This window comes from Oryx dammah, unplaced genomic scaffold (assembly GCF_014754425.2).
Source record: "Oryx dammah isolate SB20612 unplaced genomic scaffold, SCBI_Odam_1.1 HiC_scaffold_3, whole genome shotgun sequence".
NCBI classification, from domain to species: domain Eukaryota; kingdom Metazoa; phylum Chordata; class Mammalia; order Artiodactyla; family Bovidae; genus Oryx; species Oryx dammah.
The window spans coordinates 84,894,657-84,966,745 of NW_024070187.1; the positions used below are offsets into that span (position 1 = coordinate 84,894,657).

General features: G+C 38.0%; 1 protein-coding gene and 1 pseudogene across 2 annotated transcripts; one reads left to right on the forward strand and one right to left on the reverse strand.

The window, feature by feature from the left end:
* Positions 1–26,200: 26,200 nt before the first annotated feature.
* LOC120861403 lies at positions 26,201–27,215 on the reverse strand (annotated as a pseudogene).
* Positions 27,216–30,646: 3,431 nt separating this feature from the next.
* AMTN (amelotin) lies at positions 30,647–45,771 on the forward strand. 2 transcript variants are annotated; one of them, XM_040237015.1, is made up of 9 exons: positions 30,647–30,701; positions 30,804–30,871; positions 34,237–34,323; positions 35,284–35,349; positions 36,455–36,544; positions 40,648–40,683; positions 42,252–42,278; positions 44,447–44,711; positions 45,511–45,771. In XM_040237015.1, exons 2-9 carry the CDS (start codon positions 30,818–30,820, stop codon positions 45,519–45,521), a joined length of 636 nt encoding a protein of 211 aa, XP_040092949.1. In that variant the 5' UTR covers positions 30,647–30,701; positions 30,804–30,817; the 3' UTR covers positions 45,522–45,771. The 2 variants fall into 2 exon arrangements, with proteins under 2 accessions (XP_040092949.1, XP_040092950.1); XM_040237016.1 differs by lacking the exon at positions 42,252–42,278.
* The last annotated feature ends 26,318 nt before the right edge of the window (positions 45,772–72,089 follow it).

Below are 72,089 nucleotides of genomic sequence, written 5' to 3' on the forward strand. Positions count from 1 at the left end.
TTACCTAATCCCACAAATATAAAGGGGTAAATTCAGTTCAGTTCAGTTCAGTTCAGTCGCTCAGTCATGTCTGACTCTTTGCAACCCCATGAATAGAAAAATAGGTTTCTCCAAATTAACAAAAATACATAAATATCAATAGATAGACCTAGCCCTGTATTGATGATTATAGACAAAGACCATTTAAATCACCTTAAAACTTTAAATGAAATTCCATCCTACAAAATGTGAGCCAAAAAAGAGGGAAACTGATTATCAAGTGAAGATCTGCTGTGACTGAAAATGAAATCTCGCAGTCACTCACAACAAGGACTCTAGCTTTACATTTTTGAGAGCATGTAAATGTTTAGATTTCAGGATTGACATGTATTGTATTACATCTTAAGTTCAGATCCGATGTGCTTGATGCCTGCCTCTATGAACCACAAGAACACTTTTTTGTATGTTCACATGGTGCTCAGAGTATTTTACTATTAATTCAGTTACTACTAATTTGATTAATTCACATTAATTCAGTGTGAAATGTATTCAACAGTGACTATTTTCTAAAACTTTTATCTATATATTTGAAAGTGTTTTAAAGCAAATCATGTCAAACTACTGTCCTGATGTCAAGTTTGCAAAGTTGTCTTTGAAAATAAACTCTGATTCTACTCATAGAAGAATTTAAAACTGTCTACTTAACATACAGAGATGATAATCTGGAATGTGAAGGTGTTTTTGTTTTCTGTCACAACTGCTAAGAATTTTGATGATTGTATTTAGATTTCTTGCCAACTAATAAATACTGCACAAAGCAATCTGTTTTCATTGTATGTGGATTTGGAAGCCTTTTGTTTCTCTTAGATTCCAGGATAGGTGAAAAGTTAGACCTAAATGAAGTTTTGCATTGTGGTCAGCTCTGCCACTAATTAGCTAGTGATCTGGGCCCAGCACTCTATTTCTCTGAACATCAGTTTTTTCCATCCTTCAAATAAAGTAGCTCATTTAGTTAATCTTTACTTAATCATACTTATTAACGTGCTAGTCGCTCAGTCGTGTCCAACTGTTTGTGATCCCATGGACTGTAGCCTGCTATGTATAATTTGTATATATATATATATATAAAATCATCACATTGTACGCTTCAAATACCTTATAAATTTATTTGACCACTATACCTCAATAAAACTGAAAAAAAAATGAACAAGGAAATCTTGTACGTTTCAAATGAAGATATTCAAGATATATCATTAAATTTTAAAAAACCAACTTGTGGAATAATATATATAGTATAGTATATTTCACTGGAGAAGGCAATGGCACCCCACTCCAGTACTCTTGCCTGAAAAATCCCATGGACAGGGGAGCCTGGTAGGCTGCAGTCCATGGGGTCGCGAACAGTTGGACACGACTAAGCGATTTCACTTTCATTTTTCACTTTCATGCATTGGAGAAGGAAATGGCAACCCACTCCAGTGTTCTTGCCTGGAGAATCCCAGGGATGGATGAGCCTGGTGGGCTGCCGTCTATGGGGTCGCATAGAGTCAGACACGACTGAAGTGACTTAGCAGCAGTAGCAGCAGCAGCAGTATATTTCATATAAGAGAGAGGAAAAAAATAAATATATAAATTTTCTTTTATGGAAACTAGTCCTCTGTGTTTACACTTTTGTGAATAGTTTTGTATTTTGAACTATGCAAATGTTATTATTTGTTTTAAAAATAAATTTTAATTGGAAAAACAAAGTAAATAATAAAATAAACATTAATTATATGGTATGTTATATAACATATTGTAATAGTTCTCTCTTTCTGGTATAAAAATTTATCACCAACTTAGTGGCCAAAGTAATACAAATTTATTCTTTAGGTTAGAAGTCAGACATGGGTCTCACTGGGCTAAAGTCAAGGTGTTGGCAGGATTAAGGTCCTCTCCTTTCTGGAGGCTCCAGGGAAGAATCATTTCCTTGCCCCATCTGTCCTCACGAGGGCCCCTTTCTCCATCTTCAGAGCCAGCAATAGTGCACTTTCGATCCCTGCCTTTTTACCACTCATAACTCTCTCTGATTCTCTCCTGTCTTCCTCTTCCACCTTCATTTTTTACAGTTTTAATCTCATTTTAAGGACCTTTGTGATTACATTGGACCTACCAGGTAATCGAGGAAAATATCCCTATTTGAAAATAACCTTAATTATATCTGCAACTGTAATTCCATTTCTGCTATGTAACATAGCACTATGGTTTCCAGAGATCAGAATAAGGACCTCTTTAGAGGCCATTGTTCTGCCTACCTACCATGTTTGTCACAGGGAGTGAGTGTATACAAAAAAAGAGCAAGGAGAACTGAATAAATACTAGAGAGAGATGTTGCAATTTTAAATAGAGTGTGAAGACAAGCCTCACTGAGAAAAATGACATTTGAACAAAGACAGGAAGGAAGGTTTCCAGAAATAGAGTCACAGATGTAGAAAATAAACATGATTACCAAAGAGGAAAGGCAGGGAGAGAGGGATAAATTGGGAGACTTGGACTGACACATACATACTACTATATGTAAAATAGATAACCAGTAAGAACTTACTATATAGCACAGGGAACTCTACTCAATACTGTGTACTCAATATTCCCATAATAGCCCATATGGGAAAAGAATCTAAAAAAGAGTGGATACATGGATGTGTGTAACTGACTCACTTTGCTGTACAGCAGAAACTAACATAACATTATAAGCCAACTATACTCCAAGAAAAATTAATTAAAACAAAAAAAGAAGGAAACATCTACCATAGTGGTCTCCTTGTTGTTCTCTAACTTCAGGGTGTATGCACAACTGTTCTCTTTGCCTGGAACTCCCCTACCCATATACTGCATAGTTGAATCCTTCCCTCCCTTCATATTTTACACAAAAACAATGAAAAAGAAATTATGGCATATTTTAGTGTTCAAGCTTAGAAGTGACATACATTTCTTCTGCTTGTGTTCCACTGACCAGAACTAGATGCAAGACCCCTAGATACATGTATGATGAGAAATTTCATTTAGTTGTGTTTCCAGAAACGAAAATTGAATTCCCTGGAGATTCAGGAGTTAGGATTCAGCATTTTCATTGCAGGAGCCCAGGTTCAATCCCTGATCTGGGACCCTAAGATTCCATACATCATGTGGCAAAAAAATAAAGAATATTAAAATTTAAAAATAAAAATGAGTTCGATAATCTTCTAGCCAATGTCTTTCATGCCTTTTCTGTACAATAGGACAGCACATGGGACAATTCTGTGTGCTTTTAAAAGCTTTAGTAAATATTTGCCAGAGTCCCTGATTGTCTGGAAGGTAAACTAAATCTCATGGGTACAAAGCTACCATAAACAACTGAGTATTTAATACTAATAGCAATGAAAATACAATGACTCAAAAAATTTACAAAGCTTAAGCCCAGGATACAAAATTTACTGCAGAATGTGACTCAAACAAAAATAGTGTTTCTCAGTAACAAATAGACTTATGAAAAGATCTGTTGCCAAACATCCCAACCACCATTTCTCTATGTGAAAAAAATTTATCAATCAAGAAGTAATTTTCCCTTTCAACCAAAGTTTCTATCTCCAATAAATACCGAAGGTTATGAAAGGTAGTATATCCATGAAAAAGCTCTCTCACTTGATTCAGCTGCAGTCTATCCTGAGAGAGCCATAAGATGGTAATTGGCTACCATAAAATTTCAATTTTGACCCATTGTTGAGAAGCATCTTGCTAGGTTATGAGCATCAAGTAGATACTGAGAACTCTGAATTTGTATCTTTTGAGTTCCCAGATCCTTTTACCCAGATCTTTGACCCAGTATCTTTGACCCAGTGTCTTTGACCCAGATCTTTGATCCAGTATCTTTCAGCCAGATCTTTTACCCAGGATCTTTTACCCAGATCCTTTGCATACAAATCCTGAAGCATTATAGTGTGTCATTTATTTTTTTATAAAAAAAAAAAAACTGGAAGCTTTATCCTCAAGAAAAAGATTTGAAACAGAAACCTAGTTTTCAATTTTTATAAAGAGCATTGACATTAAAGTGCTTTTTCTTTGCAGGGATACAAAGAATTCTGAGAAGGAGACCTGAAAACTGAAGGGGTTAAGGAAGGACCTAGTCCCTTAGCAGGGTTACCTGAACAGGAAAGCCTCATCAGATGGAAAGAATTGAGGCTGCCCTAAGACAGGACAAGGATAAACATACCTCTGTTACACCTCCATGATAAGCATATTTCCTTCTGTTTTCACCATAGATAATCTTACACTTGATTCCTATTTTAGACATGGAGCTTCTCACTACAGAAAATTTGCCTTAGATATATCTGCATTCCCAACTGTGCCTAGCACAGAGACTGGCATAGAGGAGTCACATAACAAAAGTCTCTAAAATAGTCTAAGAAACTGAGTATTTGGGACTTGAGCTATCTGCAGTGATCATAATCATATAAGCACCATACAACTTTACATCACTTACACCTCTCAAAATATTTCCACATTATTAGATCCTTGACTTCTGTGCTAAGACCATGAGAAAGGTGTCATTTTTCCCTCCTACAAATAAGGAAACAGTTTAATCCTCATGTGACTCCCACCCTGGGGAATAGATTGTCCTCCAGTGCTGCCATGAGAAACCACACTCTACCGACTCAAGTAACAGATCCTCTCAGAATGTCCACTTCAGTTAGAAGGACCTGCTACAGCTACAGCACAGGGAACTATAGTCAATATTTTGTAATGACCTATAGTGGAAAAGAATCTGGAAAAGAATATATATTGCATAATTGTGTCACTTTGCTATACACCTGAAACTAACACAACATTGTGAATTAACTATAATAAAAAAAGATAGTTAAAAACTATGCTTCAATACAAAACGGCTATAAAAAAAAATTGTATATGACTATGACTCCACCAGCCTTGGGCCTTGGAATCATAGTCCATGTCATGGTAAAGATGCATATCATAAGTTCGTTTTCAATACCTGTGAATCTCTTCCAGTTTTGTAAATTCATTTGTATCATTTTGGGAAGGTCATATACACACTGCTAGATTCAAAATGAATAACCAACAAGGACCTACTGTATAGCACATGGAACTCTCTCTATTCAATGTTATGTGCCAGCCTGGATGAGAGGAGGATTTGGAGGAGAATGAATACATGTATATGTATGGCTGAGTCTTAATGCAGTTCTTTCATAGCTTCTTTTTTCCTCCAAATTTTAAATTTTGGGTTGATGTATAGGAACAAATATTCCATTTCTTTTGGGGCATGAATGTCTGACATGACTTCCTTACCCATAGGATCATTATTCTGATCATTGTTCTTTTTTTCTCTATTAAAATTATTTTGAGTAGGTCCTGCCATAATTGTTTTTTATAACTAACTTTGGGGCAGGATAGACTCTCTTGTTCTATAAAGAAGAATGTAAAAAATTATTCATTTCCCATTGGTTCTAGGATTTCCCTGTCTACTGTCATCATGAAATGTTAACAAATTATGGTCTTAAAATTTTTGAACTCTACTTTCTTTGCTCTCCTCCCCTCTTTTCATCAGAACATTCACTGCTTGTCTCCTTTCTGCTTAATTTTGATACTACTCCCAACAATTTCTCTTAAGTGTAGGACTTCTTTGTTCTAGAAGAGAGCTTTGGTTGGTTAATTTACAGAATTCACAAGCCTAGATTTCTCTATTTAAAATAGTTAGAACTTTTCCTGATCCTCTTGGCCTCATCCAAAGATTGGAGACTTTTTATGTCATCAAGATGAAGAGGTCAATTATTTTGTTTTAGTTCCTTCCTTAAACTCTAAAAATGTTATTTTTTTATGAAACTGGATAACATTTATTAAAACATTAGTGCAATATACTAGAGATAGCTTAATTAAAACACTAAAACATTAGCCCTTTGCATATATGGAAAGCTGACTTCTCAGGTGGTTGTTTGGTAGCAAAAGAAAGCTTTCCAAAATCAAATGATACAAGATAACTTTACGAATTTATGACAACATACCCACCACAAGGACTAGATGTTGAGATGCAAAGGACATGATGTCACTAATCCATTCAGTATTATAAATGGTGGAAACTTTTTTTAGATTCCATACAAATCAACACAAATTGTTCATGAATCTTTACAGAGAGGTCTTTTCAGACTTGAAAACCAGAAAAAAAGCTTATATTCAAATTATTGAATCAAATACTTAAGCAAAGAGGGGCAAAGAAAATAAAAACTCCAGCCAAATTATTTTATTTCAAAGAAGATTCAGACTGTAGGTTAGCAGTTCTTTGCTAGAAGCACTTTGGCATAATATAAACATTTGAGAGAACTAGGAACAACCTGACGTTTTTGTCACACTGTATCATATAGAACTGGATGCAGTTTGATTCCAGTAAGAGAGGAGACATGGCATAGTGTCAGACTGGCGTCAAAGCAAGATGACATTTTTTTCTTGAACATTAATATCCTTGCTTATTGTAGAAAGAGAGTGGTCAGGTATATAGAAATTTTACCCAAACAACAACACTGAAGAGTGACAAATGAATGGTCCAATGTGTGGATATAATTCAATTTTGTTAAGTGTGCTACCAAAAACTCTAGCATTTGGAAAACTAAGAGAATATAAACAAGGTTCAGAATTATCACCATGGATTTGCAAAGATGGTCTGAATAAAATTAAATGGATGAAGATTTCAATTGATGGGACTTACCAAGAAGCTGGCAGTCAGAACCCAAAGCCCCAAAATCAGGGATAGTGTTTTCATCCTTTTCTGCTATGCCCTGAAAATGGTCAGATGGTCCCCCTCTTAGCCACATTTATGGGTACATTGACTAGACTCAAGTTATTTAATTGAATAATGTGTAGTTTACATTTTATGTGTAATATTCAAGACACAAGGCCTTCTGAATAGTGATGATGAGGAAATGTTCAGGAATATTACATAGAGAAATGGAATATTTTTTAAAAAAGAAAGTAACAAAGCCACTGTACAAATAGTTACTGGCATCATTTCTTTGAAAAACATAATAAGAATTTTAGTAAATTTGTGATTAGAAATTTTTTATTTCTTAGATAATGCACTTAAATCACAGTCTTTCCTAGGAACTTATATATGAATAGAAGAAAATCATTACCCCCTGTTTAGGGTAATATAAGAACTTTTTAAAAATTTTGTTTAGGCTTTCTCAAAAATATTTTTCTTAGTCCAGAAGAGCCTTACTAATTAAGAATTTTTAAAGCATTTTTATATTCTCCGTACCTCCCATAACTCAGAGGAGAATATCCATGAAATCCCCTCATCGGCAAATCAAACTCCACACACTAATCTATTCCATTGCTTCTATATATTTTTTGTAAAATAATTAGATTGTTTTTTGAGGTTGATATAGGGAAAGAGAAAACTTGAAAAAGATACAGCTCATTAAAAATCATTTTTGAATTGTGATTTTCAAGTTTTTAAGTATATATTTAATCCATATGGGGTCTCTGCTAAGTACAATCACAGATGACTCTTGTTTCTATGATATAAACAAGAGAAAATGTATCATCATAAAAAATACAAAGTGGATAATTCCATGTTCACTTTTGTCACCATAAGTTTCTTTTATATGTCTGTGAATCTATTTCTGTCTTATAAATAAATTCATTTGCATCATTTTTTTTAGATTCCACATGTAAGTGACATCATATGATATTTATCTCTCTCTGACTTACTTCGCTTAATATGATACTCACTAGATTCATCCATGTTGCTGAAAATGGCATTATTTCATTCTTCTCATGGCTCAGTAACACTCAGTTGTGTACATATACCACATTTTCTTTATCTGTTCGTCTGTTGATGGGCTTTAGGTTGCTTTCATGTCTTGGCTATTGTAAATAGTGCTACTAAGAACATTGGAATGCATGTATCTTTTCAAAATATAATTTTCTTTTTTTTTTAATTTATTTATTTATTTTTAATTTTTACTTTACAATTCTGTATTGGTTTTGGCATAGATTGACATGAATCCACCACAGGTGTACATGCGTTCCCAAACATGAACCCCCCTCCCACCCCCCTTCCCACAACATCTCTCTGGGTCATCCCCGCACGTCAGCCCCAAGCGTGTCATATCCTGCATCAGACATAGACTGGCATTTCGATTCTTACAAAATATAATTTTCTATGAAAACTCTATTTTTAGTTTTTTAAAGAACCACCATACTGTTTTCCATTGTGGCTGTACCAATTCACACTTCCATCAAGGTGTAGGAGGGCTCCTTTTTCTTCACACCCTTTCTAGCATTTACTATTTGTGGACTTTCTAATGCTGGCTATTCTGACTGATGTGAAATGATACCTTATTGCAGATTTAATTGTCATTTCTCTAATAATTAACAATATTGATCATCTTTTCATGTGCCTCGGCCTACACAGTATTTTAAATTGGATTTTCAATTGGTAGTCAACATTTAAACAGTATAAATATCATTATATTTCATTCATAATGAATATTTCATTCATAATAATATGTAAACATTCAGATTTCTGGCTTCGTGATAAGATCTGACAACACTGGAGCAACATTCCTACAGGACAGCATTTACTTGGCTGTCAATAGTATCTCATCTCCTTAAACAAACTGTACCCTCTCTCACCTGCCACAATCACCACCTAGCTCACCGTACTTACATACAATCCATATTCACCTATATCCATGCTCTCCTTGGAAGAAAAGTTATGACCAACCTAGATAGCATATTCGAAAGCAGAGACATTACTTTGCCAACTAAGGTCCGTCTAGTCAAGGCTATGGTTTTTCCTGTGGTCATGTATGGATGTGAGAGTTGGACTGTGAAGAAGGCTGAGTGCCAAAGAATTGATGCTTTTGAACTGTGGTGTTGGAGAAGACTCTTGAGAGTCCCTTGGACTGCAAGGAGATCCAACCAATCCGTTCTGAAGGAGATCAATTTGGGATTTCTTTGGAAGGAATGATGCTAAAGCTGAAACTCCAATACTTTGGCCACCTCATGCGAAGAGTTGACTCATTGGAAAAGATTCTGATGCTGGGAGGGATTGGGGGCAGGAGGAGAAGGGGACGACAGAGGATGAAATGGCTGGATGGCATCACTGACTCGATGCACGTGACTCTGGGTGAACTCTGGGAGTTGGTGATGGACAGGGAGGCCTGGCATGCTGCGACTCATGGGGTCGCAAAGAGTCAGACACGACTGAGCAACTGAACTGAACTGAACTGAACAATATCACCAACAGTAGAGAGGACCACAGACCCTCTCCTATATCTTTTGCTGATCCAATTATGCTAACTCCCTTAGAACTGAACAGAGCTAATATTCACAGGTGAAAATTTCTTTACTATCTATTAATACAACAATTAAATCCAGTGATTTTGTTAAAACAAATTTTGGGGGGATCATTCAGCAAATTTCCTGGTTCTCAGACAAAATTGGTAACTTTAAGGTTGCTTTCAATAAAACACATACACATACAGACAATTTTTGAAAGTACTTCTTAAAAAGATTAGGTGAAATGGAATGGGATAGAGGAAGTGAGGTATAATGAAAGGGAACCACAGGTCAAAACTATTGATACACTGAAGAGACTTGCAAACAGAGGAAGCCAAAATAAACAAAGAAGAGGGAACGGCTCTGGAAGTGACAGGTGCAAAGGATTAAAACCCTGTAGTTAACATTGACTAATCATTGGAAGGGGCCTACAGAACTTGAGAAGAAGTATAAGCTGGAACAAGGAAACATCGGAAACTGAACTGACCCCACACTGCCCTCAATAGCTTCAGAGAAAATCCTAGATATATTTTTACTATTATCATTTCTTAATCTTTTTATTTTTAAGTTCTTTATTACTCCTTTAATTTTCATTTTTATAACCTACTATTACCTTGCAATAGTGAAATTAAAAGATGCTTACTCCTTGGAAGAAAAGTTATGACCAACCTAGATAGCATATTCAAAAGCAGAGACATTACTTTGCCAACTAAGGTCCGTCTAGTCAAGGCTATGGTTTTTCCTGTGGTCATGTGAGAGTTGGACTGTGAAGAAAGCTGAGCACAGAAGAATTGATGCTTTTGAACTGTGGTGTTGGAGAAGACTCTTGAGAGTCCCTTGGACTGCAAGGAGATCCAACCAGTCCATTCTAAAGGAGATCAGCCCTGGGATTTCTTTGGAAGGAATGATGATGAAGCTGAAACTCCAATACTTTGGCCACCTCAGGCAAAGAGTTGACTCATTGGAAAAGACTCTGATGCTGGGAGGGATTGGGGGCAGGAGGGGAAGGGGACGACAGAGGATGAGATGGCTGGATGGCATCACTGACTCGATGGACGTGAGTCTGAGTGAACTCCGGGAGTTGGTGATGGACAGGGAGGCCTGGCGTGCTGCGATTCATGGGATTGCAAAGAGTCAGACACGACTGAGCGACTGAACTGAACTGAACTGAGGTGAAGAAAATAGAGCTTGGGATTAAGAATTGTGCCTTCTGAGTACATTCTATACTTAGGATGCCAAGAGACTAAAATAGTAACCAAACAAGATCAAAAGTGAAGCAAAAGTCAGGAGAATCAAAGCACAAAACAAAGTTGAGAACAAGAGAAATATCAGAGGAAATGAGCAAATCTGAAGTCAAAATTAAGGATGGAGAGGAGGGAAAAAAGAAACCTACAACTTTGAGTTAACCAAATACATGGTAGTTCCCTGACTGATACAAGTGCTTACACATAGGAGAGTTTACAAAAATACTTTTAGTATTGACAGTATATCCAAAAGAAAATGTTCACAGGAAGTTGGAGAAGTGAATTTGGGAAAAGAGTTAAGATTTTAGAAATGAAAATGGAGATTTGATATGTATAAAGTTCAGCAAATCATGAGGATAAGTTAACTTCTTGAATATTATTTACAGAGAAAAAAAGAAATTATTTCTTTTTTCAAGTACTATCTCATAGTACTTGTTATTTCTCTACCAGTATTTGTCATTATTATAAACTTTCTTAACAGAATACAAATGTAGTTTTAAATTTTCTTGTTATCTTTATTTGTTCATGTCTGTCTCCTCCACCTGTCTATGATTTCCAAGAGGACAGGAAACTACCCACCCCCCTACCCCCAGCCAGTGACTATATGAAGAGCCTGAATCAGATCAGAATTTCAACAAATTTCTGTGGATGGATGGAAGGGTCGGTGGATGACTTGATATACTGATAGGTAAATGAGCAAAATGAACTCTGTGGGCAACCATTTCCAAAAAAAAAAAAATGCATTTAAGTTTTAAATTTTGCAATGAAAAATCAGCTATCAAGCAAATAATACCTAATCCTACCATCCCTTCCTCTCATGAGAACACACTGAAATAGGATGCCCTGGGCACCAACTAGGAAAAAATGATGTGCACAGTGACTCCTTTATTCCCCTACTCTCGGAGTCACCATCCTCTTTGATTATTTCCCCAAATACTACATTTCCCTGTCGAAAGCCCAAACTCTCTCCTTCTTCAGCTGCTCTATCCTCTCCACAGTTCTATCCTCAGCCCAGACACCTGGAACCCTCTCCGGTTTGGATACAGTTCCAAAGTAACAGGCCCACCAGAAATAAGTAAGACAAAAAGCCCAAAGCCTCATGTTAACAAACTTCCTATGTGACCTTAGATCAATGGATTTCATCGCATCACAGAATTCCAGGATAATAGAACATTAACATACATATTTAAGATGACCCCGATTTGTTGTTGACTCTAATAGTCTATGTGATATTCAAATCCACTTTACAATTAAGACACTGTTGTAAAAGCAAGAAGGAAATGGTGCACTTAAAGGTTTAAATCAAGAGCGCTTTGTCTTTGACTTTCACCACCTTATCCCAAAGAAATCTGCCATGGGCAAATAAAACTTCTGTCTCCTTCCTGACACTAAAGCAGACTAGTGTCAGTTGAAAGGTTAACAGACTGAAAAGATTGAAAATCATAAATGAGCCATTTAATATAAAGTATGGGGTGCTTGTCTAACCTTTTATTAACAATCTCACAAACTAAAAATGCTAGCATTGTTTAGTCACTCCACTAGCCCTGCTTTATTGAAGATAAGGATTGGTCTTGCTTTACACATCATGGAAACTAGTACCTGTATATATCTTTTTAGCTTTCAGTTTCCATTACAATTTGGAAGGTTCTCTCTATTATATAGTTAAGATACACTAGTGAGTGAAGTCACTCAGTCATGTCCGACTCCTGCGAGCCCACGGACTATAGCCTACCAGGTTCCTCCGTTCATGGGATTTTACAGGCACTGGAGTGGGTTGCCATTTCCTTCTCCAGCAGATCTTCCCAACCCAGGGATCGAACCTGGGTCTCCTGCATAGTAGTCTGATGCTTTACCATCTGAGCCACCAGGGAAGTCCAAGATACACTAAGGGGACATCAAATTACTATGTCATCCTATCAGATTAGTCACCATAAATCTTTCTTGCGTAGGGATTGCCAGCACACCTTCTTAAACTTCTTAATTAAGCTATTTAAAATATGTCTTTAAGTAGAAAAGTTCAAAAATTTTTAAAGGAGCTATTAAATTTAAAAACTCCTATATCTAGTGAGGAAGCTTTCCTTCAATTCTGAGCACTTTAACTGGGCGGAAGAAGTGTGTTAGAAATGAAATCCATTTAATGAACATGTATGGTGGACCCTGGCCTCAGCTGTGTACCTCTCCCCACTGACAGTCTACTTAAACCCTGGGGAGCAACATGATAGGGTTTCACAAAACAATAGACTCTCTAACAGAACTTTAAACAGCTTTGAGTAGATCATGACTATCATTACATTTTAACCAGCCCAACATATTTCAAACGACTTTGAAATAAATAACAGTAAATTAAGGTCTTTTTGATCCTATAGGTTGGAATTGCCACTCGTTGTTTAATTGCTCTGGACAGATTACTTAATTTCTCTGATCTGGAATCTTTATGGTAGGAAAAGTGGATAAAATGAATGCTTCTGTCCTTGAACTGGGGCTTCTCACATGGCTCCAGTGGTAAAGAACCCACCTGCCAGTTCAGGAGACCTAAGAGAGGTGGGTTCAATCTCTGCGTTGGAGAGATCCACTGGAGGAGGGCAGAGCAATGCACTCCAGTAGTGTTGTCTGTAGAATCCCAACAACAGAGGAGCCTGGCAGGCTACAGCCAATAGGGTTGCAAATAGTTGGACACAACTGAAGCAACTTAGTGCACACACACACACATCCTTGAACCACAATCCTAGAAGCTCTAGGTTCTCTTATATTTTTTGTCTATCCTGTGCATGAAGCAATTTCTATGTGCTATGAATTGTCAGTATGTATATTGGATGGTAATAAGGAAAATGGTGAAGAAAATGATGATTATTAAAGTCAGGAAATAGCTATAAATATTACCATTTTTACCATTTCACTCTATTGCTGGGTAAGCTCCTTATTCAATGGACTTTTTATCTACAACTTCTGAGTACATCTGGAGATTAACCCTTGTTTTGGTTCAATAGCAAGCAACTTGAAAAATACACTTGGACCAGGTTGTAGAGATCTGAGGAAGATGATGATGAATGGAAGAGACTTTCCCCTGTTACTGGGGATCTATGTATCATGTTTTAGCGGTCATATTGAGTACTATATAACGCAGAGTATGATGGTCTGTACTTGGTCTGGGTAAGATGGACCCCAACAGTTATCTATGCTGGCTACATGAAGGATGAGTTTAATATTATGAATATGGACATAAATCCAGGTCTAGAGAGACAGCATTAAGCTTCCAAAGGTTGATATGATTCTCATTCACCAATATACAATCTTCTGCACATTTTGCTCCAGTTATGAGGCTCCAGATGGTATAAATACATGTAAAAGAATTATGAGCTTAAAATTTTTTAAATGTGATTCATTAAAAATACGAGACTTTCAAGCTTTCAAAGCAAAGAGTGAGCAATAGTTGAAAATCTCTAAAACCAAGAATCCTAAGATGTGTCTGAGTAAGTGTTAGTTGCTCAGTCCTTTCCAACTCTCTGCAACCCCATGGATAGTAGCCCATCAGGCTTCTCTGTTCATGGAATTCCCCAAGCAAGAATACTGGAGCGGGTTGCCGTTCATTCTCCAGAGGATCTTCCTGACCCAGGGATCAAACTTAGGTCTCTTGCATTGCAGGCAGATTCTTCATAGTCGGGACCACCTGAGTAACCCATTCTCATAATTTTTAAGTAAGTTGTCTAGTTTAGGCTTTTAGGGCTATGGTTGTCCACTACTGGGACTGAAAATAGTAGAATAATGCATTTAAAATAATAAAGTAAATTTCTAATCAAGAGATTCTAGGAATTTTAATTTGGAGTCAGAAATATTACAGAATATTGGTTTTTAAATGATCAAAGTATATCTTTAAAAGCTATTGCTCTTCAGCATCATTTCTATTTATAAGTATGTTGTCCTTTCACTTTTTTAAATGAATTTTAATTCCGACTATTGACAAGAAGGGAACAGATGTTTTTGTCTTTAGAAAAACTGTTCTCATAAATCTCACATCCTGGACTTAACAGCTGCACTCTCTGGTAGCAGCTTTCCTCAAGTACAGGTTCTGGTGTCAGTGTTGGGTTTTGTTTGCTTGCTTGTTTGCTCACGGACTTTGTTTACTTGTTTCTGTAGGGGATGACTAGGCTTCTTTAAAAGGTACAGTATGAAAATCTGGAAGTTAAAAAGTGACAGTAAACAGCACACTGCATCATGTTTTAAGTAACTGTAATGCAGGGTGTTGGTCACGTATGGATCTGAGAGTTGGACTGTGAAGAAAGTTGAGCCCTGAAGAATTGATGCTTTTGAACTGTGGTGCTGGAGAAGACTCTTGAGAGTCCTTTGGACTGCAAGGAGATCCAACCAGTCCATCCTAAAGGAAGTCAGTCCTGGATGTTCATTAGAAGGACTGATGTTGAAGTTAAAACTCCAATACTTTGGCCATCTGATGCGAAGAACTGACTCATCTGAAAAGACCCCAATGCTGGGAAAGATTGAGGGCAGGAGGAGAAGGGGACGACAGAGGATGAGATGGCTGGATGGCATCACCGACTCGATGAACATGAGTTTGGGTGAACTCCGGGAGTTGGTGATGGACAGGGAGGCCTGGCATGCTGTGGTTCATGGGGTTTCAAAGAGTTGGACACGACTGAGCAACTGAAATGAACTGAACTGAACGGAGCTGAATGCAGGATGTAATTTAATCTCAGTCTTTAATTTGTTAACTATATTACTTATACTCAGCAGCATATACAAAGAATATAAGAACGTGGATATAATTTTAAAAAGTATGGAAATCGTCAGCAAGAGGTTTCAGCAAAGACACATTATCCGGACTTGGTTTCTGAAGACCAACTACCTTAGAAGCAAGGTTCTCTTCTCTAAAGTGAAACCAGTGGGTTGCAGAACACTGTCTTCCAAAACGAGCAGATCTGCCTAGAAGCCACCGAGAGGTACATGGTCCTTTACCTCACTGCTCTGAGCAAGGACAGCAAGAAGTGTTCTCATGTAGTCAGAATAATCTGGAGCTCTGTCAGATAATTTCTAAAATAGTCCTCAAAGAACACTTGGATATTTTACTGGGTTCCTTCTTGTTTTCTCCAGTCTATGTCAGTGTTGGGAATATTTTAGGAACAGTATTCATTAATGATCTATTAACTTTATTTCTCCACTGAGTTGCAAATGTAGAAGGGGAAAGATATGTTACTTTTAGAACCAGCTGCAGTTTGTCTTAGAGGAAGTAGCATTCCTTTTAGAGATAAAACTGTTCCTCCTTTTAACTGTCTTTTGAATTTGCAAAGATAGAATTGAGGGCTACAAGAGTGGAATGTGGGCTTTCCAGGTGGCTCGGTGGTAAAGAATCCACCTGCAGAAGCCGCAGGACATGGGTTCGATCCCTGGGTCAGAAAGATCCCGTGAAGGAGTAAATAGCAACCCACTCCAGTATTCTTGCTGGGATAATTCCATGGACAGAGGTGTCTAGTGGGCTACAGTCCATGGGGTCACAGAGTCAGACATGACTGAACACACACAGAGATGGATGTAAGCAAAGAGAGGACAAAATAGCTCTGACTATTAATATGTCAGAAGCATGAGAATATTCTGCTAGTAGTCTGAAAGTGACAGAGGGTAAGATCTTAGAATCAGGTTATCTAAACTGCTCCCTGTAACTCTTCTAATCGGTGAATGTTCTCTACTGAACATCTGTGTGTGTGTTTGTTGCTGAGTTGTGTCTGACTCGTTGCGACCCCCATGGATTATAGCCACCAGACTCCTCTGTCCATGGGATTCTCCAGACAAGAATATGGGAGTGGGTTGCCATTTCCTTCTTCATGGGATCTTCCCAACCCAAGGATCAAACCCTGTCTTTTAGGTCTCCTCCACTGACAAAGTTCTTTACTGCTAGTACCACCTAGGAAGTGAATATCTGAGCCTCAGGCAACAAGAGCATCCTCAGAAAAATTGATCCCCAGTGATACTGACAGTCCATATCCCACATGTGCTTAGAAAACACACATGTCTTATCAAGAAGAGAACCAGCAGTGATGGTGAATGGAGAGAGAGAAGCCCTTCACCTTTTATGAAGAGGTCATCTGTTATTGCTTAAAGCCAGAAGCAAAAGGACTCAACAACACGTCCTTCCCACCATCACCAATCTGCTGTCAATTTAAATCTTGGCTCTCAGATTCCAAATGAAAATAAATATAAGTATCTACTGCCCAGAATACTGCTAGATGTTCATAGCCACACAAACCTTCAATTCTATAAGGCGAGGACAAAAACTCCTATTTTATAAATGAAGGTTTAAAGATTAGCAATATTATTTAATTTGCCTAAGGATACCTAGAGATCAAATTGCCAACATCTGCTGGATCATCGAAAAAGCAAGAGAGTTCCAGAAAAACATCTATTCTGCTTTATTGACTATACCAAAACCTTTGACTGTGTGGATCACAATAAACTGTGGAAAATTCTGAAAGAGATGGGAACATCAGACCACCTGACCTGCCTCTTGAGAAACCTATATGCAGGTCAGGAAGCAACAGTTAGAACTGGACATGGAACAACAGACTGGTTCCAAATAAGAAAAGGAAAGGAGTACATCAAGGCTGTATATTGTCACCCTGCTTATTTAATTTATTTGCAGAGTACATCATGAGAAACACTGGGCTGGAAGAAGCACAAGCTGGAATCAAGATTGCTGGGAGAAATATCAATAACCTCAGATATGCAGATGACACCACCCTTATGGCAGAAAGTGAAGAGGAGCTAAAAAGCCTCTTGATGAAAGTGAAACTGGAGAGTGAAAAAGTTGGCTTAAAGCTCAACATTCAGAAAACGAAGACCATGGCATCTGGTCCCATCACTTCATGGAAAATAGATGGGGAAACAGTGGAAACGGTGTCAGACTTTACTGTTTTGGGCTCCAAAATCACTGCGGATGGTAACTGTAGTCATGAAATTAAAAGACGCTTACTCCTTGGAAGGAAAGTTATGACCAACCTAGATAGCATATTGAAAAGCAGAGATATTACTTTGCCAACAAAGGTCCGTCTAGGCAAGGCTTCTGGTTTTTCCAGTGGTCATGTATGGATGTGAGAGTTGGACGGTGAAAACAGCTGAGCGCCGAAGAATTGATGCTTTTGAACTGTGGTGTTGAATAAGACTCTTGAGAGTCCCTTGGACTGCAAGGAGATCCAACCAGTCCATTCTGAAGGAGATCAGCCCTGGGATTTCTTTGGAGGGAATGATGCTGAAGCTGAAACTCCAGTACTTTGGCCACCTCATGAGAAGAGTTGACTCATTGGAAAAGACTCTGATGCTGGGAGGGATTGGGGGCAGGAGGAGAAGGGGATGACAGAGGATGAGATGGCTGGATGGCATCACTGATGTGATGGATGTGAGTCTGAGTGAACTCCGGGAGTTGGTGATGGATAGGGAGGCCTGACGTGCTGCAATTCATAGGGTCACAAAGAGTCGGACACGACTGAGCAACTGAACTGACTGACTGATGCACCCAACATAGGAGCCCCTCAATACATAAGACAAACACTAACAGACATAAAAGGAGAAATTACCAGTAACACAATAGTAGTAGGAGAGTTTAACACCCCACTCACACCAATGGACAGATCATCAAAAGAGAAAATTAATAAGGAAACACAAGTCTTAAATGATACATTAGATGAGATGGATCTCATTGATATCTTCAGGACATTCCAACCAGATGCAGAAGAAAACACCTTCTTCTCAAGCGCACATGGAACATTCTCCAGGATAGACCACATCTTGGGTCACAAATCAAACTTCAGTAAATTTAAGAAAATTGAAAATTGTATCAAGCATCTTCTCCGAACACAACACTATGATACTAGACATCAATTACAAGAAAAGAACTATAAGAAACACACATGGAGATTAAACAATAGATTTCTAAGTAACCAACAGGTTACTGAAGAAATCAAAAGGGAAATCAAAAAATTTCTAGAAACAAATGACAATAAAAACACAACAAAGCAAAACCTATGGGTTGCAGCAAAAGCAGTTCTAAGAGGGAAGTTTATAGCAATACAGTCCTACCTCAAGAAACAAAGACAATATTCAGATGCAAACAAGTCTGAATTTAACATGCCACTGCTCTTTCCACTATTACAAATTGCATCATTCATTTGTTTAATAAATATTTATCAAGTGTTTATTATGTACCCAGCTGCAAGATCTCTATAGAAAAGACAATGTCCTCACTTCCATGAAACTCATTTTCTAGACAGAACATACAACATGCAAGTAAATAGTACATAAACAAGGTCACTGGAAGTGGCAGTTAAAACTGTGAAGAAAGCATGCAGTGTGATGTGATGAAAAGTGATGGAAAGCACTTCCTTGGCATTAGAGTATTCCAGAAAAGTTCTCTCTGAAAATAAAACATGTAAGTCAAGAAACCACTGAGGCAAACATCTAGGGACCAAGGATTTCAGATGAATGGAAAAGCAAAAACAAAGCCTCTGACATGTTTGAGGAGAATAGGAAGGAATCCGAAGTGCAGGAACACAGTGCAGGAACTGGTACCAGATGAGGTGAACAGAAACCAAATTATTTTAAGGCTTTTTCAAATTTAAAAATGTAGCAAGTTTTTTAAAAGATTTTGTAAACCATGATAATAAGTTTGTATTTTACTCAAGATTCAGTGAAAAGCCAGTAAGGATGCTAAATAAAGCAGGACATTATCTGAATAACATAGAAAATGATCTAGAAAATGAGCTGAAGGAGAATCAGCATGGAAGCAGGGGATTAATGAAAAAGACATCACAGCCATCGATGTCATGGTACCTAGGACCAGGAACCAGAGGGTAAGAGGCAAGAGATTAGTTTGGAGTTTACTGCAGCAATTCATGCTAGAGATCATCCTGTCTTAGACTAACTAGGTCAGTGGTTCTTCACTGGGTACAAATTATATCCATCAGGAGACATGTAGCAATATCTGGAGACTTTTTTTTTTTTCCCAAAACTGGAGAGACAATACTGACATCTAGTGGGCAGAGACCAAGGATGCTGCTAGACATGCTACAATATAGAAGATTGTCTCACTGAAAAAAATAGACATCTGGTCCATAATGTCAATGGTACCAAGGCTAAAAGACCCACAAAATTGGGGGGAAATACCAAAACTGGAGAAAGAGAAGTTTGAGATATATTTTAGTAAGTATAGACAGGACGCACCAAAAAGGGTTAAATAAAGTACAAAGTCTCAATGTTTGATCTGTATAACTGGGAGGGCAAAGGTGCCAGTTACCAAGATAATGAAGACCTGAGGAAAAATGAGATTGAGAGGAGTTTAATCAAGTATTCAGTTTGAAGTACACTGTGTTCAAGATGACTATTATTCAGACTGAGACCCCAAGCAGTTTAATAGATATAGAGGTTGAACTTTATAGGAAAACTCTGGGCAAAAATATAAATATGAGAGTTATAAGCATTTGAAATTTTACTTAAAGACTTGGAATTGAATGAGATCATATAGGGAGATAGGTGGTAAAGGAGCTGAAAAGGGAAGGGAAGAGAATGAATGAGAAGGCAAGGCAAGGGAAGAAAGCTCAGGTTTACACCTGAGGCACTCTCACTTTTCTACACAGTTCAGAAAACTAGAAGGAACAATCAGGGAGGTAACAGCAAAACCAGGAGAGTGGTATCATGGAAGCTAGGAGGGGAAAGAAAAGTATTTCAAGAAGCAGGCAGTAGTTTATGGTACAAATGCCACCAAAAGGCTGAATAGAATGGAAACCAAATAGTATCCCTTAGCTCTGGCATCTTGGAGATCATTGCTGTTCAGTTGCTAAGTCATGTCTGACTCTTTTGCAACCCCAAGGACTGTAGCCCTCTATCCATGGGATTTCCCAGACAAGAATACTGAAATGAGCTGCCATTTCCTCCTCGAGGGGATCTTCCTGACCCAGGGATCGAACTCAAGTCTCTTGCACTGGCAAGTGGATTCTTTACCACTGAGCCACCAGAGTGTTTTTAATGGAGTCGTGGGAATGGAAGCTTCTGTGAAATGAGGGAGGTGAAAAAACAGAGAGAAAATGCAAACAATTCCTTTTTTGGGAATTGAAGTCAAAAATAAGGCAGACTGTAGAGTCAAGAGAGTTTGGTTTTGTATTTCTTAATGTGGAGATTGCTGATAGAAATGATCCAAGGAAAATGAGATGGGAAGGGAACTGAAAAGGTGAAGTTCTTAAGAAAGTAGAAAAGAATGGGATCCAGAACAAAAGTAGAAAGTAAATGGAAGGGTTAGTCGCTGAGTTGTCTGACTCTTTGCAACCCCGTGGACTGTAGCTCGTCAGGCTCCTCTGTCCATGGGATTCTCCAGGCAATTTCCTTATGGAAAAGTTGCCATTTCCTTCTCCAGGGGGTTCTTCCTGACCCAGGGATCAAACCCAGGTTTCCTGCATTGCAGGTGGATTCTTTGCCATCTGAGCAGAGGAGTTGTCCATCAGTAGGAGTAAGGATACTTCTGCCACTGTAGTAAGAAAGATAAGCCCACATGCAGGTAGGTTGAGAAGATAAGAGAGTTTCCCTATAAGGGCTTTTATTTTTTTCCATGTTGTTTCAGTTAAAGAAGAAGTGAACAGCTGGAAAGAATAGGGAGGAGGAAGAGATTTGAAGAGGGATAATCCCAAGTGAGGATCCTTGGTTAGATCCATCCTTGACCTGAAGTTTTGACTATCCTCAGCACCATGGCTAAGTGTCCATAATAATAAAGACTTCTCACTGAAAACACAGCTATCTGAACCCACACCACTTAACCAAGTCGTTGAGGATTATTGGAAATGATCTCACAGCAGAACAACTGGAATTACTAGACAAGCTTGCCCCAGACCACCAGTCTCTAGTCAGGCATGCTCACTCACACTGCAAAGTGTTGTCAAACCCAAGTCATGTGCTGGATGGACAGTGAATCCAAACAAGCAAAAACATCAAAGTCTGGAGCAAAGAAAGGTGTAGTAGTCAAGGAGGCACCAACCCAGAAGATGGGAGATGTCGACTGTTTCAAAAGCACCCTGTTTCCTGGCCAGGTTGCAAGGTTTATAAAGGCAAAAAAGATAAAGGTGGGTGGGCAAGATTCTTCATGATTTTAGCTTCCTGATAACATACAGACGCAGACTTCCTGGAACTGCTTTTTTTGCTTGATGTGTCACTGTGGTGATTGTGATTGAACTATGTGTTTCTGTAAAGCAGACTATTAAATCATGGTCTTGTGATCCCTGAACTTCTTTCCAGGAGAGAGAAAAAGGTGATGGTTGTGGCATTTTACATTTACTTAGAGCATTGGTGATGGTTCGGGAGTTTCAGTTCTTAATTGGCCCGCCCTGTGTCATCAATTTTAAGTCAGTTTGGGGCCAGCTGGTTGAAGCCACAGGACATTATCTCAACAGTGTTGGGTCATAAATCAAGGCATTGGTTTAAGCTAACAGTCATGGAAGAGATTATGTTGGGCTTGCTTTTCCCTTGTTTTGCATTCTCTCACTTTCCCAGGTAGTAACTTCGAATCTGCTCTTTGGAACTCAGGGAAGGTCTAGATTAAAGCCTTTTTTCTATAAACAAGAAATGGGAGACACAGAAAGGCTTCTGACCCTGGGGGAACTCCACAGGGCCCAGTTCAGTTTTAAAAGGATTATGTTATATATTCTTCAGCCTAAAAGCTCAGTCTCTTTCCCTCCTCCCTCAGCTCTTAGTAAATGAACTTACCTAACATTTAACAATTCCCTCAATGTATTGCCACCACATCTACAAATCTGCCTGCAATTGTTTCCATCTTACTTGTCTTTACTCCTGTTACAGTGCCTCAGCCAAAGATCAAACCCTCTATTTGTGCTCTAGATACAAAACACCCTGCCTTCCCAGCACCTTTATTCCTTTATTTCTTCACCAAGGCACAGCTAAAGTCTTCAAAAGGCCAAGTTGTCTACTGATATCCTATCATCCTGTGTTCACATCTTTACCTTTCACTCACCTCTCAGTGTCCTCTGATTCAGCTTTCATCCCAGGATCCCAGTTCCTCAGTTCACCAATGACTTCGTTGCTGTTGTTCAGTAGCTCAGTCGTGTCCGACTCTCTGTGAACCCCTGGGCTGTAGCCCACCAGGCTCCTCTGTTCATGGGATTTCCCAGGCAAGAATACTGGAGTGGGTTGCCACTGGCTCCTCTAGGGGGTCTTCCGCACCCAGGGACTGAACCCACATCTCCTGCACTGGCAGGTGGATTCTTTACCACTGAGCCACCTGCCACTGGACTTATTTTGGTAGCTATTACACTTGATCTCTTATCAACTCCCCACCTTTGTCATTCTTCAAAAATTCTCTTACTTTGCCCTGTCTAAAACTGTCCCCTCCAAGTTTTACTCCTGTGGTGCTGCTCCTTTGCAATCTCTTGTACAGACTTCTCCACCTCCATCCAAACTTCAAGATGTTGGCCTTGGGCATGACTGTATATTTGGTGTTGTCTATTCATATTTTACATCAGAGATAACAAATTGGCAACCTTCCAGCTCATCACCACTGTATGAAAAATAGTAATATCCAACAGCTATGTGTTTGAATAATTAGTTATAAGACCAGAACTCAGCTGGGTTTAGGGTATGGGGAAGAGGATACAATGTGAAACTAGACACTAAAGTGAGGCCCAAGACAAGAAATTCCTCCCCACCCCACATCAAAAGTCTCTCCTAATAGTTAACATAAATTACCGAGACTAATTGATAACAATTGTCCAACAATAGACACTTAAGGATATCCTTGACATCTGGTGATTTTAAAATATGATCAGGAGGTTGTCTGGAGTATTTAGCCTGGGGTCTACAATCGAGAAAATCATACAGCTTAACTGTACAGCCAAATAAAAGCTATATTAGAACGCCCAGTAAAATGAGTATCAAATAAAGACACTACCACCAATTTACTCGCTTATTTTTCTTCTAAGAGACAGTGTTAGTTTTTTTGTTTACCTCTCTGATGTGAAGAGCTGACTCATTTGAAAAGACCCTGATGCTGGGAAAGATTGAGGGCAGGAGGAGAAGGGGACAACAGAGGATGAGATGGTTGGATGGCATCACCGACTCAATGGACATGAGTTTGGATAAACTCCTTGAGTTGGTGATGGACAGGGAGGCCTGGCGTGCTGCAGTTCATGGGGTCGCAAAGAGTCGGACATGACTGAGCGACTGAACTGAACAGAACTGATCAATCTCATAAGTCAGCAAAGGAAAAGTAAAACCAAGAAAAGAGCACAGTCTGATTCACCTGCTTTCAGGCCAGCTTCATCTCAGTAAAACTCTGATCAAATTCAACTTGTTCTAAAACCAGCTGATGAGTTAAAAAAAAAAAAAAAAAAGTACCAATCTAAACTCATCCAGAAATAACTGGTCAGCCAAGAGTTGGCTCTAAACAAATTCACTGGAGACCAGCTAATCAACAAAGTTTACCATTCACAAACTCATCCCCAAATGTTTATTCAAGTTTATATGAAATCAACTTATCAGGAAAGAGCTTCCTCATCCAAAGCTCATCAAAAGGCAACTGTTTAGCCAGGACCTGGTTCTACACAAATTCACCCAAGACAAGCTGATCTGCAGAGAATTCTTTTGTCCAAAGAAGCTGTTCAGCAAGGAGCTACCCCAAACAGACTCACCCAAAACAAATCAATACTCATCCAAAACAGCTGCCTCTAAACAAACTCTCCAAAAACTTTAAAAAACATCAAAAAAGTGTTTCCCTTTCCACAGCTGGTTGGAAAACAGTGATCAGCTAAGACCTGTATGTACAAAAAACACTATTCAAGAATAACTAATAAGCAAAGAACCAACCCATCTAAAATGCAGCCCAAAATGGCTGTTTAATTAGGTGTTGTCTTACCATACAGTCATCCAAGAGTGGTTTGTTAGGCAAAGAACTGTCCTGACCAAAGCACTTCCTAAAAAAGCTATTCAGTCAGGCACTTGCTCTCCCAAAATTCATATAAAACTCTATAGTCAGTCAAACCCTGACCTATCAAAGTATTTTCTAAAATCTGGTATTCATGAAAGACTTTAAAATATCATGTAAGAATCGAATTGCCAGTCTATGTCCGATGCGGGATATGGCACGCTTGGGGCTGGTACGCGGGGATGACCCAGGGAGAAGTTGTGGGGAGGGGGGTGGGAGGGGGGTTCAGGTTTGGGAGCGCACGTACACCCGTGGTGGATTCATGTCAATGTATGGCAAAACCAATACAGAATTGTAAAGTAAAATAAAAAATAAATAAATTAAAAAAATAAAAAATAAAAAAAAATAAAACCTTAACCTTGCTGAAAAACCACCTCAAAACTGATTATACCAAAAAAAAAAAAAAAAGCTGATCACACCAAATTTTATCCAAGTCCACAAATCAGCAAAAGACCTGGACAAACTCAATCTCATCAAAATGAAATATCTCCTCACCTACTCCTCTATCAAAACCCACATCCAGATCTAACATTTTCATTTTCAAGCTCTCACCCTCAAACACAAACCTGTACTACCCACAGAAAATTAGGATATATGCTCAAAAACCTTCTGTAGAGCCACTTTTCTATGGAGTGCTTTGATGAATGAATGCCAGAAGGACAGCCAGTGAATTAAGTGTGTCTAAAATTCTACTTCCCAGGTAGCACTAGTGGTAAAGAACATCTCCTGCCATTGCGGGAGATGCAAGAGAAGTGAGTTTGATCCCTGGGTTGGGAAGATCCCCTGGAGTAAGAACAGGCAACCCACTCCAGTATTCTTGCCTGGAAAATTCCATGGGCAGAGGAGCCTGGTGGGCTACAACCCATGAGTGAGCGACTAAACACAAAAAAATTCTATTATGGAAAAAAAAAACTATATAGGTTTATTACTAATCTCGTGAAGTTTTTTCAGATTGGGTATTGGGAACATACGTCCAGAATTCTTGGCAGAGTGGTTTGGCCATTGGTCACAGGTGATAAAGTTGGCAAGAAAATCTTAACTTCTTTTTGGAAGTAAACTAGTTATCCACTTTGAACAGACATAATCTAAGGCATCTCTTTTTCTCTTAATTTCTGCCCTGTTGTTCTGCCAAAAATAATCGAAATTCTACCATGATAGAGTGGATGCTTCCCAGGTGGCTCAGTAGTGAAGAACCACCCCCTGCAACCCTGATCAGTATAGGAGATTCCTGGATCAGAAAGATCCCCTGGAGAAGGAAATGGCAGCCCACTCCAGTTTTCTTGCCTAGGAAACCCCATGGACAGATGGGAGCTGGGTGGGCTACAGTCCATGGGGTTTACAAAGAGTCGGACACAACTGAGCGACTGAACACAACAAAAGGGTGGTTGCGCACAGTGGGGCTCTCAGGAGATCCATGAAACCCCTGAGTTGGTGGATACACATTGTGTTCATGGGCATATGTGCATTTTTCCTAAGGAGACAGTGTCCATAAATCAAAAAAACTAAAGCCAATAAGAAATACTTAGAAATGTCTAGACCTACAGGGCTAGGTGTTGCCTGTAGTTCACAAAATACTGTAATGAATCCTGATAGCTTAAATCATTTAAGAAAAATAAATGACCTCTCTGTTTTTGCTGATGTCTCTCAGTTTTCAAAAGATTTAGGAATTTTCCCCTTTTATATTACCTATTTCTTGACTCCCATCTCCATAATTATATTATTGCAAGTTATCAGCTTTCTTTTTTTTTTTAATTTTTAAGATCAATTTATTAAGTTCAATGATGAAAGCCATCAGAAGAATATTCTCCTGAAAATTATTTTTTTCTTAGAAAAGGGAAAGGAAAATCAACACCCTCTCAGGATAGCCACAGATGCTGTGGCAGTCAAGCCTCTCTGCAGACAGGAATGGTCCATCAGTTGGTCAAGTCCCTCTCCCGGTCAGCAGGATTGTAGTCTGGATCATCGTTATCGTCCTCCAGCTCCAAGTCATCCATTTCCTGAAACAAAGACTCATCCTCCACGTTGTTTCCAGCATCTTCCAAGAACTGGATATCAGATGTGTCGAGATTATGATCGGTTTCAAATAGTTGTCTCCCACTTAATTTATTTTTTCCTGCTTGCTCTTCTTCCTTCATCCATTTCTTTTTAACTTCCAAGAGTTCTGCATCAAACTTGGCCTTCCAATTTAAGAAATTCTCAATTGTAACAGGAGTACCATGGAATAATTGCTTTTCAGCTTCTTCTGCTTCTTTTCCTTTTTGTTTCTTTTCTTCTTCTCTTCTGGTTTTATTAGAGCTACTATTTCATTTAATTTTTCCTGCACAGCTGTCACTAAGGTGAAGATCATCACCATACCAAGGTTTTCTTCTGCCTGTAACGCTAATAATTTGAAAATGTCTGCTACATTATCTTCTAGATTTAACTTGGTGAATATTTCATAAAGGGGAGCTTCATCTGGGTATTTTTCACTGTATGTAAACTTGAGGGTTGTCTGGACAGTTTCATCATTTTCTCCAGCCTCAGATGTCACAGTAATGGTGAAGTTGGGTGGATTTTCTGATAATACTGTGAAGGAGTCAGGGTAGATGGACTCCAGAGCCTCCAGCTCGTTGCGCTGCTCCTCGCCGTAATCTGTCATCACGGCCCTCGCTGCAGCCCATGGATCGCCCAGGTACCCAGGCGGGGTGGTGCAGCCTGGACCGCGGCCGCACCGGGGGAGCAGGCAGCGGCCGGGCGAGCGCAGGCGCAGAGGTCCCAGGCAGAGCGGCCTGGGGCCCACAGCCAGGCGAGCGTGCTGATCAAAAGCCCCGCGCCGGCCTCCGCCTCTGCAAGTTATCAGCTTTCCAAGTTAAAATTCCTTGTCTAAGGAAACACTTTGCTTTCTTTATTTCTCACGTTTATTTTGGTCAAAACCTATGGACTGTTCAGTTTACCTCTGTTTTTGCTGATGTCTCTCAGTTTTCAAAAGATTTAGTAATTTTCCCCTTTTATATTACATATTTCTTGACTCCCACCTCCATAATTATATTATTGCAAGTTATCAGCTTTCAAAGTTAAAATTCCTTGTCTAAGAAAGTACTCCATTTTCTTTATTTCCCACATTTATTTTGGCCAAAACCTATGTACTGCTCAGTTTCCAAGCTAGGGCATGTCCCATTATAGCTTGGGGTTGGAGACGTCTACATCAGGCATTTGATGCACTGTCAGTTCCCTGAATCACCTGATGTCCAGACAGTCACACAGTGATTCAACTGAATCAGCTAACCACTGGCACCAAACTCCAGGCTGGCAACAGAACCCAAGTCTCCTCACCTAATCCCAGGAACAACAGTGGCATAAAATTCAACTCTACTTCTTCCAAAAAGAAAAAAAATTAAGGAAGCCCCTCCCCCTACATATTCATTGAAAATACTGCTCAGGAAAGAGTGGATTCCACAGTGTCACAGCCTCCCTCCCACTCAGTGAGGCTCAAATATTTAATGTCCCCCCACCTGGAAAATCCCATGGACGGAGGAGCCTGGTAGGCTGCAGTCCATGGGGTCGCTAAGAGTCGGACAAGACTGAGCGACTTCACTTTCACTTTTCACTTTCATGCATTGGAGAAGGAAATGGCAACCCACTCCAGTGTTCTTGCCTGGAGAATCCCAGGGACGGGGGAGCCTGGTGGGCTGCCTTCTCTGGGGTTGCACAGAGTCGGACACGACTGAAGCGACTTAGCAGCAGCAGCAGCAACAAAAGGTAAGCTCCTTAAGGCAGGGATTTTTACCACTGTTTTATTCCCAGAAACTGAAACAATTTGAGCAGAACATAGAGTGAATATATGCTAGTTGACGAGTTAGAAGAACAAACTGACAGAATAAAAGAATGAATGAATGTGCCTATGAAAGCCTGTGGGAACACACAGTTGCTACCCTTGTACATCCTTCAGCCCTTACGTGTCATTGCCCCTCTTAAGATCACCCCATTTACCATGCTCTTCACTGTCCCATCAATCATATCTATCCTTCAAATCCACTTAAAGCCCCATCTCTTCTCTGAACTCCACCTCACTCCAGTGCCCTACAGTATATACCTCTGCAATTTATCTATCAACATGCAGTGACCCATACGGTGCTCTGCAAAGACATTAACATAGAAGACACTGAAGAATCACAAGACGTGGCTCAGGAACTTTCCATCTAGCTCAAGAGAAACATACAATCAGGAAATAATGAAGGAGCTCTGTCTGATTGAGATGAAGGTGATAGTGTCAATGGAGAGCCAGAAGAAGTAATATTAAGAGAAACAGACAAACAAAAATACTACAGGTGATTAAAATTAGGTATCTCTCCAACCCTGTCTTTCACCACTGCCCTCACCTCATTTTGTTCCTGTGATAAGGAGCAATAATATCTCGCCTCCATCTATAAAAACTTGTTCTGCCTGGATGCTCTCCTTGCATTCATAATGAATGAATCCTTTTTATTCTTCAAAACCAGCTCAGAGGTCACCTCCTCTAATAAGCCCTCTCTGCCCTCCTGGCCCCAACAAAACTAACCAAGCTCCCCTCCGTACCTGTGAATACTCCTAGGATTACACTTACTGCTTCTCTGGTGGTGCAGTGGTAAAGAATCCATCTGCCAATGCCCAGAGACCCAAGAAATGCAAGTTTGGTCCCTGGGTTGGGAAGATCCCTTGGAGTAAGAAATGACAACCCATTCTAGTATTCATATTTGAAAAATTCCATGGACAGAGAAACCTGGCAGGCTACAGTCCATGGGGTCACAAAGAGTCTCAGACACAAGTGAGCACACACACATACATAATTACACTTACCAAGGGTATACTGGTTAACCTTTGTGTGTCCCCTATTCTTACCTGACTGTTATGAAAGTTGACTGAGCAATGGATAGTTATAGAAAAGCTTTGGGGAACAACTCATTGTCTCAGACATTCTATAGTTTGTGAGCATGTGTGCTAAGTCGCTTCAGTCATATCCAACTCTGCAACCCGATGGTCTGAGGCCTGCCAGGCTCCTCTGTCCATGGGATTCTGCAGGCAAGAATATTGGAATCGGTTGCCATACCCTCCTCCAAGGGATCTTCCCAACCCAGGGATCAAACCCACATCTTATGTCTCCTGCATTGGCAAGCACTTTACCAATGTGCTTTACCACTTTACCACTAGTGCCACCTGGGAAGCCCATTCTATACCCTAAAACTAGCCAACTCTAAGATGGCCTTCCAAGTGAAATCCTAGCATGACACAGATTTACCTTTAATTTGGACTGAGAATTTGCGTACCTCCCTCCTTATACATAAGGCTAAAGAAAACTCCCAGTAAAGCCCAGGGCCCTGAAAGCCTATGGTGAGTACTTCATTGTTCTGTTTGTGAAAGAAACCTCAGTGGACCCCTGCATTTTGCTTACATTACTGTAGCTTTTCCTCCATTTAAAATAAAGTGCACCATTCAACACTTCTGGAGGCAATCTGGCCATTTCCGCCATTATTGAAATTTTAAACATACATATCCTTTAGTACAGTACTTTTAAGAAAAATATTTACAAAAATACTCCCACTTGTGTGAAAAAAATGTGTAAGGATGTTCACTGTGCCACTTTTATAATCACAAACTAAAATGAAAATGGATTAACTAACTGTCCACCAAAAGGAAATGGAATATAATGCAGCCGTTAAATAAATGAAATAAATCTATACCTACTGACAAATAGGTTGCTGATTATTTATAAAGTAAAGCAAAGTAAATTGCAGAGAAATATATATAATAGTTCTCATTTTTTAACATAGGCAGCTATATTTTGATGTTTGATTTATGTGCACATGTACGCATGATAAAACAGGTACTCTGGGAAGTCATTTGGGAAGGAGATGGAGGTGAAGAAAGATTGTAACTTTTTATTGTCTACACTTTTAATTATACAAGGCATGTCTTCCTGAAATACCCTCTATTCAAATGGTAGACATTGGGTAATATGATGTCTGCAGCTAATAACGCAGCTAATGAAGTGTTGGGAAATGAAAGAAACCAAATGACTTCACAGACAGCTAAGTCCTGATTGGCTCCTCTGTTGCCAGCCTCCTGGAGTCAAATTTAAATTCCTTCTACACACTCATAGCTCACCTAAGGGTAAAACTTTTCAGCATACAGACTAGAGAAATCACCTCACCTGTACATTTTGCCTAGTGAAGAGAAAGGTAACAGAACCGATCACGTTTCAAAGAGACCACTCATTCTTTTCACGTACCACTTTGTCTCAAAAAATATAGTGAAAGAATAACATTGCTTTGTTGTTCCAGGTAGCAATTTGAACATGAAGGCTGCGATTCTACTGTTTTGTCTTCTAGGATCAACTCTGTCATTACCGGTAAGTATAGCATGTTTATTTTATGTAACCCAGCCTTAACTGCATCTCTAATGGTAGACCTCTCTCTCCCTCTCTGCCAAAACTTCTCTGTTTGTGACCCATCCCCTTAGTTTCCTGTTTTTATTTCCCAAGGTGAAAGATGATAAGTTAATGAAGTATTAGTGTATATTCCAACGTACTTACATTGTATCCACTTCATCATGGTAGAATTTTGATTATTTTTGACAGAGCAATAGGGCAGAAATTAAGAGAAAAAGTGATGCTGTGTATTATGTCTGCTCAAAGTGGATAATTATTTTACTTCCAAAAAGAAGTTAAGATTTTCTTGCCAACTAATTATTTTTTCATTATTAAAGATGTAAACTACATTTTCTGAGTTTTCTAATTGGAAACACAAAACATCTAAATTATAAAAACTCTAAAAAGTCTGCCAAATTGTGCAATAACAAGAGGATATTAGAAGGCAGATAATATTTTTTACTTAGAACATTTCATCACAAAATAAGTTCACATGTAACAGGTTTAACAAAAAAAGAACCTAGTATTCAAACATGTATTCCAACTATCCTCCAATCTTTTATAGACATAATTTGAGTGGTTTGTATCTCTAAGTAAATTTCCCTTTGTTTGAGATGCTTCAGTGTGGACAATGAGAGAAAAAATAAAGATATTTACTATGAATTAGCAGAACAAAAATAACATTCTCAATTAGGCTTTAAGCTCACTTAACACTTGCTTACTCATCCATACAATCAACAAATATCTATTGAAAACTCTCTATATACCAAATAATATGCTAGTTGTTAAAGATAGAATGGTGAGAGAAAAAAAAACACATAATCCTTCATATCCTTCATGGTGTTTATGAAGACTATTTTTAATGATAAATTATAAATTGTAACCATGATTAGTTCTATGAAGGAGATGAACAGGGTGATCTTCGTGGAGGGGATGAAACAAACCTGAAAAACCAACCTCCTTCTTATTTCATTCCAAATACACATTTGTCATTCTTTAAAGAAGTCTCCTGTAAAAATTTAATCTTTAAACAAGGTAAATTCGGAAGTTTATTTTTTAATGTGGATTTTTGCACTTCATTGAATAAATTTGCCAAAAGGTTGTTCTAAGTTGGATATCTCTTGTGAATTTAAATTACCATATAGTTTGTGAAAACTCAAGACAAAACTTTTTAGAAGCATAGCTATCATTCAAGGTGGACCAAGGAGTAGTGTACAGATTCATGCAGACTGGGCGAGCAGCAAGAATCAGTGGTGTAGGAAGTGTGAGAAGTAACATTAAAATGTCTATTAGGTATCATAGTAGGATTTATCAAATAAAAACTCGGGACACATGGGCAAGGTTTTTTTTTTAATTACTTGTGAATGATTCGTTGAATTATCATAAAGGTATATGAAATGAATAGATTTGCAAATGTGAACACTTAATGTAGCCTAGCAATTGTTTCAGTAGATCAAAAGTTTGGGAATATGGGTGTACATTGGAGCTGGGGCACTTGGATGTTTGGGAGAGTGGTCAAGGTAAGCCTCAAAAAGAAGGTGAACTCAAGCAGATGCGGGAGTAAGCCAACCTCTGGGAAAAGAGCATTCCAGGCAGAGGGAACAGGTGGCAGTGAGGTTCTGAAGTAAGAATGGGCCTCGGGTGTCCCAGAAACAGCAAGGAGCCTAAATAGCAGTAATGGAGTGAATGAGAGGAAATGAGGTAGAGTGGGAGTTCAGAGAGGTGCTGGGGGGCCAGGGTTTGAGGACATTTTGGGCCATTGTAGTGTCCCTGACCTTTACTCTGAGTGAAAACAGAGATTAAGGCAGGGGTTGAACAAAGACATCAACAGACCAGACTGCAGTTTTCAAAGGATCCCTCTGAATACCATGCAAACAATGAATCACAGGAGATGAAAACACCTTTGCAGAATTTGTACTTACATAATCTTAAGGCTTAAAGGAACCCCTAAGGGCAGATAGTGCCAATTTTCTCTCTTATGACTGAGGGAAAAGACCAAAGTGAAGTCAAGAGGCATTGTCAGCTCCAGGATATATCCAAGTGACCCAAGAGTCAGTGCAGTGCTGGGGGAGCCACAGGACACTATCCTTGGGGACACAGCCAGGAGCAAAGGCCAACTAGAGTCAGCCTGGACAGGAAGCTTCCACCTGAATGCAGCTGGAAGGCTAAGAGAAGCAAATAGAAGGACTCATTTCTTCAAGGACTAAAAGTCCTTGCAGGAATTCCTAGTACAGGCTCTACAACTCATAAAATCACCGTGGGCAGGCCATAGTGCTTCTCAGTTTCATCGATAAACTAGAATAATACAACTAGTTCATATGGACTCAAAAAGACTTTTACCCCTAAAATTCAGTTTTTCCTAATACACTAAGAAAATACTCTGACCAAGCAAGGGACTGAATTTTTATTACAGGAGTGACTTGTCAAGCTCAAGGCTGACAGCTTCATGAAAATGCAGTAGAAATCATGGCAATTTATCTTCAAACATTAGGAAAAAGCAAACGTGTACAGAGCTGAGGTGTGGACTATATATTTTATATGCCAGAGGAGGAAAAGAAATGACTACCACCAGAAAACCACGTGCCCTACTCACCCCCTGTCCCTCCCACAGCACCTTTCCTGGTCTGGTACTTTCCCTTTCTACAGTTGCATCTCCTATCATGCACAAAATATTCCAAGGAGTTAAAACCTCCAAAACACACAGGGGCTAAAGGCAGACATTTTTGCATTTTGGCTAAACTTATCACCTCCTGGAAATAAATGGATACAAGACCTCCAACCATTTTTAAGTTTGAAATTATACCTCTACAATATTCATTAAATTGTTTTTTTCCTTGCTCTTACCCCTAGGTGGGGGCGAAATATTCTATAAGAGGTTTAAATTTAGTTTTCCTTTAAGATTCAACCTTGGCATGACTTTCAGTCAGGAATGGGTAAAGCTGGAAGTTGTATTGTTTCTGTCTTAAAACAGGTCATCCAGGAGAAGAGAATTTTTAAAGTCTCCTTGTTCACTCTCTTTTTAAACCTTAGTCTTCTTTCCGTTTTTACAGAGCACCTGACCAAGTTTCTTTACTCTGAGGTCTGGTGTCTCAAGCCTGAGCTGGAGGAATGCTCCCTACTGGATAACTTCATCCTGCCAAATAGCTTAATAATTCTTTGTCTTGTTCCCAGTCAATGTGGGGGAGGGAGAGCTGGTCGTGACAGGTCCAGTGTGTGTATGTAAGGTCTCTTCACTTGTTATTCTGCTAGCTTTCTTTAAGTTCAGACTCAAGGCCAACTCAAAAAGGCTTGTGAACACACATAAGAAATGGTAGATGCTGCTTTTCTTCAAATATTTATTATCACAGATGCAGCTCAACCCTGCTTTGGTGCTTCCTCCTACTAAGCTTGTTCCAGATCAGGCAACAGTGCTAAATCCACAGCAGCCAAGTCAGGTAAGAATCCTACAATGCTGAAAATCTGGAGACCAGCAAAGCAAACATGCTAAAGCTGGTGGGTTTAAAGTCAAGATTCACCCAAAGTTTCATGACTGAGCAAGAGAGAGAAAAGCCTTATTTGGGGTTTTTTTAAATTCATATTTCTTATTTCATTCTTATTATTTCAACACACATTCATTCCTGTTCCTTTTGTCTGAGTAATAATTTGGTTCGGCAACCAAATCTAGTCAACTCTGAAAAGCAATAGTTACACCTATTGAAAAAGCTTGGTCATCTATGCTTTTGAAAAACTGTGACTTAAGCAAATACAGTAATTGCCAGAACCTACAGGGATTAAGAGGTAATCCATAAAAAGAGTTGCAGATTTCCTAGTGATTTTAACTTTTATTGTTGATGAACTGATGTGTTACTGTAAAATCTGTCATTGAAGCATATTTAAATACTTTTGAAAACTGAATGGTCTCCTAGCTACTCTCCCCCTTCTTCCCATCCTCCCTCTGTTCAAAAAGACCTCTCCTTACCTACATCTAGACTTTGTGAAAATGGTACAGTAATAAAGTTGGTACCAGAATAAAGTTTTCATTTTGATCTATGGACATTACATAATACTCAAGACACTAGCCAACCTTCTGCCTTAAGGAACTTGAAGCTTAGAGGACTTTCCTTAAAAAAGAATACAAAATTAGATATGCAAAATTTTACTAAAGTGAAAAATTCACAGTGAGATAAGAAATGAGTAAATTACGCACTTTTAAGCTGATAAATACCTTAAACTTGACACATTGCTTGGGTACCTCCAAGGGCCATGGAAGGGGCAATGCTAGTGAGAGGCCCTGAAGCTTTAGCTTCATAGTAAATCCACCTGTGATAGAAGTATATGTTACTTGAGGATATAAACCACTGAATTGTAAAACCAGACAACTTTTTGTCTCACTTATTAATTTCAATGCCCTGCAGGTCTTCTCTTCTTTAAGTCTAATTCCTTTGACACATATGCTCACACTGGGGTCAGACTTGCAACTGGTAAGTACCTTTTATATCATTTTAATGTTCATTGTTAAATAAAAATAACACTTCATGTTGAGTGTATATATGGGGTGGGTATCCACAGATGTACACATACACACATTTCACTATAGGTAAACGGAAAGAGAGGTGACAGAGAAAAGTCAAAGAGAGCTGAATACTAGTCAACACATTAAAATTTTTCTTATCTTTAAGATTATCTCTAAAGGAATTAATCTAATTCTCAAGTCTTTACTTCTTTAGTTCTCACCTCCTCTCTGAGCTCCCCTTCTCATTCCTCCCACATACCTTCCTCCCGGGGCTTTCCTGGTGGCTCAGACAGAATCTGCCTGCAATGCAGGAGACCTGGGTTTGATTCCTGAGGAAGATCCTCAGGAGAAGGGAATGGCTACCCACTGCAGTATTCTTGTGTGGAGAATCCCATGGACAGAGGAGCCTGGCAGGCCACAGTCCATGGGATCGCAAAGAGTCAGACACAACTGAGCGACTAACACTTTCACTTTTTCACATCTTCCTCACAGCCTATACGACATACAAACACTATGACTGCTATTATCACCCCAACAACAAGAGCAAATGAGAAGGGATAGGGAAATCTACGTTCTTCTCATAGAATGTCTGTATAGTTTAATCTGTCTGGGGGATAAAATAATTAATAAATTTCTTCCCTGCTTAAAGTGGGTTTTTTCCCCAGTGGTCAGATTTAAATGTAGCAAGCTACTTTATCTGGACCCTCACAATTTTCATGAGGATACCTATGAAGGAACTCATTTTCTCCATAAGAAAGCTATCAGGAAAATTCCTGGAACCATTGCTGTCATAGCCAAAAGGGGAAGGCAAGTATGAGATCATCTAAGTAATCCTCAGGAGAATGGGTTAAATGCCAAAGGAAAACTGAGTGTGAGAAAAGTTAGTCCTGGACTTCATGGTTGTACTAGCGGACTAAACCGTTCTCTGAACTTCATTTGTATACCTAATTCCAAATGCAATGTCATCTACTATAGATTTGCAAAGCAAATCCTCCCTTTTACATCTAGTAAATACAGTTTCATATCCTGGATGTTCAAATTGAAACAACACAATCTTCCTCATTGCCCTACAGCTAAATCCTGCTGCAGGGATGCCGTCTGGTACACAGACCCTCCCACTGGCCCTGGGGGGACTGAAGGTACAGCAGCAGCTGCAACCACAAGTAAGTTCAAAGCCCTACTCAGTTTAACACTGGCGTTTTCCCTCAGGTGAAAGCCTAAAGGAGAGGAAAGAATATTTTCAAGGTTCTTGAAAGTTTTACCCAGACACTTTGCAGAGGGATGTCCTATTAAACTTATGACCATCTTTGGCAATTTGGTTCTTGCTGAAACTCCATGAAAACACACCCAAAACTGAACATGCTGCCCCATTGCCTCTCAAGAGTACACTTGTAACAGGTAACAGGAAACGTGAAGAGCTAGAGAAGATTGAGAAGTAAAGAATAAAGCTGGGAATTGAGAGGCATCAGGATTCTTCTCCAGCTTGCTCTGTTTCTATGAAAGACTTTCTGAGTGACCTGAATCATTCCAAAGAAAAGATAAGGGATGGACAAAGCTTATTTCCAGCAAATCTAATGTCCTTTTTGTGCCCTTTTTCCATGCTTCCTTTCAAGTTCCCGAGAATCCTCTAGTTCCTTTTCTCCTCCCATAATTATTTGCTTTTAGGAAAAAAAAAAAACCAAAACTTTCTCATACAAAGATATAATGACATACTTAGGACACCACCTCTTTTTAGAAATGCTTGCATTTTAACTGCAAAGCCCAAAATTTTCTTCTTGGAATTTCTCTAAATTGTTAAATGACTCTGGAGAAAAATACAGGAATACTTTATGACTAACTGGTTATTGTTAACTTATTCTCCCTAATACATAACCTCAGTCCCTATCATTCCCACATAGTCTGATTTTTTGTAGAAGCTTTCTTGATTATTACATATATGCTATGTGTTAATTATAGAGATTTTACAAAAAAGATAGTTCAGTTCAGTTCAGTCTCTCAGTCACGTCTGACCGTTTGTGACCCCATGAATCGCAGCACGCCAGGCCTCCCTGTCCATCACCATCTCCTGGAGTTCACCCAAACTCATGTCCATCGAGTCGGTGATGCCATCCAGCCATCTCATCCTCTGCCGTCCCCTTCTCCTCCTGCCCCCAATCCCTCCCAGCATCAGGGTCTTTTCCAATGAGTCAACTCTTCACGTGAGGTGGCCAAAGTATTGGAGTTTCAGCTTTAGCATCAGTCCTTCCAAAGAACACCCAGGGCTGATCTCTCTAAAGGAGAGATCTCCTTGCAGTCCAAGGGACTCTCAAGAGCAAAGGAAAAACTAAAATTCACTCATAAGCCTATCAGTCAGAATTAAACACTATCAGCATTCTAGAGCATGACCTTTCAGTCTTTTTTCTATGCATATAAGTATGGTTTTTAAAGAAAATATGTTCTTACTATATCTAATGTTCTATAATCTAACTTTTTCACATAACACATTTTGAAAATAGTTTCCTATATTTTGAATATTAACTTATAATATTGTGAATAGCATAATATTGTTTTCAATGATTGCTTAGTATTCCACCATATTGCAAAAGTTTGTGTTTTTTCCAAAATTTTTACTTCCATAAATAATACCACAGTGAACGACTGAAGTGACTTGGCAGCAATAGCAGCAGCAGCAGAACATCCTTTAACTAAGACTTTGACCATATTGGTGATTATTTCCTTAAGACCCAGAATAGAATTTGTGAGTCCAAAGACATTAAAAAATGTAAGACTTTTAATACACGTTCCCAAAAAATGAAGCATAACTACATCCTATCTTCCTACCACTATGGACACCTAACTTATAGTAGCAAACTTGCATTAATTAGTAATTACAATCAAAGCTGAGTTTAATTGACAAAATTATTTTAAGCTGCTCAATTTAAATTCTACATCGTATTCAACCAATACTTTTCCCTGTACCTTCTTTTGTCCAAGATAACAACACAAAAGACTATACTGCTTCATTTACTCATATTTGTAAAATTCTGTAATGTAACTAACTTTTACATTTCTTTTTTAATACTGATGTATATATTTGTAGATCAGTCAGTACTTATTTTTTATAGATATATTAGAGCCTTCACTCCAAGTATTTTCTGTTATTTCTATCTTAATAATAAGGGTGATCCTCTGAAAAAGACTAGGGAGAGTTGTTTACTGCGCAACCTTGGTAGAGTCCACCTGCCAACTGCCCCCAGGTTCAGTTTCAATTGCTGCCCTGTTCTAACCTCAAAGTCAGACTTAGTACATCTTCATATTCCCCAAAGAGTAGATCCACTGGAGTCCAAGGCAGTAGTGGGCACTGTAGATGGCATTAAAGATTCGGTAGAGACGTTTGACATGCGTGGCCCCATCGACCAATAATATAAATCAATCCTCATTCTCTGGGGCTTCTTCAATGTCTCTAGGCTATGCCACCACCAAGGGTCTTCATACATGCCTTCTCCTGTGCAGGCGCAGTTGCTCTGACCTTGTCTCTCCCTTCACAGAGTACCTTATATCCCCTGCCGGAAACCCGGGCACATGTCCACAGTTCTCATTAGCGAAGCAAGTCCAGTGCGGCCAAGAATGAACTCTAGAACCACACAACTTCTAGCCAAATCCTGGCTCTCCACTTACTACCTATGTGGTTAAGTTACTTAACCCTCTGTGACTCACTTTCTTCATCATTTAAAATAGGAATTAATTAGAACCTTATCACTAGAGCTGTTAGAAGGATTAAGGGAGTAAATCTACATAAAACACTTAGAACAGTACCTATCACATGGTAATCATTCAATACATTTAGCTATTATTTCAAACAAATTCTCTATGAAAAACTAACAACTTCTCTCCTTACTGTTACATCGGTATTACATTGGTTAATTATCTTTCATTATAGTTTTTACTTAGACATCTGTGGTTTCCTCTTTGTATCTTTTTGTTCTTTCTAATTTGCCTTTAAAGAAGAACTTTCCATTTTGTTTTCTCAAACCTTTGTCCCTTTCGTTTGATCCATTTCTTCATTGCCACCCTGAAGACTATTTGCTTTATGATCAGTAGCCAAGGATCTGACTGAGAGTAAGGCTTTTTCCTAAATGTGTGTATTTTTAATCTTTGGGCATTATGGGTATTACTGTACAAATTTCTTGAGAAATAATAAAGGTCTTTTTATAAGACTTTCAAATCTTTTAGGTTGGGTTGTATTAAAAGTCCCATTTTGATAACTTTTATGACACTGGATTTCTATAGAAATAAAAATAAACCTTAAAACCCTAATTCTTTCTAACAAATCCTAAAGTTAGTTCTTAGAGTCCTAGAGCACACCAACACCTCACCCAGATCTTTCCAACTACAAATTCAATCCATTCACATAGTCATCAGTGAGCAGTAGAGTGTTTCTCACTTAGCGCTAAGAACTCTGTTAGGACCAGGGATGTTGAACAATATCATCCATAATTTCCTACTGGTGCCTCTTTTAATAGCAAAATATCCAGGCAACCATTGTGAGACTAACTATATATGCTTCAAGAAATCTTGATTATTTTAAAATATCCACTACATGGTTTCATGTATCTTCTGAGATGCCATGGAAAAGAAACGTGCATTTTATCATCATGATTATTTGGAATAATTTTAAGTTTGCAGATACCGTCCATTCTAAAGGAGTTCAGTCCTGGGTGTTCTTTGGAAAGAATGATGCTAAAGCTGAAACTCCAATACTTTGGCCACCTCATGCGAAGAGTTGACTCATTGGAAAAGACTCTGATGCTGGGAGGGGTTGGGGGCAGGAGGAGAAGGGGACGGCAGAGGATGAGATGGCTGGATGGCATCACCGACTCGATGGACATGAGTTTGGGTGAACTCCAGGAGATGGTGATGACAGGGAGGCCTGGCGTGCTGTGATTCATGGGGTCGCAAAGAGTCGGACACGACTGAGCGACTGAACTGAACTTATCTGAACTGAGAACAAAATTATTTTCATCAAATTTACTAACTTATGCCTTTTAAATGTACTGCCTTAAGCTGGTTTCTAAATCTCTCTGGGCCTAATCTTCTTTTCACAAACTGAATCAGTTCCAGTTGCCATCCTTCTCATGAGTCAATATCTATGATTTTAGATGATATGTTAAATGGAATATCTATTTAATAAATATTGTGTACTTATTTTGAAAGTCTCAATATTTACATCATTTGCCAGAATTTAACTTTTAGTATATTTTTACTAAATTTTTCACTCTTTTTTCAGATGTTACCAGTTATTGTAGCACACTTTGGAGCCCAGGTAAGATTATTTTACAATATGATTTTATTTTAGATCATCTTAGTGTGAAATATTTAATTCTGTATCAATTCACCAGATAGTTGCCAATCTTCCTATTTACTTTCCACTGTATGAACACTACAAATAGGATAATAACAAGAACATTTACTGGGCACTTACTATGTGCCAGGCACTGTCCTAAACACTTTTTATTTATTATGTACTATTTCATCTAAGCTTCAAATAATCTTCTATAGTCAATGTTTTTATTTCCAATTTGAAGATGAGTAACTAGTGACACTTACAGTTAGTTGTTCAGTTATATCACACAGTAAACGTCACAGATGAAGCAATCAGTCAATCCTTTAAATCACACTGTCAAGCAAAAAAATGAATGAATTAATTAATTAGCTGATCTAAAAATTGATGATGTGGGGGATTTTTTTAATATCAAATGTATTTATTAACTATATGTCTTTTCCCTAAAAATGATAAACTTTCCTCTCTATTTTTCCTTTATGAAAGGTAATTCTTGAGATCACTCATACAATTACCAAAAGCCAAGATCAAATATGAGCATCATATGGCAGGTTTTACTTCTTCCTTTTTTTAATTGGAGGATAATTGCTTTACAATGCTATGTTGGTTTCTGCTGTACAACAGCATGAATCAGCTATAAGTTTACATACGTCCCCTCCCTCTTGAGTTTTTACTTCTAAAAGCAGAATCAAATATAAAATTCACACTAACTCTTAATTCCACATCAAGAAACACATTCTAAGGAACAGCAAAGGTTTACTTACAAATATATTCATCAAAATATTTTTATAGTAAAGACAAATATTGTGTGTGCGGTCCGTCTCTCAGTCGCTTCCAACTCTTCGCAACCCCATGGATTGTAGCCCGCCAGGCTTCTCTATCCATGGAATTTTCCAGGCAAGAATACTGGAGTGGGTTGCCATTTCTTACTCCAGGTGATCTTCCTGACCCAGGGAAAGAACCCACGTCTCTAGGGTCTCCTGCTTTGGCAGGCAGACTTTTTACCATTGCACATTTGGGAAGCCCCCAGAGAAGTATATTAGGTGCAATTATTATGTAAACTATACAGCATAAAAGCAAATACTTGTGACCATTCAAAAGTACATTTATTAAAATTTGTTGGCAACATGGTTAAAGAATTGCTGTGTAGTATTAAAAGAAAAGGTAAGACACAAATTGTGTAAATGATGTGACTTCTAGTATGTAAAAAAGAGATGTTTGAAAAACATCTGGAAGAAAATACATCAACTCTGCATGATGGGATTATATTTTTTTTTCTTTATGGCTGTCTGCATTTTATTACCTAATAATAGAAAATAGGTAATTTTTGAAAAACATGAAACTTCCCATCACTCAGATAAAAAATGTTAGCAGTCCAATACCATGTGCTGACTTGAGTTTTGTAATAAAAGTCTCAAAGCCAGTTTAAATTATTGCTGAAAATTAAAATATATATATCTCTTTAAAACCATTTTAAGTTATGATATATATATATTGCCTCAAATATATTAAAATCTGTCTAATAATATGTGTTATTATTTTCCTTTTAGGGTACTATCCTAAGCTCAGAGGAACTGGTAAACAAAAAAATTAATTCCTAGTATTTCAAGTTCTTTTCACTGCTCCCACAATGCTGTTTTCTGTCCTCATATAACTTTTGACCTCAGCCCCTAAACCTGGTACATGCTATCATACACTGAACACTTTTGTAGGTCTTCTCATTAGGTTATCTTTTCTCCAGCTAGGGATTGTATCATCCTTGTCCAGCTACTTCTCCACTGATTTGACTTAGCTTTTGTTTTCCACATATTGATGTCAGATTCAGGTCTATCCAGAAAGACATTGCATATTTTTAAATTTTATTTAAAGATGATTAAAATCTATTGCTATAAGTGATTGAAATACATGTAGATTTAGAATCATATACATATTGATCTTTATCTCAGGAAAGATTATTTTTTTACTTAAATGGTTAATGCTTGTAGAAAAATATATTTTTATTCTAGCATCTTATGATGATAAATGAAATCTGCTCTAGACATATGAATAACTAAAGGGCTGAACCCCAAAACTCATAGTACTATGCCTAGGCACTTCTACGCATTTCTCGAGAGTCATTTTCAGAGGAAAATAATTTGAATTAATGGTATCTAAACTTGACACTAAAGTAAAGAGTTGAGGAAATATCTGGGAAGATAGTTTTTAAATTTTTATATTATAAGGAAGGTAGAGATTTGCTTAATTTTTCATAAATAAAATCAAATAATGGGGCTGTTTTGCCAACACTGATACATGAACACCCATTTCTACCAGTTATGGACCTGATCCTATAAAACAAGCACCTCGGTGGATTTTTCTTTTTACATATATTGACTTTAATACTCACTGGATTAGAAATTAGAGATTTTTAACACAATTTAACAGAAAAAGACACAGAGGCTAGAAAAAAGCAACATAGGTGCCAAGGTCAATAAAACAGTACATCTAGATTAAAAACCATTTTTCTATCCACTATTCCAATGGTTTTCAAGTTGTTTTAGTGAATGCACAGTAACAATTATATTTTTCATGTTGCTAAAATATATATTTTATGAAACAATATTTACCCTTATTATAGAGAGTACACTGGTAATTTATAGACTATTATTTTTGCCTTGTTTTTTAATGATGCACCATCTTCTTTATTTCAAATGCATGGATGTCACAACCCCCAGTTTGAAAACTTCTGTACTCTACTCCTGTCTCTCATCCAGCATAAGCCTAATTCTGGTTTCAGTACCTCATAAATCTAAGACAGTGTTTTCCAAATGTCAGTCCCGGATCATCAAACCACGACAATTTGGAGTGCTGGTTAAAAATGCATATTTCTGCCTTCCAGGTGGTATTTATGTATACTAACAATTGAGAACCATGCTCAAAGAAACAGACCTGTATCTTAATTATCAGTTTTCAACCCTTTTTATTCTATGCAAATGCTATCAGAACTGGGAGGTCCCAGAGAACTGGTTTCTGCCTGAACTCTCTCTAAAACCAGCTGATTTCCAGGTATTTTGTCTTAGGAAGAATTTTTCATGGTAATTTTTTCCCAGGGGAAAAACAACAAACCTAAGTACCAACAACATTCAGTACCAGTGTGCAAATCACTGACAGTCCAATAGAAAGGAGATCCATTGAGTAACCTCAAAGAATATACCAGTGGCTGAGTTGCCAAAAGAAATGTTCTTGACTGAATATTCCAATGCCCTTGAAAAATATATATCAAAAGAAAGCATAAAAGTCATGAGATAAGAATCGATTAATCTACTTGACTTCATTTTTGCATTAATTTTTAATCTCTTACTTTTTTAAAACTCTGAGCAAAGGAGAGACTGTGGTTTAGGTCAATAACAGAAATCTAGCCTGCTGCAATTGTATGGAGTTTCTCTCTTAGTTCTACTTCCAGATACAACTGATATGAACAAGTGATGTGTTGTTCCTTTCCCTGTGACTGACTTGATTCTTGCTTTCCCTTTCTGAGAAAAATGGAGCACAGCAAGGATCCTTAGTAATGAAACCAGCATCAGGCTTGGCTCAGGCTAGGGGGCCATTTTCTCTAAGGAATGCCCTTTACTGTTTTTGCTGACTCTACCCTCTTCATCTGCGAATCCTACTCAAACTTGCTGCTCTCAAAGAAGAAAAGGCTAGTTGACCAGCCTTAAAATGTGTTCTTTTGACTTTTTTTTTCTATTTCCTTCTCTCATTCCAGCAAGGGACCTCTCAAATCTTAACAGGTCTTATCTTCCATCCCTTATTCCCCGGAGCCATCCTGCCCACCATTCAGGCTAATCCAGATGCCCAGAATGGAATCCTTCCTGCAGGACAAGCAGGGGCAAATCCTGCCACCCAGGGAACCCCAGAGGACCCCTTCTCAACCCCTAGTGGCACAGATGATGACTTTGCAGCAACCACACCTGCTGGCATCCAGAGGGGCAGGCAAACCACGGAGGAAACCCCCACAGGGTCACCCAAAGGTAGGTTCTCCAAGCCAGGAAGACACCCCAGGGCCATGAGAGTCATCTGTGGAGTGAGAGAGAAGGGTTCTTTGTCTTGCCTTGACAAATACAGATCCTAATAATATCAGAGAGCCCCTTTATTCACTCGCATTTGATTCCAGCAATAAGGGATTATTTTTCCAGGATTACTATCCCTACTGGGGCTTCCCTGATAGCTCAGTTGATAAAGAATCCACCTGCAATGCAAGAGACCCTGGTTCGATTCCTGGGTTGGGAAGATACACTGGAGAATGGATAGACTACCCACTCCATTATTCTTGGGCTTCCTATTGAATCTACCCCAAAAGAAAACATTTAATTGCTGACATAATATACTTTCCATGTCAGGTCAGGGCTGAAAATATTTGAAACCAGATGGTGTGCTCCCTTTCCCATCCCCCATATACCCCCTCAAACACACACAGGACACAGTTAATCAATCAAGATACTCTTTCCCACACACTCATCACGGATGAGACTCAGGACCTTCCTAACGTAAGGTGGCAAGCTGCTCTTAGCACAATAGATGAACTCATGTGCCATTCCCTTCAGATGAAACTTAAGAAACGTTGCAAGAAATAAGCTCTCCTAGCATTAACAAACAGATAATCATTTAATCTGTGAGGATGTCCAGACCCAAATGTTCCAAATATCCAAAGAGAAAAAAAGAATGATTTGTTACTGATACTCTCACCCCAAGAAATTTTCATCTCAAGTAAAAATATTTAAGTGTAACATGCTTATACCTACATTTAAAAAGAGGTTTTTTTTCTTCCAGGAATTCAGTAAGCTGTCTCAATTTTTTTTCAACTGAACCACCTCAAATGTGGTGACACATGAGAATCTTTTCCATTGGTCATATTATTGAATAGATTAAGACATACTGGACAGTATCAGAAGAAATTAATTCTTAGCTTATTTAAAAATTTTTCTTGAAATTCCAGAAAATATATACTTCCTGGAGAATACTGACTTCTGAAAAAAAATAGTAATGAAATGCATAAATTTGTCTTTCAAATATAATATTATGCCACCTTGGACCCAGAAGATATGTATATTAAAAATATACTTTTAAACTGACTCTTTGTCTTCTTTGTGGGAGTGAAAGAAAGTCAGACTACTTCAGAAACTGCATTACCTCAGGACACTTAGATGATATTCTTGGTATAGACTGTCCTTGGAAGCAGGAAACGCAGCAGTCATGGGAGTGGACACCAAGCCATGTAAGGACAAGTTCTAATCTTCTTAAAATCACCTTATGACCCACTCTTTCCCATAGGAGCCACAGATTTGATTTTCAATAAGCAAATTCATTGCAAAGCAAAGCAAACTACATGTGCATCTAAAATATGCAGTGGAAGCCAAGAATTGTAAGTCATATTGTCAGTCTTCAAGTTGCTTATAATACAGAGCTAGTGATTATGGCATTTAATGTTTAATTTGTTATGTCTGATATTGAGGAATGACACTGATAACATATCTGCTAAAGAGCTGGAGGAATCATGCTTCCTGGCTTGAGATGATACTACAAAGCTACAGTAATAAAAACAGTATGATAGTGGCACAAAAACAGACACATAGATCAATAGAATGGCTAGAAAGGCCAGAAATAACCCATACACTTATGGCCAATTAATCTAAAACAAAGGAGGCAGGAATATACAATGAAGAAACATCTCTTCAACAAGCGGTACTGGAAAAACTGGACAGCCACACGTAGAAGAATGAAATTAGAACACTCTCTAACACCATATACAAATATAAACTCAAAATGAATTAAAGACCTATGTGTAAAACCAGATACTATAAAACTTTTAGAGGAAAACATAGGCAGAACACTCTTTGACATAAATTGCAGCATATTTTTTTTTATCCACCTCCTAGAGTAATGAAAATAAAAACAAAAATAAACAAATGGAACCTAATTAAATTAAAAAGTTTTACAAAGCAAAAGAACTCATAAAAAAATGAAAAGACATTCCACAAAAAGAGAGAAAATATTTGCAAACAAAGCAACCAAAAAGAGATTAATCTCCAAAATACACAAACAGCTCAGTATCAAAAAACAAGCTACCCAATCAAAAAACGGGTAGAAGATCTAAGTAGACATTTCTCCAAAGACATACAGATGTTCAAAAAGCATATGAAAAGATTCTCAACGTTGCTAATCATTAGAGAAATGCAAATCAAAATTACAATGAGGTATCACCTCACACCAGTCAGAATTGCCATCATCAAAAAGTCTACAAATAATAACGTGCTGGAAAGGATGTGGAGAAAAGGGAACCCTCCTACATTGTTGGTGGGAATATAAATTGGTACAGCCACTATGGAGAACAGTATGGAGGTTGCTTAAAAAACTAAAACTAGAATTACCATATCATCTGGCAACCCTATTCCTGGGCATATATCTGGAAAAGACCATAATCCTAAAAGATGCATGCACCCAATATTCACTGCAGCACTATTTACAATAGCAAGACATGGGAGCAATTCAAATGTCCATAAACAGATAAAAGAGATGTGGTATATATAAACAATAGAATACTACTCAGCCATAAAAAGAATGAAATAATGCCATTTGCAACAACATGGACAGACCTAGAAATTATCATATTAAGTGAAGTCAGACAGAAAGACAAATATATGATATCACATGTGGAATCTTTTTAAAAAATGATACAAATGTTTGACAGAAAACAACAAAATTCCATAAAGCAATTACCCTTCAATTAAAAAATAAAAAAATTTTAAAGATACAAATGAACTTATTTACTAGACAGAAATAGACTCACGTAAAATAAAAACTTATAGTTACTAAAGGGATAATGGGGGGAACAAATTAGGAGTTTTGGATTAACATATATACACTACTATACATAAAATAGATAAACAAGGACCTACTGTATAGCACAAGGAACTATACTCAAAAGCTTATAATAACTTATAATGGAAAAGAATCTGAAAAAGAATGTCTGTATATATAGATATATATAAATAGCTGAATCACTTTGCTGTACACATGAAACTAATACAACATTGTAAATTAACTATACTTCAATTTTTTTAATTAATAAAATAAAAAGCTTTAAAGTACCCACTCTTTAAACTTTTGCTCCACACACCTAAAATGTAAAATTTAATCAGATTTAAATTTATAACCCAGATTGCTGCAGTTCATTCAGAGTGGGATAGAGTGGGAAGGATTAATATGAACCACAGTAGAACACCCACATAGGAATGCTATGAATAGCTTCAACAAAAGTTTTCCTTATATTTGAGTCAGCCCTATCAGTATGGAAAAAACCTAAATATACAACCACAAAATATATTCCATGTTATGTTTTCCAGGTGGTTAAAATTTTACTGGTGGCTAAAGATTTGTTAGCCACAACATTTCAGATTTGCAGAGCTGAATAACATACTATGAATTGTTATGGTTTTCATAGCCAAATGAAAGTAAATTGGGATTCAACTTTCCAAAAGTGAATATTTTGCCATTAGTGTCGTATGGTACTAATTAAAATTGTGTATCAAAGATTTCCTAGATAATTCTCTGTGGAAAAAAATTCTCTCTGTGCCTCATTTTTCCTATCTGTAAAATATGTTAACATGATAATTAAAGTACATTAAAGTGCTCTGTGAACTCCAAACTACTGTAGAAATTAATTTTGTTTACATTCAGTATGCTTCAAACCGATTAGAGTTACCTGTCCTTTCAGCCCCACATCTTCTCCCTATTCTCCTTCAGTGTACTTTAATTATTAGAGTAGGTATATGATTGCCAGCTAAACCACCAAGATCAGATGTCCTTCTGGGCATGCTACTCTTGGGGAAACCTGAAAAACTTCCCAAGGCTATAGTTAAACAGATGAACTTAAGGGCTCAGTTTCCACTTTGACCTCCCACGTGTGGACTTGACTAAAACAGATTTGCCTGAGATCATGTTTTTTTCTTCCTCTCCTTTCATTGTCACTCCTTTCCCACATTGCAGAAGAAAACCTATGTCTCACCTACCACTGATCTCACTGTGGAAAATTGCTCTGTTATAGAAAACCTCCAAGACACAAAACAAAGAATTTCGAATACTGGATCTGGTGCTGAGAATGACAGTGGCCTTTTACAATTCAGGTAGTTTCCTGTTCTTAGCTTTCAATAAAATTAAATAAGGACCTATTGGGACATGACTTTGATCATGAAAACGTTTTTGATGGTAGAAATTAAAACTACAAAATTTTAAGTGCTTAGTTATTAATTCACTTTAAAATATCATTAACATGTAAATTACATGTTAATACAAATAACATCCTTTTTAAATTAAAAATAACTTTTTAATTTGATGAGAATGCTCAATTTAATTAACAACATTTAGTGAGAAGAATGGTTTTATCTTTGAACTCTCTTTCATGTCTGACTTAGTAAGAGATACATACAACTTCTTTTTTTTCTTGATTTATTTTAATTGGAGGCTAATTACTTTACAGTATTGTAGTGGTTTTGCCATATGTTGACATGAATCAGCCATGGGTGTACATGTGTTCCCCATCCTGAGCCCCCCTCCCACCTCCCTCCCATCCCATCCCTTGGGTCATCCCAGTGCACCAGCCCTGAGCACCTGTCTCGTGCACTGAACCTGGACTGGAAATCTGTTTCACATATGATAATATACATGTTTCCATGCCATTCTCCCAAATCATCCCACCCTCTCCCTCTCCCACAGAGTCCAAAAGGCTGTTCTATACATCTGTGTCTCTTCTGCTGTCTCACATTCAGGGTTATCGTTACTATCTTTCTAAATTCCATATATATGCATTAGTATACTGTATTGGTGTTTTTCTTTCTGACTTATTTCACTCTGTATAATAGGCTCCAGTTTCATCCACCTCATTAAAACTGATTCAAATGTATTCTTTCTAATACATTTGAGTAATATTCCATTGTGTATATGTACCACAGCTTTCTTATCCATTTGTCTGCTGATGGACATCTAGGTTGTTTCCATGTCCTGGCTATTATAAACAGTGCTGCAATGAACACTGGGGTACACGTGTGTCTTTCAATTCTGGTTTCCTCGGTGTGTATGCCCAGCAGTGGGATTGCTGGGTCATAAGGCAATTCTATTTCCAGTTTTTTAAGGAATCTCCACACTGTTCTCCATAGTGGCTGTACTAGCTTGTATTCCCACCAACAGTATAAGAGGGTTCCCTTTTCTCCACATCCTCTGAGAAGAATGGTTTTATCTTTGAACTCTCTTTCATGTCTGACTTAATAAGAGATATTAAGATTCTCTTACCTGCTTCTGCATTCAATCTTCATCTGTCACAATATCACATATTTAGCTGCTGGAAAATGCTACTACATACTCTGCACAGGATGAGAATGAAAAAGGAAAATAAAATCTTTATATTATTATAAAAATAATTTTACCTCACTGACCTGTCAGAACAGTCTCAGGAACCCCCAAGAATCCTCATCAAATTTTGAGAATAACTTTGGATGATGTTGCATTCATAGTTTTAATCCTCTCCCTGGATATGTATTGAAAATGGTGCCACGTGTGGATGACTTTACACACAGACATTCTCATTGCTTATTTTACTGATAGTTTGTGCCCTACAAAAACAATAACTCTGTTTAAAAAAATCAATTTTGTCCAATTTCCACCAAGAAAGAAAAAAGCTATGATACATGTATAGTTTTATGTGCTATAATATCAAATATATTCCTAGCAGAAAAGAGCTTCCCTTTTTAAAGGAGGCATTGGTGAAAACTGAAACCTTATCTGGTTGGTAGAATTTTACACAGACTAGCTTCTGGCTTCAAACATTACAGAATTTTTTCCTCTTTCATCACTCCTTCTTCTGCTGCCAAGCACCGCAAGACATGTTCATATGGCAATGCTAACTTTCACCTTTGACTTTGGTGTCCCTACACTTGGTACATTAAGACAGTGGTGGGCAGGAGTATTCCCGAAGACATTTCTCAAATGAAACAACCAAAGCAACTTTTTCACAAGCTACATACATGTACCCTACTGAATCCAAATTCAGTGTCTCCACATTTAAACCTTTCTGAAGCAGATCTCAAAAATGCCTGTGATTATCCCAACATCACTGACACAACATATGTATGGTGAAAGAAAAGTTAATGTGGAGACAAACAGATGTCTTCACTGGTTATGGCTTAAATATGTTACATTTGCAAGAGCTACAAACATAAGGCCCGGTGAACACACTGCTAGCATCCTCTTAGGCCCCTGAAAGGAGCCTGTAAGTGAAAGGCGTTGTAGCTTAAACTTAAATTTTATTACCTTTATAATTAATCTGTCTTTGCCTCACTAGTTTTCTCAATTGTGTTTGCCCTTCCTTCCCCTATATTGTGTATTATTTTTTGCAATAATCCTATTTTTGTCCTTACTAGAAAGCAAAAAGTTCATAATATCACCTCCCTTGTTCTAGGTGACAAGTTCTGCTTGGAGTACAAAGCAAAGGGAAACACCATATACTGAGCAATCTATGTAAGAAGTGCAAAATATTTTTGGAAAATTGAACTCTAATTTACTCATGGTAAGGTAAATGGATACCAAAATCCAGAGAGAAGGGCCCTCCAATAGAAATACAACATGAATCACATATGTAATTTAAAATTTTCTGGTAGCTGCATGAAAAAGATTAAAATAAAAACGTGAAGTTAATTTTAATAATATATTTTACTTAACCCAATATGTATATATTATAGCCTGACATACATACAGTCAAAAAATTAATGATGTATCTTGCTTTTTTTTTGGTTACTAAATCTTTGGGATTAGATATGTATTTCCATTTGCATCTCAATTTTAACTAGCCACTTTTCAAGTGCTTAAAAACCACATTTGGCTAGTGGCTACCATATTGAACAGTGCAGGTCTAAATATAATGGAAGAAGAAGCACAGAGTTAAAAGTAACACCGCTATTGAAAAACAGAGAATCTAAAGCTTGGTATAAGTAACATTTCCAGTGTCACCTAGGAGCTACCATTTGGTGGAGATAAGATTGGAACATGGGTTTGCATTACAAGGTATAAAGTTAAAAGAAACCTTTCTAAATTACCAAAAATAAAAATCAAATTTAATCAAAAGTGTTACAGAAAAGACAAGATCATAAAATAATAATATAAAATCATGGTCATATGAAGAGAGAGAAAAGAATCTAGACACTGACCTTTCACAAAAGTTAAATCAAAATGGCTCATAGACCTAAATGTAAAATGCAAAAGTAAAGATTCCTAGAGTATACAAAAGAATACCACCTAGATGACTTTAGATTTGGTGATAACTAAACATAATATCAAAAGTACTCTCCTTGAAAGAAAAAGCAGTAAGAGAGACTTTCATTAAAGTTAAATTTTTCTGCTCTATCAAAGCTAGTGTTAAGAGAGTAAAATGACAAGACACAGACTGGGAGAAAATCTCAGCAAAATGTATATCTGATAAAGGACTGGTCTCCAAAATGTACAAAGAATTCATAAAATTCAACAATAACAAAATAACCCATTTTTTTGATAAGTCAGAAGATCTAAACTGACATCCTCCCCCCATCAAAAAAAAAAAAAGGCATAAAGATGGCAGTTATTTGGAATATGGGCAAAAATACTCAACCTCTTATGCCAGCATGAAATTGCAAACTCAGAAACAATGAAATGCTGAACACCTATTAGAAAGGTTAAAACCTGCACATTGGTAAAAATAATTGCTGCTAAGAATGTGGAGCAACAGGAATTCTCATCCATTGCTGGTAGAAGTGCAAAATGGCATATCCACTTTGGAAGACAGTTTGGCAGTTTCTTACAAAACTTAAAATACTTTAGCCATGTGATCCGGCAGTTGCACTCCGTAGTATTTACCCAAATGAGTTGAAAACGTATACATTCACATAAGAATCTGCATACGAGTGTCTACAGCAGCTTTACTCGTAATTACCAAAGTTGGAAGCAAACAAGATGTTCTTCAATACATGAATGGATAACCAAACTGTGGTACAACATACAACAAAATAATTAATATTCTGCTATCAAGTCATAGAAAGTCAGGAAGTAGTCTTAAACACATACTGCTAAGCAAAAGGAGCCAATCTGCAGAGGATATGCACTGTACGATTCCAGCTGGACGACATTTCTGAAAAGGCAAAACTGTGGCGACAATAACATGATCAGCGACTGCCACATTTTTGGAAGGAGGGAGGAACAGATGAAGCACCAGAGGTTTTTAGGGCAATGAAACTATTGTGTATGAAACTGAGGGTGGATACACATCATTTGTCAAGACCGATATTATACACAACATAAAGGATAAACCCTAATGTAACTATGAGATTTAGTTAACAAAAATGTTTCATTATTGGATCATCAATTGTAACAAATAAACCACACTAGTACAAGCTGTTAACAATAAAATTAACTGTGGGGGAGAGAAAAGGGGATAAAAGGGAACTTTCTGTACTTTTATGCTCAATTTTTCTGTAAACCTAAACCTTATATTTTAAGTCTATTAATTTTTAAATATATCTCCAAAGTTACTGGCTAGTATTTTAAAATATTAGCCCACAATATTTGCAAATTCGTAGTTTGCTAGAAATGACTGAGATAGAAAATATCGCCCTCTAGTGGCTGTGAGAAAGAAAAACTACAACTGTAATGAACCAGCTAGTAGTACTCTTGTCTGGAAAATCCCATGGATGGAGGAGCCTGGTAGGCTGCAGTCCATGGGGTCGCTGAGTCGCCCGACTCAGCGACTTCACTTTCACTTTTCACTTTCATGCGTTGGAGAAGGAAATGGCAACCCACTCCAGTGTTCTTGCCTGGAGAATCCCAGGGAGCCTAGTGGGCTGCCGTCTATGGGGTCGCACAGAGTCGGACACGACTGCAGCGACTTAGCAACAGCAGCAGAGCCAAGGAAAAGTCAGCAAGAGCCCCTTTTGTGGGAGAAGGTAGTTCTAAAAACAAATTAAGTCTCAAATATGATGGCCATCCATAAATCCAAGTAATAGCTCAAGTAGTCAGGAAGAAGGGTGACTAAGGACAATTTAAGAAAAATCAGACAGTGAGTAAATATATAAGGGACTGATGCCTTGTAATACCACGGGAGTGACTCGGAAGGAAGGAAACCAAATTCTATAAATCCTTCAACTGGCTAAGTATCCCTAGGGTAGGAAAACCTCTGCAGACCAGGAAGAATGTCATACTAAAAGGGCCATAAAAATGCATGGCTGCGAAACAACCAAGCCCTTGTGCCACAACTTTTGAGCCAGTGCTCTAGAGCCCTGGAGCCGCAATTACTGAAGAACGCATGCCCTAGAGCCTGTGCTCCACAAGAGAAGCCGTGTTAGTGAGAGGTATGCACAGAACTAGAAGGTAGGCCCCACTCACTGCAACTAGAGAAGAAAGCCCTGGCAGCAACAAAGACCAAGCACAGCCGAAAAAGTAACTAATTTAAAATATAAAATTATGTTTTTAATGCAGGCCTATCCTCCTAGTAAAATATTGGCTGCTGCTGCTGCTGCTAAGTCGCTTGTGTCCGACTCTGTGTGACCCCATAGACGGGAGCCCACCAGGCTCCCTCGTCCCTGGGATTCTCCAGGCAAGAACACTGGAGTGGGTTGCCATTTCCTTCAATGCATGAAAGTGAAAAGTGAAAGTGAAGTCGCTCAGTTGTGTCCGACTCTTAGAGACCCCATGGACTGCAGCCTACCAGGCTCCTCCGCCCATGAGATTTTCCAGGCAAGAGTACTGGAGTGGGGTGCCATTGCCTTCGCCGGAAATATTGGCAGACCAGACCAAAAGACATCTAATCTAAGAGGTAAGAAGCCACATTCAGGAAACTCAAGGAGACTAAGCAAAAACAAACAGAATTTTTAATTATTAATATAATTAAAACTTTACATTTGTTAAACTAAAACAGGTAACTATATACCCAACATGAAATACGTTCCAATAGATTTTAGATGAATACATAGACCAAATAATTGCAACAATTTTTTACTTTAGAGTAAAATTTAAAAGAACTAATTTGAATTAAACTTCCTTTACCTTTAAACTGCAAGAAGACATTACATATAAGAACATCTCAACAAGTAGTATACTTATATCCCTTATAGTATCTACTAAATATTTTTAGAATCCAAAGATCCTACCATTTTATTTCAGTGTCCCTATGTAACTGAAAATAGAACAATTTGAGAAGTCATAGACTAGAAGTCCTGGAAAGAAAATAGCACATATATGACCACTTTTGTGCAGATAAACACATTGCCCTCCTACTACCACCCAGGTAGAGTTCACTGGCGTTGTGGACATACTTACGTTGCAAATTGCATCTTCAGTTTTTGACTGCAACTTCCTGGATGCCAATACATATTGCTAAGGATGTTTACAGTCATCTTACATTCTAAACTTTGGACCTATGAGTTCAAGAGTTCTTTCTCCAGCTGTATCTAACCTGCTGCTATACTGATCCATTGGTTCTCTTAATTTTATTTACATTATCAGTTCCAGAATTTCTATTTGGCTCTTTTTGAAATCTGCTACATTATATTATTTAGTTTCCTGTTCCCTGTCAAAGTTTTCAAGCTTTGCTTTTATCTCTTTGCATATAGTCTTAGTTTTTTCAAAGCAATGTATAATTCAATCCCTGGCTGGGGAACTAAAATCCTGCAAGCTGCACAGCAGGATTAATTAATTAATTTTTTAAAAATAAAAAGCAAAGCACATTATCATACCTGGTCTACAAAAAATATACCCACTATTCTTTGGAGCTGGTGGAGTTTGTCAGCCAGTCACCAGCTGATTATCCTGACTCTGTTTTTTAAAGTAGAAGCAAATGAAAAAAATGTTTAACTTTTTATAAGTATAAGAAAATTTATAAGAAAGAAAATTAGTCACTCAGACTCCATCATCCATATTTTATGAATGTTAACACTTTGATAAACACTTTCTAGTCACTTTTTTCTGTGAATATTTTATGTATTTTTTGACAAAGTTCAGTTTATTCTGCAGCAGTATATACTGTTATGTAACATATTTTTTCCACTTAATTATTATATATACCATAAGTATTTTCTGCTGTAATTTTGCTAAAACAATTTCAGTCTCTAAATTATCTTCTATTTTATCAATTAATCATAATTTATACAACCAATTTCCTAATATTTGAAAGGGAGTTTATACAGTAAGAAATCTTTAATGATCTCTGTTGATCTGTCTGTGTGATAAGTGAGGCTGCAACTTCATGGCAAATAGATGGGGAAAAAATGGAAACAGTGGCGTTCTTTATTTTATTGGGCTCCAAAATCACTGAGGACAGTGACTGCAGCCATAAAACTAACAGATGCTTGCTCCTTGGAAGAAAAGCTACGACAAACCTAGACAGCATATTAAAAAGCAGAGACATCACTTTGCCAACAAAGGTCCATATGGTCAAAGCTATGGTTTTTCTAGTAGTCATGTATGGATGTGAGAGTTGAACCATAAAGAAGGTTGAGTGCCAAAAAACTGATGCTTTCAAACTGTGGTACTAGAGAAGACTCTTGAGAATCCTTGGACAGCAAGGAAATCAAATCAATCAATCCTAAAGGAAATCAATCCTGAATATTCATTGGAAGGACTAATGCTGAAGTGCCCGTACTATGGCCACCTGATGCAAAGAGCTGACTCATTGGAAAAAACACTGATGCTGGGAAAGATTGAAAGCAGGAGAAGGGGATGACAGACGATGAGATGGTTGGATGGCTTCGCCAATTCAATGGATATGAGTTTGAGCAAACTTCGGGAGATAGTGAAGGACAGGGAAGCCTGGCATGCTGCAGGCCATGGGGTTGCGGAGTCGGACACCACTGAGCAACTGAACAACAACAAATCATGGGGAGATTCTTTTTTTCCTTCTCCCTACCTGAAAATGAGTGTCAGTGAGATGATTTGGTATGTTTTCTTTCATCCCTCCCATCATAGTGACATGGCTACCAAGGGTAAGAGAATAGGGGAAGCATTCAGGAGAAAAGAAAAAGTAAGTATAGGAAGGGAAGAGAGATTTTCTTGGGATAATACCAAATGTAAGACCAGTTAAAAGGTGGTGCATCTTGGCAGTGTCGAAGATATGAACTTGCTGGTAGATGCTCCACCCATGAAATGAGACCCCCCCTCAATGAACCGCATCCAGTGGAGAATGAACTGGCTTTTGAAATCTTGTACAAGAAGGAGTGGGGCCTCTTAGAAAAAGGAATCTAGAGGCCATGGAAAAGATTTAAGTCCCAAGAGAAGGGCTTGGGTTTTTTTTCCTACAGAATATAAAGTAATATAGAAATATAAGCTGTTACTTCCATGAGAGATGAAGGGTCTGTCATCTGTGAATAACTAATGAGGATAACTGAATCCTTGGTACCTGTGGAGTTGTGTGGGTTGAAGGACTTGTCTCTGCCCTGAAAACCTGTTCTGCACATTCTATGGGCGCTGCGTATGCTTGATCAGCTGACGTATGATTGCTTAATAATGTAGTGCTTTCCTCATCCTCCTCCACTCCAAGGGATATAGTTGTGGGGTTACAATGGGGGGAAAATCCATGTACTATAATAACTGTAGACATATTTATTTAATCACTGTTCAAATCAGACTTTGTGTCAGCAAGCTTCTCACGGTTAATTTTCAATCATTTAACTACTCCACACCCAGTCTGTCCCACACACTGTAATTGTAGTCTGATTTGCTTTTCAAAGTAATGTCTCACCAGGCTAATTGAAACTAGCTGCAGTAACACAGTCTCCAGAAACTTGCTTAGAAAAGCTTTCCCTCTTGCCAAGCAAGTGGCTGCTAGATGAGTCTGCTGAGAGTTCTGAGCTTGCATTCTCATATCTGATTAAATCTTGGTCTCTGAACCACTGTAATAAAATGCACATTTAATTTTTGCTTAATGTTCACAAGTTATTCTAAGTGCTTTAAAGAAGCCAAACTGGGGACATACTGTGGGGTCGATAGTACATACAACATACTCAAAATGAAATCATCTTCCTTTGTGTTCCTCTTCTTGCATCCTCTATTTTCATCAGTAGTCCCACCATATTCCACATCACCAAAGTTCATAATCATCATAACACTTTACGTTCCCTCTTCTCCTGCCCATTACATCCAATCAGATGCCAGTCCTCTCCATGGTTGCTTTTCAATCCCCTTGTAAAACTGTAAAAAAGATTTAATGAAAGTATATATTTAGAAAATAATTGGCAAAGTCTTTAGCATATTTTAAGAATGGAATAAAGGCTGGGTGTTATTATTATTATCATAAGTATTACCCTGAGTATGACCCTGTTTTCTGACCTGTAAAGACAAGATAAGACTCTTGAGAGTCCCTTGGACAGTAAGGAGATCAAACAAGTCAATCCTAAAGGAAATCAACCCTGAATATTCACTGGGGGACTAATGCTGAAGCTGAAGCTCCAATACTTTGGCCACCTAATGGGAAAAGCCAACTCATTCGAAAAGACCCCAGCACTGGTAAAGATTGAGATCAGGAGGAGAAGGGGGTGACAGAGGATGAGATGGTTGGATGGCATGATCGACTCAATGAACATGAGTTTGAGCAAACTTCAGGAGATAGTGAAGGACAAGGAAGCCTGGCGTGCTGCAGTCCAAGGGGTCACAAAGAGCTGGACACAATTAAGTGAGTGAGCAACAGCAACAAGGACAAGAGAATTTGACTTTCCACTTTCACTTTTAGAGAGTGTAAGAAAGTTTCAGGAAGGCAGAGAAGAGTACCAGCCAATAACTGGCTCTGTATCCTTAGAACTTAATGAATATCCCAGAGTCTATATTTTGAAATCCCAATACAAGGCTGCTGATAATAAGTAGCCTATCTCATAAGGTTGGTGAGCTTGAGATGAAATATAAATTTAAAACTCCTTTGCAAGATATAAAATAATATACAAACACATAACTGTTATTTCCATCCTCTTTTTTAATTACAAAGTGAAAATAAGCAGGCTGGGAAACACGATGACCGAGATTTTAAAACTCTACTGATTGTGAAGAGAAGGTTCAGAACTGTCTATGATTCTGTATAGTATGTAATTTTCATCTCACATGGGCAATGCTTTGCAGAAAGACCTTCTGACAGTGAAGGAGTGGCTCGGTAGAGCCAATACTTTTATATTCTGGAATGAAATGGTCACTCTTTACAAAAGGAAAACCTAACTTCATTTATTTTTTTTTCTTATTTTTCATGAAGCTGGTTAGGATTGCAGTCCTATGCTGAGGACTGAAGCAAGATAAAGAGGTATAGTTAAACTTTTTCCTTTAGTATAAAAAGGTTGTTGCAGCCTTTTTATAAAATTATGTTTTCTCCTAATTGGATTGAAGTTATAAATTTTGAGGAAGAATACCATAGAGGTGAACATGCTCATCCTGAGGAGGTAAATGGTGTCAATATGTTTTATGTGATACTTAAGTGATACCTGCTAGATTTTTCCACTATAAAATTTACAGTTTCTCTTTGGACAAAATAAGCATTGAGGGGGAGATAATTTTTGGCTATGCAAATATTTTGTTTTTCCTTAAAGTTCTGACCAAAATTTTAACATTCATCTTTGGATCTTGCCTGCAAAAATGATTCCTACACCATTCTGATGGTACTTTTCTATTTCCCTCATTCCTTCTACATTTATTAATTGGAATTCTTATGTAAGGAAAAGTTGTCCCCCTCTCCCCAAAATAAACTTTATTTGCTTTGTCACCAAAAACAATCACTGTTCAACTCTTTGCATGATTTATAATCCAAATGTCCTGACTCCCTTACAGAGTTATCAAGGGAACTGAATAAGATAGAACACGTACAGGGTAAGCATTCAATGAATGTACATCCCATTCCTTCCACTACCCACTGTCTAATATCCAGATGAGTCCAGTATCTGAGCCCTATAGTTAGCACTCAATCCACCATAATCGATGAAACTTTTTATCATTAGTTAATTTTGCATACATGTGACTGCACCAAATAGACTGTAATGCCCCCAAGATGAGCAAACAGACTTCCTATGGTTACATGGATTCACAGCACTGGTACACCGTACTATACAGAGACAGTCAGAAAATGTACTGAGTGAATGAATGGATATTTGATAAATGCTAAGAAAAGAGATATATATGCTAAGAGTCCTAATTAAGGAGCAGTTTAAATGTTTTCCTTTGTTCAAACCCTTTTCCCCTTATCGCCTTTTCATGTCACTTGCTTCTAGATAGATTTAAACTTCAACATCAATAGATCTCTTTTTCATAGTTCATTCATGTTCCTTTTTAAATCCATCAGGTTTTTTGAATCTTCAAAACAACTCAGAAAATAGCCCTAATTTTAAAACAGGCAAAGGATGGAAACGGACAATTCAAAAAGAGCCAAAAATGCACAATAAACATTTGGAAGAGAAAGTTTAAATTTAAAAGTTGAACCTCTGCAAGTTCAAACTTTGAGGAATGTTCAAAACACCAGAGGATCTTGTTAAAATTTAGATCCTGATTCAATGAGGCAAAGAAAGGATCAGACAGTCTGCATTTCTCATAATCTCCAAGCGATGACAATGTTGCTGAGCTTGAGGGCCACACTTTGAGCACTCGGGCAAACTGTAACCATAATGATGAGGGCTGAAAACAGCTGTGTGCTGTATGTAACTCATTCTGCTGTAGATCAGTACAACCTTTTGGAAAGTAGTTTGTCTTTTTAAGGTAGATTTTATTGAATAGATAAAATTGTGATTTTAAGAGTAATTAATGAAACATTATGTGTTAAAAATATATCAGGAAAATGCTTATAATATAATGCCAATTGTTTTAGCTTTATTAAAGTATAGTTGACATATAAAATTGCAAGATAATTAAAATGTATGTTGTGGTGATTTGGTAGACATATATATTATAAAAAGACTTCTCCATCTAGTTAATTAACACATCCTTTTTCTTTTTCTTTTTTTTTTTTTTAAGAAAACTTAAGTTCTACTCTCTTAGCAAATTTCAGTACAGTCTTACCAACTACAGTTATCTCCTATACTTTAGATCCTCAGACTTTGTTCATCTTATAATTAAAAGTTTGTACTTTTTTTCTAGCCTCTCCCCCTGTCCCCCAACAGCCCCCAACCCCTGACAACAACTTCTCTATTATGAGTCTGACTTATTTTTAAGATTCCACATATAAGTGACACCATGCAGTATTTCTTTCTCTGCGTTATTTTACTTAGCATAATGCCTTCGAATTCCATCTGTGTTGACACAAATGGCAAAATTTCCTCCTTTCTAGTGATTTAATAGCATTTTACCACACATTATATACACAATAATGTGTGTATGTGTGTGTGTATATATATATATATTGCATGTATACACATGTATCTTTTTTATCTATCTTTCTGTTATGGATAACATAATGTTAAATTTAAAATAATGCAAATTATACAAATAGTATAAGTTTAATTATTGATCAAGTCAAAAGTTTAATTATTTAGTGCCTATATGTGCCAAGCACCATTCTAATAGGTGCTTGGAATAATTTGGTAAATAATGCCAAAATCCCTTTCCTTGAGTTACTTACATCCTATATATCATGCATTTAAAACCAAAAATAGATACAGTCAAATGTGAGTCAAAGTTGGTTCTGAGCAGTCTATTTTCTTCTTTAAACGTTTTGGTTGATCCATGTTTCAAAGTCATATAGAAACAGATATTTTCTTCATAAAATATTATCAACATGGTATCAAAATTAGTTAACATTGTGCAAATAGTCTTTTCTAGAAAGACTTAAATTAAGCCGTCTTGGTAATTTCAAATATATCTGTTTCTCTTTGGCTAGAAATATCTTTCTGATGCTGGAAAGATTGAAAGTAAAAGTGAAGTCGCTCAGTCGTGTCCGACTCTTTGCGACTCCGTGGACTCTAGCCCACCAGGCTCCTCTGTAGCCCACCAGGCTCCCTTGTCCATGGGATTCTCCAGGCAAGAATGCTGGAGTGGGTTGCTATTTTCTTCTCCAGGGAATCTTCCCGATCCAGGAATCGAACCCAGGTCTCCCACATTGCGGGCAGACACTTTAACCTGCATGACAGAGGATGAGACGGTTGGATGGCATCAAACTGAATGGACATGCGTTTGAGCAAGCTCCAGCAGATGGTGAAGGACTGTGCATGCTGTCGCTAAGAGTCGGACACGAGACTGAGCGACTGAGCCGATCCTCCTTTCCCTACTGCTGCTGCTGCTGCTGCTAAGTCGCTTCAGTCGTGTCCGACTCTCTGCGACCCCATAGACGGCAGCCCACCAGGCTCGCCCGTCCCTGGGATTCTCCAGGCAAGAACACTGGAGTGGGTTGCCATTTCCTTCTCCAGTGCATGAAAGTGAAAAGTGAAAGTGAAGTCGCTCAGTCGTGTCCAACTCTTAGCGACCCCATGGACTGCAGCCTACCAGACTCCTCAGCCCATGGGATTTTCCAGGCAGGAGTACTGGAGTGGGGTGCCATTGCCTTCTCCGTAAATTGCTCTCTAATCCTGTGGTGGATCTTGGACTCCCTCTGCTGGCCAGACAGCATCAACAGAAGACTGTGGTGGTGGTGGTGTAGTCGCTAAATCCTGTTGGACTCTTACAACCCCATAGACAGTAGTCCAACAGGTTCCTCTGTCCATGGATTTCTCCAGGCAAGAATACTGGAGTGGGTTGCCATTCTCTTCTCCAGGGGATCCTCCCAACCCAAGAATCAAACCCAGGTTTCCTGCACTGCAGGCAGATTCTTTACCAACTGAGTTAAGAGGGAAGATACAAGAGAAGACTGAATTGAGAATAAACCTGGAAAATCACAGAACACAACTACCCTCCACAGCCTTCCCTCATTCATTCAATCAAAAGACACTTACTGAACGCCTGCTTGTATTAGATATGATCCTTGGTGCTAGAAATAAAAATAAATAAGATACAATCTCAGTCCTTGAAATTGTCCTATACTTTTCACCAGGAAATTATCAAGCCCCAGAAGATTTTATGAGCCTGGGACTCAAGAAAAAAGTCTTCTCTGCCTAGACAGGATGACTGGTATGTATTATGCTGGACTATGAAAATAACGTGCTTCTGTGAAAATCACGGACACCTTTCTACAATACCCTCTGAAGTGAAGTGTTAGTCGCTCTGCTGTCACTTCAGTCGTGTCCGACTCTGCGACCCCATAGACGGCAGCCCACCAGGCTCCCCCATCCCTGGGATTCTCCAGGCAAGAACACTGGAGTGGGTTGCCATTTCCTTAGTCGCTCAGTGGTGTCCAACTCTTTGAGAACACATGGACTGTAGTCTACCAGATTCCTCCGTCCATGGGATTCTCTAGGCAAAAATACTAGAGTGAGTGGCCATTTCCTTCTCCAGGGGTTCTTCCCAATCCAGGGACTGAACCCAGGTCTCCAGCATTATAGGCAGATTCTTTACCAACTGAGCCACCAGGGAAGCTCTGGAGGATACTAAAATATTTAAGCTTCAAATTGCCTGAAACTAAGACAGTCGGCATAAAAGAAGAGATCTAGACGTTCAAAGATAAAAGTAACCCAAAACCATGAGAAGTTTGAGATAAAAACATGGTCAGCTGCCCTGAGAAAAAATCAGATATGTGCTTGATTCTTTCCTAACTTTGGAAGTGATTTAAAGATTTACATTGCTGCAAGGCTGTGAAACTTCACAAAACAAAAATTCCAGAGATGCTCCATTCTTACCCTCTTCATTACATGACCAGTAGCTACCTGTTTGATGTGGAAAGCAGGCATGATATTACAGAGGAGCCTGGAGGGCTATAGTCCATGGGGTCACAAAGAGTTGGACACTACTGAGCAACTAACACTTTTACTTTCACAATAAATTGCTACAACTTGCAAACTCACTGTCTTTATCAAGAATTCTGATCCTTTTGAGTTGCTGCTGCTGCTGCTAATTCACTTCAGTTGTGTCCGACTCTGTGCGACCCCATAGACGGCAGCCCATCAGGCTCTCCCGTCCCTGGGATTCTCCAGGCAAGAACACTGGAGTGGGTCCTTTTGAGCTATGATAGTATAAAAATTATAGAAACACAAAAAACACAGAGGCGTGAATTTTAGAGTAAGTTAAGACATTAGAACATTGCAATAACTTCTCAAGACTTTCTGAATAAAATCTGTAGCCTTTGGTTTAAAAGTCTCTACTAATTGGCTCTAGCGAACAGAAGGTCTCCGCACTCTCCTTCAAATCACTATAATGCATTAGTTTCACAGTAACTTAACTTAGCCTAAGCCTTTTTTATTTTGTAGAATAATGCTCTTTGCAACCCTATGGACTGAACCCGCCACGCTCTCTGTCCATGGGATTTTCCAGGCAAGAATACTGGAGCGGCTTGCCAGTCCCTTCTCCAGGGGATCTTCCCAACTCAGGGATCGAAAGTGCATCTCCTGCATTGCAGGTGAATTCTTTACCATCTGAATCACCCCGGAAGCCCTTGTATGTTAATACATTCAGAATATGTACCTTCCTCTTCATTACAGAAAGAATATACTGTGCTTTTGCTCAAACTTTTCCAAGAGTTGTTAACCACTGGGAAAAATCAAGTTCTTAAGGGCAAGCACCATTCCTGGCCTTTGAGCTAACGGCCCACACTTGTACCATCTGCATTTGTAGTTGATACTTGCCAGTATTTTAAAATGAAGATTTGAGATACCATTAATGTTAATCAAGATACATGAAATGCACAGATACCACCACATTTTATTAATAACTCTATTATTTAAATGGGCATAACAGATTCTTATTATCTATATTACGAAAATTAAAACTTGAAATGTCTTTAAATTGCTAATCTATGCCTCAACATGTGGTTTTAAGACAGAATTTGTATATTGAACTATTCTATCTTGTCTCTGTCCCACGCAATGCAGGGAATTATTTTGACATACACTTGTAAATAAGGAAAGTGAAAGTGTTAGTCACTCAGTTGTCCAACTCTTTGTGACCCCATGGACTGTAGCCTGCCAGGTTCTTCTGTCCATGGGTTTCTCCAGGCAAGAATACTGGAGTGGGTTGCCATACCTTTCTCCAGGGAATCTTCCCAACCCAGGAATGGAACCTGGGTCTCCTGCATTGCAGGCAGATTCTTTACCACCTGAACTACGAGCCTTCTTTTCAACCTTATTCCCCAGAGATCTGCCACAAAACTCTGCTATTATCCCCTGAATTTCTCTTTCTTTTTGCAATAGTTTTCCAATTTCCTGTTGACTGTCAAAGCATATGGTCTCTGCGGTCCCTTAGTAAATTCAAGACCGAATATATGCCTCCATATGCGGTTTTAAGACAGAATTTGTTTATTGAACTATTTTGTCTCACCTCTGTCCTATGCAATGCAGGGAATTATTTGACACACACTTGTAAATAAGGTACAGCTCATTTGCAAGAAAATCATACTTCCTCATTTTCTCACTTCAACCGTCTATAATTTGTCTTGACTTGTTTTCCCTACTGCAATTAAGGTTACTTCCCTCTTTCTCTTATCATATATAGACAGGTCCAGTCTGTCATCACTTACCCTAAAACTAGTTTTTATTCTAGTGTCTACTGTACCTCTGCTCTTTCATTTTCCTCTACATCTTGCTCAACATGGCTTTTAATTTTGTTTCTTCTAAATTCATCATCATGACGAGTAGGTACAAACATCTGACTTCTTCATTTTGGCTTATTCTGTAGTCATACTCAAGCATTATATATTGAAATGCACACTGCTTATTATATTTTTTCCTTCTCCTTTAAATTACAGTAAGGATATTATATGTATGAATACTTAATGTAATTTAGTTTTTAAACTATGTGTTCATGCAAGTTACAGAAAGAATTTAATTTCAGGAAATGAAACATTTATTTAAGAAGAGGACTTCAGGTCTGAGGAGGATAAAAAATGGACACTATTTGCCACCTCCACCCTCAGACACCTTGTTCCTCCTCTCTGCCCTGTGGCTCTATCTGCTTTACAAGGCTCATTCAGGGAGTTTTGCAATTAGATTTTTCTTTTATGTGTTTGTTTGGCTGCACAGGGTCAGTTGCAGCACTCAAGATCTTTGATCTTCATTGCAGCATGCGGAATATTTGGTTGAGTCATGTGGGACCCAGTTCCCTGATCAGGAATCGAACCCAGGCCCCTTGCACTGAGAGCTCGGATTCTTAGCCACTGGACCAACAGGGAAGTCCTATAATTAGATTTTTGAAACTACTCTTGCCTCTGAAGGCCTCTTCTGTGTCGGATAGCTCTTATTTATTTACTATAAGTAGTTGAAATTTAATCTCCTACTGCCTTGAACTACCATTGCTAATCTTAAATGTGTGTACATTATTGCCTCACCAAATGGAATGCAAGCTTCTAGAAAACAAAATCATTTATCAGACTATATCCTCTAACACTAAACTTTGCACAAAGTTAGAATTCAGTAAATTCTGGCGGAGTCAATAAACCAACTTCTAAACATTTGATAGCATAGTTCTCAGCACATCTCACTTGTCAGACCAAAGTTTAATTAGTTCTTTATATATCTGACTCTCTCACAATTGTTGGAGAGGAAGGGGACTATGATTATTCACCCTTGTAACCTCAGCATCAGAATCCACTGACTAGTTCATAGAAGTTGCCCTGGGAGTGACCAGATGGATGCATTTAATTAAATCCATGAGGAGGATTCTGATGTAACTATAGATTAACTAGAAGCAATTTAATAGGAAGGAGTGTAATTAAAGTCACTACAACAGAGAAAATCCTGGAATGGAGGTCCCAAAATTCTATCTTCACATTGACATTACCATTTTGTTGTGACTTCAGGTGCCATTTTCAGTTCTTTTTCCTGCAGAAGTTTTCTCACAAGGTAATTATTAAAAGAGATCTGAAAGAAAATACAGGTTAAAAAAAAGATGAGCCCATCTCAATGTTAGAAAGCCTTTATACCCCTTGAAAAGTAGGAGGAATTACATTTTGTAGACTTCTTGCAAGACTAAATTTCATAGACTTGGAAATAATTCTAAATGTCTAACCAAGTTTATTTTAGTTCATTTTACCACATATCCATTACCACAAAATCAGCATGCCCTATACTTTAAATGTATGGAATGTATCATTCTGTTTTAATAATAAAAGAATCCACATTGGTTGTAGAAATTTTGAAAAGACAGATATTTTCAAAATTTAAATCATCCATTTTCCTAACAAAAATGATCAGTGTTTCTGTGTATTTCCTTTCAGTCTTTTTCCTATGAATCTATGTGTCTATGGTTCTACAGAATTAAGATCATATAATGTAATTGTGTGTTTTTTCCAATGTTAAATTACAGAAATGGTAAAAATAAAAATAAAAACAGAAACCTATACAGGGGTCTTTTCAGTGTCAGGACTCTTTACCCTTTAAAAATTCTTGAAGTCCCCAAAGGGGTTTGTAGGTTAAAATTAGAAAATTTTTCAACATTTAATTTATTAACTATTTTGAAATAACAGTAACAAACCAAAAGTACATGTTAACAGAAATTAAAATATTATATGAAAAATCACTATATTTCTCAAAACAAAAATTTTAGTAAGAAATAAGGACATTGTTTTTACATATTTGTAAGTATCTTTTAATGTCTGACTTCACAAAAGAAAGGTGGAGTTTTTGATCTATTTTTGTATTTACTCTGTTATATCATACATACAACATGTAGCCTCTGGAAAACTCTACCATGCACTTAGAAGAGAATGAGAGTGAACAGAGCAAATATAACATGTTAGTACTATTATAAAAAATAGTTTTGAATTCAGGATCCCTAAAATGATCCTGGGACCCCTGGGTATCCCCAGACCACACTTTGAGAATATGTAGTCCTGTGGACTGGATGTGGATAAGAAAATGTGAACGGGCCTCTCCCTCCAGCACAGATTCTACTCCAGGAACTCCACATTGGCCATACTATTCCTGGAAGACCCTAGAATGCCAGTCTTGGCTTGGTCATATCACAGTCTCGGGGGATAATAATTTGCACATGTACCACTGTATTTCTGGTTCCCTCACCACCACCACGATGGCTCAGGGAATGACCATAGTCTCAAGTGGGCTAGAGCTTGTGACCGGAAATACCAAAGAAAGTAATATATTATTTTGTACAATAGAAATTTAAAATAAAATATTCTCTTGAAAAATATTATTAATAGCAATCCTTCAGCTAAAAATAAAAAATTAAGTACCATCCTTAGAAAAAGGCAAATCACAAACACCAACAGTATCTAGCCAACCATCACCCACTGAACAAGCTCTTTCCAGTGAATTTTCCAAATTCTGAGTCATTTGTAAGGCCATCTCTGATGTGGGAGAGATGCAGAAGGTAGTGACTAAACAACTCCATGCATCCCAGGTCCAGTGATAAATCCAATCTTTCATTAGCTATGAGCCAGACTAACTTAGTCTTTTGCCACCTAACATCTATGCTAACAAAGAATTATATGATTATGATTTTGTTTTTGACATAGATATTCTATGGGGTAATAGTAGAATCCTTATGAATAATCTGACCAGACAGAGCTCTGTTGCTTGTTATAATTAATTTTTAAAAGTCTGGTTTTAACTTTAATATTGCCATTGAGTCAAGAAACTTATACTAAATAGGCCAAGAAAGGTATCTGACAGTCATAAACCCTTCTGGGAGTTTCAAAATGCCTGCCAAACCCACATCTCCTTCTAGAAATTTCCTTAATCATGCTTTACAACTTTTACTCTACTTTCCTGGATTCAACTAATTAGGTAAAGGACGGATACTTTTTCTGGCCAACAGTCTATCAGATGCCCTGACTCAAAGTTCCGCCCAGTTCAGATCTCCTATATGAAATGATGACTAGTTAAATCAGTCAGGTCCTTTCTCTTAGGAAATTTAAACTGGAGACATAGGAAGAAGCAATTAGGGAATCTAGTTAGCTGGAGCGTACAAAGCAACACAGAGAACAGTTGTGTCTCTGTAAGAAGTCACAGCTAACAGAAGAGAAAGCTGCAGTGCCTGCTGAGTTGTGAAGCTGCTGGCAGACACCAGAGGAATTACAAGATGTTGGATGACATCCCATCTCCAAGAGGCCTGAAAGTGCATCTGTTCCTATTTTGCTTCCACGTATTAAGAAGCATAATTTGTTCTTACAACTTAGAGCTAGCCACATTACATTGTAAGCTTAACAACAGAGTGGAAAGTGAATTTAGCCAAAGTCACCCTGCATGTGGTGAAAAGTACTTAAGGTTTAGAGCAGGCATCAATAGCCAAAATGCTTTCCCAAGCAAGACAGGTAACATACATGAGTGAAACCAGACAGATGTAAGAAAAGTAAGGAGGGATGCTTGCCCTGTTAAAGGAAACAACTGCACTTTAACAACTGGTCATGGTTACCATTCAGAAAGACAGTTTGCTAGAACTTAAGTTTTAAATGGCACAATGTATATTAAGCGTTTACTATATGCACAGAATATGACAAGAGCTCATTAATATTCATTATTATTGTTGTATCATTTATAATAATTGTTAGCAGTTATTTATAAGATACATATATATATATGACATATATTTATAGAATATATATATATATATATATAGGCTGTATATTGTCACCCTGCTTATTTAACTTATATGCAAAGTATACCGCATGAAATGCCAGGCTGGATGAATCACAAGTGGGAATAAAGACTGCTGGAAGAAATATTAACAAGCTTAGATATACATGATACCACTCTAATGGCAGAAAGCAAAGAAGAACTAAAGAGCCTCTTGAAAGGGTGAAAGAGGAGAGTAAAAAAGCTGGCTTGAAACTCAACATTCAACAAACCAAGATTGTGGCATCCGGTCCCATCACTTCATGGCAAATAGATGGGGAAAAAATGGAAATAGTGACAGATTCTATTTTCTTGGGCTTCAACATCACTGTGGATGGTGACAGCAGCCATGAAATTAAAAGATGCTTGCTCCTTGGAAAGAAAGCTATGACAAACCTAGACAGCATTTTAAAAAGCAGAGATATCCGTTTGCTGACAAAGGTCCATATGGTCAAAGCTATGGTTGTTACAGTAGTCATGTATGAATGTGAGAATTGAACTATAAGGAAGACTAAGTGCCAAAGAATTGTTGCTTTTGAGCTGTGGTGTTGGAGAAGACTCTTGAGAGTTGCTTGAACAGCAAGGAGACCAAACCAGTCAATCCTAAAGGAAATCAATCCTGACTATTCATTGGAAGGACTGATACTGAAGCTGAAACTCCAATACTTTGACCACCTGATGGGAAGAGTTGACTCACTGGAAAAGACCTTGATGCTAGGAAAGATTGAGAGCAGAAGGAAAAAGTGGTTGCAGAGGATGAGATGATTGGATAGCATCACAGCTTATTAGACATGAGTTTGAGCAAACTCCAGGAGACAGTGAAGGACAGGAAAGCCCGGCGTGATGCAGTCCTTGGGATTGCAGAGTCAGACACGACTTAGCAACTGAACAACAATCTATAGGGATCATCTGAAGAAATGAAACTGCTTGGCAAATTTACATTTTCTAATTATTTAATATATAGTTGTCTTTAAATTTTTTATCATATTCTTTAAAATGCTTCTCCAATTTTAGTTGGTCTCTTAAATGAATCATGAAAACCCTAAAATTTAAAGTACGCTGACTCTACTGGTTTACTTTCTGTTGATTCATTTCTTTGGTTTTTGGAGGAAATAGTCTACCATTTCTTGTTTTTTTCTAGCCTATATTTTCCCTGGTAATTACCTCCATAGACACCTTTCAGACATTACCTATCAGGCAGAAATGTGGATTGAAAATAATGTGATTTTTTTCCCAATAGCTTTAGGCCTTCAGAGACTGCCAGTTCTGTCCAGCTCTTCCAAAATAAGTCAGTAAATTTTTCTTGCCTTTGAGTACAAGTGATGAAATTTAGCCTAGAAATGAGCTAGGCTCATAGTATCTCAAAAAGAGATACTATCTAAAAAAGCAGCAAGGTGACACAACATAGACACTTTGCAGAGCACTTACACCATAACTTACATATTCCATAACTAAAATTAAAGTAATTGAGTCAAATGTGTCTGGGCTTCCTTCTGTTTTAACAACTAATATGAATTAATATTATGAAATAATATTATGAATTAATAGACAACATAGTCAAAGCACTTAGAAGTCTCAAAATAAATAATGCTGATTAATATAATCCATCCAGATTTAGTTTCCTAGTGAAGGACAGTGTGATGTAAGCAGCATGTATGTAAATAGCTCATATAATTCAGTTCAGTTCAGTTTAGTTCAGTCACTCAGTCATGTCCAACTCTTTGTGACCCCATGAATCGTGGCACGCCAGGCCTCCCTGTCCATCACCAACTCCCAGAGTTCACCCAGACTCATGTGCATCGAGTCGGTGATGCCATCCAGCCATCTCATCCTCTGTCATCCCCTTCTCCTCCTGCCCCCAATCCTTCCCAGCATCAGAGTCTTTTCCAATGAGTCACTCTTCGCATGAGGTGGCCAAAGTTTTGGAGTTTCAGCCTCAGTATCAGTCCTTCCAATGAACACTCAAGACTGGTCTCCTTTAGGATGGACTGGTTGGATCTCCTTGCAGTCCAAGGGACTCGCAAGAATCTTCTCCAACACCACAATTCAAAAGCATCAATTCTTCGGCGCTCAGCTTTCTTCACAGTCCAACTCTCACATCCATACCTGACCACTGGATAGCTCATGCAACTGAGTATCAAAATAATAAATAACTCAATCAAAAAAGAGCCAGAAGACCTGGAATAAGAAGACACACAAATGGCTAACAGGCACATATAAATATGCTCAACATCTCTAATTATCAGAGAAATGCAAATCAAAACAACAATAAGATATCACCTAACACCTGTCAGAATGGCCATCATCAAAAAGCCTATAAATAACAAATGTTGGAGAGGATCTGAAAAAAGGGTAACCCTTATACACTTTTGGTAAAGATATAAATTAGTACAACTACTATGTAAAACAGTATGGAAGTTCCTCAAAAAACTAAAAATAGAGCTATTATATGATCCAACAATTCCACTGCTGGATATTCAAAAAAATCAAAAACACTAATTTGAAAAGATACATGTACCCCAATGTTCATAGAAGTACTATTTACAACAGACAAATAGATAAATAAGATATAGTGTGTGTGTGTGTGTGTGTGTGTGTGTGTGTGTGTGTAGTGGAATGAGTTTCTCAGGTGGTGCTAGTGATAAAGAACCCACCTGCCAATGCAGCAGATGTAAGAGACATGGGTTCAATCCCTGGGTGGGGAAGACCCCCTGGAGGAAGGCATAGAAACCC

Coding starts and splice junctions, on each gene's coding strand:
- AMTN (XM_040237015.1), top strand. CDS start 30,818: ATGAAGGCTGCGATTCTACTGTTTTGTCTTCTAGGATCAACTCTGTCA. Junction 30,872..34,236: donor GATCAACTCTGTCATTACCG/GTAAGTATAGCA, acceptor TTATTATCACAG/ATGCAGCTCAACCCTGCTTT. Junction 34,324..35,283: donor ATCCACAGCAGCCAAGTCAG/GTAAGAATCCTA, acceptor AATGCCCTGCAG/GTCTTCTCTTCTTTAAGTCT.